The 72,089-nt window shown below is 43.2% G+C and overlaps 3 protein-coding genes across 8 annotated transcripts; all 3 read right to left on the bottom strand.

Moving 5' to 3' along the window:
* Nucleotides 1-19,764: 19,764 nt before the first annotated feature.
* On the bottom strand, nt 19,765-43,909 carry rwdd3 (RWD domain containing 3). Of its 4 annotated transcripts, none has more exons than XM_018753137.2 (4): nt 43,757-43,909; nt 41,796-42,274; nt 40,613-40,728; nt 19,765-19,887 (listed from the first exon to the last, which is right to left on the bottom strand). In XM_018753137.2, exons 1-4 carry the CDS (start codon nt 43,839-43,841, stop codon nt 19,824-19,826), a joined length of 744 nt encoding a protein of 247 aa, XP_018608653.1. In that variant the 5' UTR covers nt 43,842-43,909; the 3' UTR covers nt 19,765-19,823. The 4 variants fall into 4 exon arrangements, with proteins under 4 accessions (XP_018608653.1, XP_018608654.1, XP_018608652.1 ...); XM_018753138.2 differs by lacking the exon at nt 19,765-19,887 and adding an exon at nt 34,206-34,601; XM_018753136.1 differs by lacking the exon at nt 19,765-19,887 and adding an exon at nt 39,121-39,531.
* Nucleotides 43,910-44,575: 666 nt separating this feature from the next.
* LOC108935039 (cytochrome c-type heme lyase-like) lies at nt 44,576-49,365 on the bottom strand. The gene is made up of 7 exons (XM_018753293.2): nt 49,301-49,365; nt 48,716-48,871; nt 47,898-48,088; nt 47,130-47,278; nt 46,890-47,009; nt 46,544-46,630; nt 44,576-46,376 (listed from the first exon to the last, which is right to left on the bottom strand). The coding sequence occupies exons 2-7, from the start codon at nt 48,834-48,836 to the stop codon at nt 46,175-46,177; spliced, it is 870 nt and encodes a 289-aa protein (XP_018608809.1). The 5' UTR covers nt 48,837-48,871; nt 49,301-49,365; the 3' UTR covers nt 44,576-46,174.
* A 3,768-nt stretch (nt 49,366-53,133) lies between these two features.
* On the bottom strand, nt 53,134-66,483 carry LOC108935276 (transmembrane protein 56-B-like). 3 transcript variants are annotated; one of them, XM_018753769.2, is made up of 7 exons: nt 66,304-66,483; nt 62,720-62,890; nt 61,121-61,210; nt 60,950-61,008; nt 60,641-60,735; nt 56,450-56,523; nt 53,134-55,535 (listed from the first exon to the last, which is right to left on the bottom strand). In XM_018753769.2, exons 1-7 carry the CDS (start codon nt 66,315-66,317, stop codon nt 55,220-55,222), a joined length of 819 nt encoding a protein of 272 aa, XP_018609285.1. In that variant the 5' UTR covers nt 66,318-66,483; the 3' UTR covers nt 53,134-55,219. The 3 variants fall into 3 exon arrangements, with proteins under 3 accessions (XP_018609285.1, XP_018609286.1, XP_018609287.1); XM_018753770.2 differs by having other exon boundaries at nt 62,720-62,886; XM_018753771.2 differs by lacking the exon at nt 62,720-62,890.
* Nucleotides 66,484-72,089: the final 5,606 nt, after the last annotated feature.

The raw sequence follows: 72,089 nt of genomic DNA, 5'->3' as shown, positions 1-72,089 counted from the left end.
AGTCACTATAGTTTCCACACAATTCTATCAACACACACACACACACACACGTCCCATAAGGGGTCGCGGGGAACCGGAGCCTACCCGGCAACACAGGGCGTAAGGCCGGAGGAGGAGGGGACACATCCAGGATGGGACGCCAGTCCGTCGCAAGGCACCCCAAGCGGGACTCGAACCCCAGACCCACTGGAGAGGAGGACCCAGTCCAACCCACCGCGCCCCCTGTTTCTATCAATATATTTGTTTCAAATTCATCTTTTTTTGAAACAGCTATTTTATATCTGTATTCTGTCATAATACCCATACATGTTTGATGCATGAAACAATGTGGCAAAACCATGGACAAAGAGAGAGGACTCTGTTTGGTCAAAATCTTCGCAAAGTTTTTAACGAACAAAACATGCAACTATACCCGTGTAAATATGTAGTACATGTACAAGCTGAATTTTTGATACAGTGACATTGTACTAGTTAAAAATGAACATCAAAAATTTGTATTAAATGACAAACTTTTTTAAAAGTATCAAGTATGCAATCATAATGTATGCCTAAGGATAAATGTCGATGCCTGAAACAGATCCTGCGTTAAGGTAACAGTTGAACTCAAAGTTGAGTTTATTGCATATTAAATATATCTGAGAAATTACCGATCCTTCTGTACATCGATTCAGATTTGTAAAGCTGTTTTTTTCTCTATATAAAGAGTTTTATGTTTATGATTCTCATATATCTTTGAAGTCTGTAGAAACATTAATGGAACATTAGAAATATATTAAATATAATTCGTTACTAGAGGTTCCATTGTCCAGGACCACTTCCCATTTCTCATCATAGTTAAAAGAAAAAAATGGCTTCACGACTCTAAAGTGTCAATAAAAAGTGAGGGATATTTTTCTATTTCATTTAGAGAATTGGATACCTGTCACCCTCAAATGTCTTTTAAATGTAGGAGCACTAATAGTAATGGAGATGGAACCTTTTTTATGATACTTAGATGCATCTGACTATTGGCTGTAGTGTGGCCAGGTGTGTGTTTGTGTGAGAGAGAAAGGAAGATTATGTTTACTATGATTGGTATTTACATTTATTTATTTAGCAGACACTTTTCTCCAAGACGACTTCCAATGAGCTCTATGTAGTGTTACCCGCCCACACACCTTATTCACCAAGGTAACTTACACTGCTAGATACAATGCTTACACTGGGTCACTCATCCATACATCAGTGGAAGACACTCTCTCCTTCACTCACACACTATGGGGGAACCTGAACAGCATGTCTTTGGACTGTGGGAGGAAACCAGAGCACCCAAAAGAAACCCACACAGACACGGGGAAAACATGCAGACTTCACACAGATTAAGTGGGGCTCAAGCTCACGTCCTCACGCACCACCCATGCGCTGTGAGACAGCAGCGCTACTCGCGGTGCCACCGTGCCACCACAAGGTATGATTACTCTGATACAGTGTGGTCACATTACAGCATTGACCCAATATAGAATATAAACCTGACAATTATTTGCACAGGTTCAACTAGAAATTATGACACATAAATTACTGACCGACTGCTTTAACCACATAGAACTTGTTACCATATTAATGAATGTTTAGCAAGCAAGGTAAACAAGTCAACAGGAGAAGAGCAACTCACTTTTAGTGGATGTGGAGGTATTTTTTAGCTGTCATTTTTCTCCAATATGACTTACAATGTGAAGCTATTAATTTTTTTTTTTTTTTTTTTTTTTTTTTTGTACAGCTGGATAATTCTTACTTTATCAAAAAAGGGTAAGTCAATCAGTGGCACTACAGCAGGAGGTGAGATTCAAATCAGCTTATGTGGACTAAGACTGACATCCCTTGACAGACAAGGATAACAGTTCAGGTATGAAATGTAGGTGGACAAAATATCTCCATCTCCTGCCTCACACACTGTGTACATTACCCCCCCCCCTCATATTTTAATTACTTCAATAGTAACAGAGAAGCTAAAAGATATATTTTCTTACACATATTCTAAAACATTTTGGTGTTACATATTTTCATTTTGGGATTTTGATGAATTTTAGGTGACATTTTCAGCCGGGAACATTTTTTCCTATAACAAATAATGGCAATTTGATCTCTTCACAGGGATTCGCCTAATGGCATCATTTTGTGGAAAGAATGAACCTTGTTATGTGAGGGATGCGTATATTTTCAGTCCGGCAGTTGAAAACTAACTAACCAGCCCACTGCTAGTTTGCATATTAGCAAATGACACAATTAAACATCAAAATGAATAATAACTTAATAAACAGAAAAAAAAAAAATATCTTCATCTTTGATTACCATAGCTGTTCTGTCCAGACGACCTCACTGCCAGACCTGGTGACAGTGTTACCTTCAGCTTCCTCCATATCAGCTTCCCACAGGCGTCTTGCAGGCGCCTGTCGCCAATTGCATGGAAAATGGGAAGCGACAGCGGAGCGTGTCCCCTGTTCGGAAACAGATCACCATCCAGTGCCTTCTAATGACATTACTACCGCTCTAACGCACTGCACAAAATGCATCGTTCGCCAGCGGGTATTAAGGGCCAGGCTTTATTCAATTATGTGTGACAGCTTTGACGGCCTCCAGAACCATTCCCTTTCAAAGGAATTGTTTGTGAAAATATAACACCTTGTAAAGATAAGATCTCTCTCTTTTCTTGTAAATCTTTTTGCCGAAAATATTTTAAAATGACAAACGGGAAGTGTAACCCTGTAATTAATAATAAATAAATAATTATTTTTGGCCTCTGTTTTGTCAGTTGTGCATGTGTGTTTGAGTATATAATAAACAGATCATCCGGGGCTCATGAATATGCTTTCGGGCTATAAATAAAATTGTTGACTATGCAAAAAAAATGCAGTTTTTCCAGTGTTTTGATTTAAGATGGTACAATCAGTACAGTTATTATTTATGATGTATTTTTACAATACTGTATATGTCAATAAATTATGGATTTAAATGAGACCTTTTGAAAATAATTTTTATACTGAGTTCATTTTTCTATACACCTTCTACATAACTTTTGGGTGCCACTCTATGTCTTGTATAATACTTATTTTCATTAAACGTTGCACATTATTAATTTTTATTAGACTGCTTAGACTGCAGTTGCAGACAACCAACAAAAAAATAATTTTACAGTTTCAATGCATTTGTTGATATTGCAGATATATTCAAAGTGCAGGTACTGTACATTCAGCAGTGATATTCACTCTTGGAGCAAGAACAACACCTTCTTTTTTACTATGTCTTGCTTTTATTGAACTTTTTTTGTTTTTTTTTTTTACTTTTAACAAGTTTTTTTTTTTTTTTTTTAAATTGAAACCAAACTTTTCTTACCAGTAAGACAAACCACATCTTTGGGAAAAAGATTGTGAAAAAATATCAAACAAATGATGGATGAACACATACAGCACATATGGGTTGCTGACAGTGTGTGTTTAGCACTGTTGCCTTCAGCTCTCAAGGTTGTATCATTCATCTATCACCTACTGCTACAACACTCTTAGGTAATGTGCATACCTTAATCCAACCAGTAAAATTACCTGACTGTACAAAGGGGTAAATAACTGCCAATAGCTGCTTTGGAGAAAACATGAGTGAAACTAATAAATGTTATTATTAGTAGGATTCAAAAACAATATGTCAGTAAATACAGGAAATACAGTCAGTACTGATGTACTTTAAGGTGACTTCATGACAATTAAATGTTAACTACACACACTATATGCAGGGTGTCCAAGGCAGCATGTGGCCACAGTTTCACGTAATGTGGCCCTTAAAAACATGTGTAAATTATAAATATATACTATGCCTATCATAAATGCTATAAATTACGTTGAATCACACGCTAATACAGTTATAGTTAGGCACACACTTGAACATACACGACGCCTAAATAAAAAAACAGTAAAACGTTTTTCTCAGTTCAGAGAATTAAGATTCAGTATGTAGCTGTGATTTTTATGTGTGGCCTTGGAACCAGTTCACCATCATGACTGAGGCCCTTGAGCAAAAGAGGTTGGACACTCCTATACCACATAGCCATAGTATAGTTAATTGTCCACTGGAGTCATACACTGACTGCCAGCATTTGTAGATATCTTGTGCCATTCACTGCCAGCCTTTGCATGATGCCCCCAACCCCAGCTGCCCCTGCCTGATCAGAGGTTGCTTTCCCTCGGGGCTCCGGTTGCAGAGAAACCCTGATGGGTGACATTCCCCCAGAGCACACTCACCGTAGAAAGGCCACTCTTAAACATAATTTTGTGTGAGTGTTTTATTCCTGGTCTGTCGCAAAGCGGCAGGTGGGCTGCACAATGCTGTCAGCCCACAGCTCTAGTAGAGGCAGTACAAATATCACTAGCAGTCAACAGGATGAACCAGTAGAAGAGAAGCACAAGCTTACACCCTCTTTGTCTGGTCATTTCCATGCCCTCAAGTGTCTTTAAAAGCAGGTGTGCTCACATCCAGAGTTCACAGTAAAATAATGTTTCTGCTGGGGCTCAGCACACAATGGTGCTGAAACACAATTTTCCAAAAAGGATGACTTTAGATGTTACAGTCATAGAACATTACTGCAAAATAATTGTGAACAATATGTACAGTGCATCGTCATTTAAAATAGATGCATCCCTTTATTTCTTCATCAGCAACAAATGAGAACTTCAGGTCTCAGGGGTAATTCTACTGTGTGTTCAGTAGTTAGGCTGAAAATGACAGTTAGTGCCAGACTTAGTTCATTATAAACACAATCATTTGTGCACTCATTAGCAGCATATTACTGCACATGTCTCCTTTGAGATGCGTTTCAAAGGAATCTTCCTTCCCTCCTGAGTCCAGCGTGCCAGTGCAGGATATGAAGGCAGTGCCCTATCTGCATGGACAGGCAGGTTCCAATTAAATGTCAGCCTAGGAAATGCTACGGAGTAATGTGCTCTCCTGAAATAATGGAGGCAGAAGTAGACAGTTTGTAAGAATGGCTTTTTGATGTTTCAGAGAAAATTGGGAATTGTAAAAGGTCGCAGTGGATCAAAGTCACATCGCATCAGGTTGCCGGCCAGGGTGGCTGGGGGCAGGACCAGGGGACGGTTAACATGCCATCCTCCGGCAGATCAATGGCTGTTAGCAGATAGCTCTATAAGAGCCAGGTTCAGGGCGAAGGCCTGGGCCCGCCATCAATGCCGCATTAGAAGCAGGTGAGGTTAGGGGCATGAAATACACGCACGAGATGTTGTGTGTATAGGTCCAGGTAGAGTGGGAAGTTCACGCAAATCAAAGAGAAGCAGCGTTCCCACTCTCCAAAGCCTGGATGTTCTCAGAAGGGTAAAGCAGCCGAAGAAGAGAACAGGTACATGCTCTCCCCATTCTGTGTAACTCTTCGATTTCTTTCAGCATTCTTCAAACATACACACAAAGTAAAGACACAAAATGGCTGTTATATTGTTCACTTCATTTGTTCTGTCCTGTAGAAATCACTTCTTATTCACCATGGGTAGACATGAAGCTTTGAGTTCTAGTATGCTGAATCCCCACGGACATCGCAGCCAGCAAGGAGCAGCAAGACACGTCACATTGAGTTTTTTACAGAGTTGCACCTTCTGTGTGGCATCTCACCAACCTGCGGCACGTGTCAGGGAAATGTTATCAAAGTGAGAAATGCATAAGTCCCCAAGAGAGCATATGTGGTCACTGGTTCAGTCAGGTAGCTGACTTCACAGTCCTCTGCTGTTTCTTCAGAACATTCTTTTATGAATGGAAACCCAACAACCCAGAAACCACAACACTTCCCTCAAATGTAGCATTAAAAGTGCTCATAGCTATAGCATCATCTGCATGCAGTGTCATCACGGACCTCTGAAATCTTTTCAGATTTGTACCATATTCCATCTGTGTGGATTTTATTATTATTATTATTATTATTATTATTATTATTATTATTATTATTATTATTTATACTCTTCACTCTTTAATTCATAATGGGCAGATAATGCAGAAATAAAAGAAAATGTCAAAAATTAAAGTAAAAGTAGAAAATGTGAATAAAATGCATGAAATTCAGAGAAACTGGTCACCATTAATTTTATTACTTCAGGAGCTTTTGATAGAGGATGCCAAAAAGCCTTGATGCAATCAGATGAAACAAACTATATTTATGGTGAATATGTCAAACTTGACATTGCGGTTGTGATGTAACTTCTCCAATGCTGCCATTGTCAGCGGTGTGCGGCTCTCAATGAAAGACTGCAGCTGGAAAGTTTGGCTCAGCGTCTCGACTCGGTTCTGGCGCAGCTTTGCTCTGCAGCACGTCCTGGGGAGAGACTCTGGGAACCAGCGACGAACCAGCACGTGTAAAGAGATGCCATCTATTCTGGGCCATTGCACCGCAGCTCTGGGGCGCTAAGGTGCGGATCAGCCAGAAGGCTGACACGTGGATCCATAGCGTGGACAACAAAGTAAGTAGACGAACACCTTCTGCGGCAAAATCAGAAGCATTGACTGAACTCCGAGACAATGAAATCAGCTTTAGGATTTTATGCAACTCATGGAATTCCCCTCAGATTTCATATAATCTTTGAAAATCCCTTACAGTTTGATTTGATACAGCCAGTTTTCCATTGTTCATCTCGTGGTGAAACTGCCCAGCTGAAAGTCATTTTAGAAATTAGCCAGTCTGCTTAATGTCTCATGGGATATAACACGTGTATAATACAAGCAATTCTGAAACAAATACAGTCTGACACTTAGTTATTTGCAATACACCATTATATTACTTTATATTTTAATACATCGCTCTCTTCTTTTTGAACGTGAACGTGTCTCGGAAACAGAAAGGGAAAAAGTGCATTGTTTCGCATTGAGTGCCCTGCCCCTGCTATAACTTTAAAGTAAGTCTGGAGAAACATCTGATCTTACTGAAGAGAGCAGGTATTAAAGTGCTCAAGACAAAAAAAAACATCCCCTACAAGTAAACCCATGGTTAATCGGTGTTTCCGATTGTACTCACAGGATTACGTCCAACACTCCTTCTTCCTGTTAGGAGATCCTGGACTGAGGAACAGCCTGACCTATTCATCAGTTCCCGTCCTCCACGCAGCACGCAGACAGTGGCTAATCCATGGGTCCCGAAGCTCGGCCCGCTGAATACATTCCTTTATGATTAATGGACTTGACACTCATTTTTCCTAAGCCTCCGCTAAGTTCTACCGCACCAAGGTTCAGCTGACTGCTAAATACCACACTGGGCTGAAAGGAGTAAACCCATGTGGAGACTGAGGACTCGGAAGCCGCTATGCTCTGCTAGATCAGGTTTTTGGATGCAGGAACGTTAAATCCAGGCATGTGGCAAGACTGAAGTAGAATGAAATGCTGCACTGGCCTTGTAGATTATGGTGAAGAAGGTACAGCTGCAGACAGGAGATAAAGAGGTAGCATTTTAATGGAGTGGTGCTCCGGCAGGCCATGTGAAAACCTTTGCTTTCCAGTGAATGTGCTCCATTATAGGTCCTTCCTCAGATCTGGGCGACACACAGTGCACGGCCAGGACCGGTGATATCATGGTGGTGATACGTGCAGTTTGAAATCCCCCAGATGGACATTGGCTCAGACCCCTTGGGTTTCAAACTGACAAACTAATCTTTTTGTGCATAAGTAAGTCCCATTTCTTAACCTGCTGTCCATAAGATAAGGCATGAGTCACACAACAAGAGTGAACCTGTTGCCAACTTCAACAGTCAAAGCTATAACAGAAGCCCAGTCCTCCGATATCGGACGGTGCATGAACAAGTCTCCCTTCTCTAGCTGTTTGATATTAACCTATGAGTTCCCCAGCGTTTCTACTGTAAACTAAGTGATAGTCTAATGGAGTCATCCACAGAGAAAGAAAGCGAACCACCTTTGCCAGGCACAGTAATAAGAAATCAATGTTTCATATACTAGGATGACATCTGTGGACAAAGACGACACACTCGCATTAATATCTGTCACTCCCTGTCTCGGCAGCTGGAAAGCCATTGTCGCATCGGTACGGCTTATCCGAAGATCTCACCCCCACCTGGCGGCAAACGTACGCGATCAATATGTTTGCCTTGACTGACACAAGGGAACTCTTGCCGAGCGCCACGACGTAAATCCAAAACAGTACGAAACACTTATCTGTCTCATCGGCTGGCGTCAGCGGGGCCCATCGGGGGGCACAGGCATTTAGACCCACTGCTGAGGCCCACTTGCCAAGCCCCGAGGCCTCAGAAGTAGTTGCCTCTCCAAGGAGCAAAAATACATCCCCAACCCCGTACCCCAGCCCTGCCCCGTCGCCTTCAGCCCAAAGCAACGATATCTTGGCCATTATCTCTGCTGCACAAGTGTGCAGTTCCAGATAGTCCATCTCCGCGCGGCCTTTTGTTAGCCTTCGGCCTTGAGCTCCGCAGGAGAGAACAGACGCACGCTGGGCAGGGATAATCCCCTCTGATCGTCATGGCGACAGTGATTGACCGCCTGCCTTCCAGCAGAAGCTGAAGGACGGAGGTCCCAGCACCCCCTCAGCCAGCTTCCTCTCCAGTCCCGCACAGATCGGTATTGTGACTTCCTGCGCCCAGTCGTAGCACAGAAGTGCCCATTATGGATTAAATCCTATGCCATGCTGTCCACCTGGCAGCTAGACGTCATTATCTCCCAGTTAATGCGCCATGAAACTACACTTAATGGCTAACAAAGAACCAGATGAATAAACAAGGCAATAATATACATACTGCATATTTACAGTTCACGTGATTAAAGGACAATGAACACATTGCAGGGAGAGAGTATTAAACAAAACTGTAATTTATTTTGGGAATTTATCTTTAACGCTTTTCAGCGTTGCTGAAGGACTTTGCACGCAGTGAGCTGCAGCGTATTGCTGAAGGTTATGCTCGCCCAGTCGCTGCTATAGAACCGCTGAATTTCTAAGGGATATCCTCCCTCTGTGATCCACATGTGATTATCCCAGTGACACCAGCTTACAGGTCTTACAGTCTATTCATCGATCTTGAGAACAGGCAATAAATTCAGGCTTCACACAATAATCTTCTCTAATCTTACAGTGCAATTTATTATGTCATTAACCGACATAAGGTCAAAATATCCCATAACTGCCTCCTGTAAAAGAATAACAATTGATCAAAAGTGCACTAAGTTTTTATAGGTGATCAAAATGTAGCCCGGTGTATTTTCAAGGGAGTGATTTCAGCACAGTGGCTTAGACCACCAGTTTATGCTATATTATCTGTCTAAATTGCTAAAGCAGCACATGAATCTCGTTTTTTTTTTCCTTTTTTTTCCATTTCTTTTGCTGGGCCTGCATTGGCCTGGAATGAGGCAGAGCTGGAAGGATCAGTCCACCAATGGGCATAGCACAATCACAAGATCTGAGAAAGGGAATTTGTCAGATGTAGTAAAATGAAGATATGGAGACTACAGTATAATAACACTTACATGGGAAACCTATTGTAATTGCAAGATCTAGATGCCAAAGCAGCACAAAAAAAATCGCCCTGATAATGATATCCTGACCTGGGACAACTAATGATGTGCGCAATAATCAGCTAATGAAGCTGGCTCTTTTCATTATTTGAAAATAGTAAAAATGATGACAATTCTAAAAGTTATGAACATTACGGGTAATATACATACATTTACAATTTTCACCGTTACCTGATGTTTCGAATTGATTCCGTTTTCTTTTTTCTTAATGGTAACGCAACACCGCTGCTTAGACTAATTTCCACAGTTTGCAAAATATAATTGCATGAAAACTTTGTCCTTGCCTGTAAGCTACGAAACCTAATGTACACTGGGTCTTCAACTTAAGAACACAACTGGGACTGCAAGTCGGTCTGCAGCTTGTTTTGTCTGCAAATCCAAAGTCACTTTCATCACTACTTTAGAACCAATTCATAATCAACAAAAGCTTAATAATACAGATGTCCCTTGATTTATTCAGTTTGGTTTTGTTTAAAAAAAATAAAAGACTTCTCATGAAAGAAATTGGATAAATAGGATAGGATAAATACGATAAAAAAATTATCTTTTCAGTTTTCGTGTCACATCCACTGCAGGGGTTCGGACCTCATCCTGTAAATGCATTGTACAAGAAAGAGTGTACTCTGAATAATGTTTTATACTATGTTTTATTAAATTTAAATAACATTGAAATGGTCTCATTCAAAATTAAAAATTAACAATGTGTAATCTACACAACATCCTATTTAATTTATCCCGTAAGCATGCGAAACGTTTATCAGCTTCTGGCCACTTTCCGCTTGCTTTATCATCAGTAAGATAAGAGATGTCCCTCAATTTATTCACTGGTTGGGTTCTGCAAAATTCTTGGATATAGTTGTAATATATTTTTGGAAAAATCACTGTAAGACTTTTAAAAATTTGATTAACTTCAAAATACATTTGAAATTACAAACTCCAATTCAATGCCAAATGCGGACTTAATTATCCCATAAATATGAGCTACATTTGTCACCTTGTCAATCATTCACACTCAGGAACACCAGATGTGCACTGCAAAATCTGGATGTGAGATGAATTTACTTTTTCCTACACGTCTCTTTTTGGGTGTGTTTTATTGCCATGTAATGGCCCTGTGTGGTATTTGCAACATGTAAAATTTAGAAAATGGACAATTGAAAAAAAGTTTAAAAATAAGCTAATATATCTGTTTATACAGTATCTTCAAAAATGCGTAATTCAGATGCTTGTTAGACAAGGACTCAGTTTATTTGCCAAATTGTATTAAAAGTGGGTTTTTCCTCCAAAATCATCCATAAATGTTAATTGGAAGGAGAAAATAAAGATCAAGTTTTAAAGTATTTATTTACAGCTATTGTTAGTGTATTTGAATTGCCTACAGAATATGTTTACAGGTAGTAGGGATTATTTCTGTTGTTTGCCAGTCAGATTCAGATGGTGATCTAAATCAGCGCTTTTCCTTTCTTACTCATGAGCCCCCTGTAGCTCATTAAATCAAAACATGTCATGCTGCTTGATTGCTAAAGCCAGACTTTAATATATGCTACCTGTGAGTGAATTTTAATGACTGTAAATTAAAATTGCTCTGTAAAAAATAAGTCATAGTATCTTAATGTGAAAAGCTCAGTGAAGCTATGTACAGAAACACTGTTCTACTAAAAAAAGAAAAAAAGTAACCATAACATTATCATATGCAACATTATCATAAGGCAGTTGTGATGTGGACCAGAAAGTAAATTTTAGTTAATTGCTATTTTTTGTTCGGCCTTCAGCCGGACTTGCAGTAGGTTTGCATAACACTTCAGATGAATATGGTTCTTGGCAGGCCAATAGTTAGAATGTCCAGCTGTATAAAGAGATGAAAGCCATGGAGGTTGCCTTGGGTAAAGGATTCCGCTAAAGAACTCAACAATGCTCAGTTAAGTTGCCCTAAATTCCTTTCCTGTAACTCATTAAAGTGCCATGTCATGTAAGATGGATTAAACCAAAATCACAACATTTTAGGCAACTACCATGACCTGTGCATCACTGATGAGGCCACAGTGCACTCTGCCCAGAGGTGTTCAGCTCCGTTCATGTGTCTAATCGGGTTTAATTGGTCCAATTAGTGCTTTATCTGTCTTCTTTCACTTATGTGTTTTGACACAAATTCAGTAGTGACATACAGTGCTTCCTAAAGATAACACAAAGAAGCAGCATATCTTTAGGTTAAAAAAAAAATCAAAACAAGGTAGATAATTAAGTGATTAATGGAAGAGACTGGAGAAGCCTGTCACCCATGGTTTCACTGATAAGTAAAGTAACCTTGAGCACTTGGAGATGCGTGTTTGGCAAGATGCTGGTCAAAGATGCTGGTGATCCTCCTCAGAAAGGGGTTGCAGAACCTGAAGAGTAGTATGGATCTGCTGGGTCAACATGTCCAGCTGCCAGGGTTTCATCAGCCAGGAGGATAGTCCCCGCTCTGAGAAGCACCGTGTTGGGATGTACAGTCAGAGCCCAAAGTACATCCATTCAGATTATAAGAATTCATCTTGGCAATGTGTTTAATTTACTACCAAAACTGCAGTTCACAAAGCAATTTTTTAGATTTTTGAGAATTGAAATTTGGATTTTGTGCACCTGAGAAGAGGAGGACCAGGGCCACCATGTGGTCTTCCTCTCAGTTATAGTTTGGCTCGTGCTATGTTACGTTTTCAACCTGTGTCAGCCCTTGTTTGCTCATTGCACCTGTTATAATCTCCGTGACCATAGACCTGTTCGGACTGTCCAAACGTTTGGCGAGTGTCTTTGATGTTCAGTGAGAGTAAATTCATTCTCATTGTTTTCATAGATTCCTTTTGTCTTTATATTTTTTTATTCCCATTAAAGTTTGAATTGATAAATTTAATAAAAATTGATTATCATATGTATTTGTTTGGGGGGTGTGGTGGAGCAGCGGGCTTAGCCGGGGTTTGCTCTATGTTGGGTCTGGGGTTCGAGTCCCGCTTGGGATGCCTTGCAATGGACTGGTGTTCCATCCTGGGTGTGTCCCCTCCCCCTCCAGCCTTGTGCCCTGTGTTGCAGGGTTAGGCTCCAGTTTGCCATGACCCCGCTTGGAATAAGCGGTTTCGGACACCGTGTGTGATGTACTTGTTTTGTATGTTATAAACTAGTGCTAAATGAAATAATCACGTCCATTTTAATTCTGAATTTAATCGTGTTGTTATAAACTGCATTACATTAATTAATGATCATACAATTGCTTAAGTAAACTTATTAGTAAAATATTTTCGTCGAATAATCTGTTCTGAAAATATGTAGTTGTTTCCCTGTGGAAGTGTATGTATCTCGAAAAAAGCTATCTTGGCTGTTGACCTTCTACATTTAAAAATCATCACTAATTGTATCAGGGTTGCAATTAGTGATGGGTAGAAAGGTCAAAGTTTGATTTCATTTCAACCGGTGTTACTTTTTGTTTTTTAATGGCAGTTTAGCAATTTAACTTCACAGGGTGAGTAATTAAAATCACACTGCAATGACCCGGCCAAAGATATGTAGACTATTTTGCAATTACCTTTATTAAGCAGACTGGGCTCTAATTACTTGTTTTTTGAATATATAATTCGGGCTCTCTAATTAAAGGAAAAATACTTTTGGACAGAGGTGTAAAATACTAAATGTTGCCCCACCCTCACCTCCAACACACAGCAGAAGAAATTAAAACACCCACATTGATGTGTGATAGTTAGGATACCTGATTAGAACCCTAGTCATGTTTGTCATGATGCTTCTGCTTTAGACTGACAGCTCCCAGAAATATTTCTTGGAGCTCCACAGTTATGGTGTTTTTACGTGGAACAATATTATGGACAGGGATGTCTGAAGGCATCTGGAGTGAGCACTGAACTCTTCCGGGGACACGTGACTGTAATTACTACTCGGAAGCTGTCTCTCCAGGCTCCGTGTGAAGATGGCAGCCGGAGAGGGTGAGGTTTTACAGCACTCCACAATGCAGCCTGTAGGATAAATTATTGAGTGAGCCATACAGTCGCACGCTGTATATCTGCTCCAGTAACACTTTGCCGAAGAACCCAGAGGTTTTACGGCACCGCAGTTGTCTTGGTTCACATGTATAATTTAAGAAGACAATGGAGAAAATCTGCTTTGTAGGTGTCGTGCTTCAGCCTGCATCAAACTCAATCACGGTACCAGTGACTGCAACAGTGATGAAGGAACTATGCTTTTGTTGGAAATAATTATAGCTCCTTAAATGAAATTTATTACTGCATTCTTCTATGCTGGAAGTCAGTCAAGAGCTCTTTTACTCATATGTAGACAGAATGATTCCCATTTTAGCACGGCATCAAACCGAATAATTCTGCAAACAACAAAGCAGGCCAAATTAAATCACTGGTGTGATTGATTTTCTTTAGAGTTGTGGCTAAAAGATGTGCCGTAGACTGAATTGTCCGCCGAACCTCAGTTGAGTCTTATCTGCTCTGGAGTAACTCCTTCCTCATAGGGGAAGATTTTAGTCCAAAATCAGAAAATCAATGGTAACATAATGGTGTGAAGGAAGTTCACAGCTGCTGGTTTCCTTCTAAGCACTGGAATTTGAACAGAAATAAAGTCCACAATTTGTGTGCAGTGCATTAACAGAAAGTAATAAATAATGCATATGTGTGTGTATGTATATATATATATATATATATAATATAATATCAGAAAAAAAAAAAAAACATTATTTTTACAGTTATCACCATATCGTTCCTCTGGTTGTTTCCTCCTCTCTACAAGAGCTCTTCCTCACCTATAGGTGCCCGGTGGTACTCTAGGACTCAGACATGCCCTCGCACAAGCACCCCTGGCCTGTTTCCTTGACTCAGCATGTTTTTGTGGTCTTTCGACACACTCTGCTTCACAACCTTGAGCACAGGTGCGACGTCACATGGCACGGTGTGTGTCTAATGCCAGGCTGACCAGGTCTGAAGAACAGGGGCCAGCTGGTGTATTACTCACCCACACAGGACACCCACTATAAGGGTCTGAGCAGCTCGGCCATCAACTCGAGACCTTAAGGGAGAGTATTGGAAAGGCTCGCCTTCCTACTGGCAATCCTCCCCCACCACAGTTAATGTGCTCCAAGAGGAGATTTCAGACTAAATCTGTTTACCTCTTAAACGCACAGATGTCTTCTCGACCAAATGCAATAAACCTAATATAGCGTGGGTTGGAGCTTTTTCTTATTTCTCTTATTTCCTTCCCTTATTTCTCGGAAATGGATAGTCTCAATTGGCTTAATGATAGAATGTATAATAAATACGCAATTATGTAAATGTTATTAGCAACATTTTCATGTCTTCTCACAAGATGACTGAAATGTACCCTACATAAACTTTAATTATCTGGAAAGGAGGGGATGAATCGAAAGGGGGGAACAAACCTTTCAGCCCAATTTGAATTAATCTAATTGTTTTGATGTCTGTGTCACTTCTCACCGCAGAAGCAGAAAAATGTGTCCTGTTGTATTTCTACTGTTTCTAGGTTACTCGAGGAAATCTGTGCCGCAGTCCAATAACTGATGCTCATCTTTTCCCATTAAATCATCAGTGAAACAGTCCTTTATGAAACTATGCCTTACATTTCAAATGAGAACCGAGGGATTTACCAAGCCAAAGCCGTTTAACACGAATCAAAGCCAGTCATCGTTGCGTTGCCGTGTTTTTGTTTCGCTCTTTATTCGTTATTTTTCATTCATACCTTATACTTCGTTGCTCATTCTTCATACGTTCGCCTGGAGTCTAAACCGTTCTCTCTCCTGCATTTGAGCGGGCATTGTATTGCGCATTCCAGCATTTCTCTTTATTATGCTGTGCTTGTTGCATGTCACCCTCTAACATGCTCCGCTGATCTTTTGGATGGAGTGGTGTACGAAAACAACAGAATATTTCTGGAGCTTCCGCTGTCATTTCCAAGGCTCCTTATCGTTCGCTCCTTTGTCAGAGTGGTATCCCAGCAGGAGGCATCTCATTTCATTAAGATGGGTCTGTGCGGTACCTGCCTTTGGTTAGGCTAATACAGCCTGATTACACTGCTGGTCCCATCCGTTCCCCCTTCACTGACATTATCATTCTTCTCTCAGCACAATGAGCACACTGCTGCCAGAAAATAACCCAATAAAAGAAGGGGAAAACATTAATTATTCAAAGCTGACTGGCGCAACTCAGTCATTTGTTCTTATGCCCGCTGATGATGCAGGGCACAGAGAAAACCAGAGTGTGTGCGTTCATCCATCTCACCTGGTGATGGGGTAGTCGGGACTCTTCCTTTCGGGCAGGACTCGCTGGCACGAGTCCAGCCAAGGGCCTCGGTCCTGGCTCGTCCGTGCCTGGCGCACCTTGAAAATAAGAACATTGCCGTTTTGCTCGATGCCCCAAGGAAAAAGCGAATCGGTAGAACCTCTGACTCATGCTTCAATGGCTAAAAGAGAACTGTGAAGAGTTCTGGTTTTCACGAGTTGGTGAGGTCACACTGCAGGGCAAGTAAGTATCAGGTGTTTCATTAGGATATGATCTTTGGCTTTTTATTTACTTTTTTAGTTCTGTTTTCCAAATACAAAAATAGCACTATTTGCTGCTCCATGAGCTTGACTTGGAATGCAGTTGCTTCTTTTTTGAGCAATAAAGCTGTATTTTATTTTCTGTAAAATATATATGCTATCATATGGTGGGTTATATGTCTTTTTTGCTGCATCGCACTGATGGGAGAGATATCTGTAAATTTACCTGGCGCCTTTCTCAAAAGCAACCTAGAATTAATATACCCGTTTATACAGCTGAGCAACTCCTCCAGGAGCATTTCGAGGGCGTTAGATCAGGAAGCGGGACTCCAGCCTGGGTCATCTGAGTGCTAGGTGCCAGCTCTAACTACTATGCCACCTGCTGTCCTGGGAGAATTCAGCTTTTTAAATTTCATACCCAATCAAGCGATCATCCATGTATCTTGCTGTGGCCACTTATCATGAGGTAAAGATTGTCTTTTTCCTTTCATAAGATTCAGCGCCATCTACATATATGATCAAACATGACCGTAGTAGGCCAGAGCAGGAATGTCCCATAAATGCTTGGATTTCTTATTATTCTGTGTTTTAGAAAAGAACCTTCAGTCCACTTTCAAAGACAAGCTTTCATTTACATTTCTCAAGTAATGCAGGTCTTCTTGAGAAATAAAGCGCTCCATTCAAAAATATTCCACATCAGTACTAAAGCAGCTGCTTATCCCCTGCTTTGTGACATGAATGGCATTGACCAGATGCCAAGTCTGATTTAAAAACACTCAAAGAAAGGCATTTGCCATGACAATTAGGCAGAGCTGGCAGCACTCATCAGTGAACAGCAGAATGTAAAACATCGGTTCAGCCGAGTCTGTCACCCTGGCATTGACATATATGATATAACTAATCATTGCTCACCTGTGTGGCTGAAACCATTTTCTGCTGTTTCATTGTTACCCCATTCCCACCGTAGCTTAATAGCATTTGGCAGGCAGCAGGAAATTAAGAAGAGTGTTAGAAAAACTATAAAAAGAGCCATTTGTCCCAAGTACGTTGTGTTGGAAATATGTCCCGTGAATTTAAAAGATTTAATTTTCATCTAGTAAGCAATATCACCACGTTTGCCTAAAATAAACTAAAGTCACTCATCCTAAAGCTGAACTAATAGAACACGTTAAATAGGATTACCTTTTGTCAAAGTTATTACAATTAATTCAAATTTCAGTCAGACTCAAAATTTTCTATCAAAACCAGGATTTTCACTCTTCCTTCGGTCCTGTCAAGATGGTTGCAGAGTCTGTCTTTCGCACATGAATGAGCATCAAAGCCCTTTTCCTGGATCCAGATCTTACCTGTACTTTGAACACTGCATCCCACCAGCAGACAAAAGTGCACGACACAACATTAATTCCCATGCAGAATTGTTATGCTATTCAGAAATATGCATTTCATTTTTTAAGTACAGCAATATCACCAGCTTTAAAAGGATTAGTTCCATGTATGTGATGTTTGCTCTCACCTGTACAAGGAAATATTAAAGCCCTCTGTTGGTTATTGCGACTGTGATTGTGGCACACTTTCTTATGATTGTGTTGATTACAGTGTTTGTGGAAAAAATGTGAAATCAAGCATGTTGTTTGCCAGTTAAGGTATTTTACTGAAGCTCTGTGCTGGATCTCTTTCACTGACGATCTTAATGGTATTTGGCAGAAGAGTGGGACTGATTTGATTTACATAAATGTAGGTCCACAACAGGAGGACTGCTAACTGTATCTGAATCAGCCCTCGTATTTCACAGCTAAGATGAATTATGAATGCATTGATTTGAATTGCATCAGACTATAAAAATGTATGAAAACTGCTTTTCAGTTTGTTTAATTCAGGACAATGCATTAACTCAGAATATTTAAATACCTAAACACCCACAGTATTTTGTATTGCATTTTATCTGTATTTGATAGTATTTTTCCAGAATTTTACTTAAACACAAATGTTGAATTTTAAGCTGCATTAAATGTTAATTGCAACTAATCTCTATTTATTTCAGTAATTCGGGGCTCTCATTAAATCTGTTTGTGCTCTTTTTTCTTTTCTTCAGCAAGCTAAATCTGATTTTTTTTTTTTTTTTTTTTCTCTCGCAGAAGCTATGGCACCATTCAGATTCAGAGCCAGAACCTTGATGAAGGGTACGGATGCGCAGTTTCTAAGGTAAACATATCTATTAGTGGGAGGCTGGACCTCCGCCAGCTACTCTGGGCCGCCAGCAAATTGCTCGCTGTAAGAGTTTCTCTTCCATATGCATTCTGCTGTAGCATTGAGCGAGACCCAGTGTGGGTTAAGATGTGTCACATCTAACTGGGGATTAATTGATACTGGGACCAGGCCATGCAATCTGTGCGACCAGTCTGTTAACCAGCAGAAGCCTCCTCTTGTCTCTAGGAGATGGGAGAGGGAGCTGCTTTGGGGATCGCTCTTCACCGCAGGCTGCACAAAGCAGTGAAAGCGCCACTGATGCCCATTGTTACCCTAAATGGATTATACAAAATCACAGTTCCCATATCTGCGTGTGCCTTGCTTTTGTGTGAGTCGGTACCCACTGTCCCTACCAAAGCATAAGTTTAAAGGCAGTATTTTAAGATCTGGAATTTAAATGTGATTTCAGGTGGAGCAAAGTTCACAGTCAAGCTTAATATCTGCCTGGTATACAGCATTTTCCCTTTTCTCTTGTCTTCCAGCTGCGGTTTATATTATGTCCGATGTAAAAAAAAAAAAGGATCATTTTAAATTTATAAATTTCCACATTAATATATTCCTCAAGAATTAGTGAGACTTGAGGAAATAGCAATCAATTTGCATTATTGTTCTTTTTTATTCCTGTTTTTATTTTACACCTACTAACGGTTTCACATTTTCACATAGATTTGGTGCCATTGAAACGTTGACAATGAAGTGAAAATCATTGCCCTCCTGCATGTGTATCTGTAGAGTAAAAACAAACACAAAATGTTGGAAACCACGGGGGAATGGAAAAAATTTCAAACGGATTTGTTCTGTGAAATTAAGCATTACATCATAATCAAAATTCTGTATGAAACGGAACTGTGTTTATACTACAAAGCCGAGGAATTGAGTTTTCGAAGAATAGATGGGCCCACGGTCCCCCAGAGGTGTTTCATCTTAATTGCTTCGGTGAGATACCCAGCTGAGTACCTGTAAGATACTCTCGTCACTTTGAATAAACGTATTACATAAACAGCTATAACTCTCGCAATGAAATGATGCCAGTAGGTGAACTTTATCAGGCTAAATGGAGAATGTAGCCATTGGGAAAAGCACTGAAACACCACTTTTGTGCCTCTCCACCGGTGATTGCATCAGTGTCCGCAAAACCCGGTTAAGAAGCGATTTTTAGCACGCAGCTCTCCACGTGTGCGTGACACTCCCAAGGCCAGAGCATCGTAGGCTGCCGGGAGCACGCGTTCGTGTGGGCAGGTGGGTAGTCCGGACCAAATGTGGGAGAGCGTCTGGCGCGTGTAGGCGAGAGAGTGAGAGACGGGGGGGTGGCCGCGTTCGGCTCCTCCCCTTCCGGCTCCTAATCCCTATCTTTAAACCGAAGCACAACATGAAGCCAGCTTGTCAATGCAATATCTATAGAGACAGACTTACCCCATCAGCTCCCTGTACCTGTGATAGCGCTCCGAAAGCTCTGAACGGCGATCGATCCGGGACGATGTCTGAGATATCAGCGAGTCCCCGATTGTCTGGCATCCGTGCTGCTGCCAAGCTGAGCGGCGATGTTCCGAGATCTGTGGAAACGGAGCAGCAAAGTATGCCTGAGCGTCGCAAAACTGTAACACGCAAAAATTTTTACTATAATTTGTGACGTGAGCCGACGCAAATGTGAAAGTAATGCGTTCCTGGAGCAGCCTTCACAAAGTTAATTCTCGCGGACTGAATATACAGTATAATTGCCATTAGTTTCAGTGAAAGAAAAAAATGTATGTATTGCAAAGTCTCAAAACTTGACACCCTCTCACTCACCCTTGGGACTCATTTATGGGACTCGCTTGTCCCATACGGGGTCGCGGGGAACCGGAGCCTACCCAGCAACACAGGGCGTAAGGCCGGAGGGGGAGGGGACACACCCAGGACGGGACGCCAGTCCGCCGCAAGGCACCCCAAGCGGGACTCGAACCCCAGACCCACCCGGGAGCAAGACCCGGTCCAACCCACCGCGCCCCCCAAAACTTGACACCCATTTCTGCTAAACATCTCCGCATCCTACTAAAATGGTCACATTTACTTCAACGGTTAACATTAGCTATTGTGACAATACAGCTTCCCTCCACTAATTACTCTGCACAACTGTCTATGTGCACTCGTTCACATCTTTCGTAGCTGTTGCATGCCAAACACTTATTGAACACAAACAAAACATACATAACTATGATAATCATTATTCATCTCATAATTTAACCTTTAATGAAAAAAAAACCAGAACACACACATTGTCAGAAATCACTTATCCCAGGTGGGGTCACAGCGAACCTGGAGCCTAACCCGGCAACACAGGGCACAAAGCTGGAGGGGGAGGGGACACACCCAGGACGGGACGCCAGTCCATCACAAGGCACCCCAAGCGGGACTGAAACCCCAGACCCGCCGGAGATCAGGACCCGGCCAAACCCGCCGTGCCACCGCACCCCCAAAATCCAGAATCGTAAAGAGGAAAGAAGTTGATGAAAACAATGCAAATTCATTCGCAATCAAGGAATAAGCAGGACAGTCGCAGTAGAAAAGAGCAGAAGCCGAAACTACAGCCACAAGGAGACCACATGGTGGTTCTGGTCTCACGCCGCTCAGCTGTCGAAAAGAGGCGAAATCCAAATTCACTCCTCACAAAGGCAAAGAAATGCCTTACAAGCCAAGATTGGGGTGTTACGTAAAAGTTCCAGCGGAATTCTAGTAAACCGAATGGGCACATCTTGGGTATGATTGTTCTGCATAGGTGTATGGGTGAACAGTGTAATAGGGCGATCTGTCTCGGGCCACTATATAGTAGTGAAACACAACCGTGGTCATCTTTTTTGCTTTAAACGTGCACAAAAATCATGTGCAACAGGCTGCAAACAAGCATGCAGAAAGCACCGCTGATTTCTGAATTCCGCCGATGAAAGAGTTAATGGGGTGCAGCGTTACGTTATAATAAGGCTCTGCTGGTTTACAAGCTGTGCAGCACACTCACGGCCCCTTCCGGTGGTGCTGCTCAGCAGCGCAGTTCGCAGGAGGACAGCAAAACAAGCAAATGAGATAAACAAACAGAGCAGCTATAAAATGCCAAGGGAACATGCATTGTCCTGTGTAATGGGCGCTATAAAATAATTATTAACCATTAAAATTATACAGGTTAAAGCAAGATAACTCTTAGCAGCCACTCACGTGGTTTCTGCAGCTGTCTCTGGGAGGAAAGCCTTGCAATCCACACAGATGCTGTTATGGATTTGAACCCAGACCTGTAGCCATAACCCATGAGGCACCAGCGCTACCTGCTGTGCCGCCGTTCTATTCACTATACTGCACTCAGACAAGTAACAAAAAATTATTCGTACATTCCATGTATTATTTCCAAGGCATTTAATATGAACATAGAATATTTCCAGAACCCAAAGTTTTGTTGTTTACAATGATTAGTATGAGCAAAATAATAATGATAATCCAAAAAAAAAAAAAAAAAAACAGCCCACACCTTGACAGTACACCTGAGATTTATTGTTGTTAAGCGGTTTGCATCCCCAGTGGGAACAGGAGGAAGGTGGGGGAGGTTTCTGGGTTGAGGTGAATACCTGCCTCCTGTTATCTCGCCAGGTCAAAGGTCACATCAGCCTTATGGGCTGCGGGGGAAATTCACGCAGACAGGAACGGTTGGGTCAACGTGGGCCTCGCGGCCAGGACGATTAACTCTTGATGCCGACTGTTTGTCGGTCGCCCGTGGAAGCTGTGTCAGCAGCGATGCGCATGGCTTGCATGGAAAGCAAGATCTGAATTTGAATGCTTCCGCAGATCCCGTCTGGAGCTCGCTCATACGCCGAGGAGGGAGAAACAGCGAAAACGTTTCTCACCGCGATAGCCGTGGACACTCCCGTGCAATGCTAATAGCTCCTTACATTTTTTCAGTTTATGGCACTGAAATTCTTCAAATACGACTCATAGACACGGATACCTAAACTCCAAGTCCTTCTTTTGTAACCACCGTGTCTTGCGTTCGGAGAGCCATCGAATGCCGCTCCAGTTTTGCCAGTTCTAAATTCTCATTAATGGCCCGGTTACCCCGTCAAGAGCGAAGCAGCGAGATGGCGAAAGTCAGCATTCGGCCGTGCCTCGCGACCGCTCACCAGCGGGAATCCCTAACAGCAGCACGCAGATCTCGGCGACGGTGCGGCTAGCGGGCGACCTCTCGCATAGTTATTCATCCCGGCAGAGCCGTTCCCCGCTTGCAGGCCTTCAGAAATGCTTGTGCGCTTTCAGAAAAACCTCATGATGTTTCAAGTAGGAAATTGAAAAAGTGCTGTAATCCCACTGTGAAGAAAAGGATTTTACTCTAGACTAATTCTGCACTGCCCCCGTGCCCTGCTGTGGCCCCTCCACCCATCACCATTTACTCCGGAAGTTTCCGCTGGCCTAGGGAATTCATCGGCTGGCAAGCAGCTACGCACGGCGCCCGGTAACAGGAATAAAAAAGGATGTGAAAGGTTCCTTTTTCTCCACATGACTTGGAGAGGGAATTGTCTGCTACCCTGGGTAACCAGCTGCGGAGCCCAGGCTCTGCTTTCATACTAATCTGTGTGGATGTTCCCATTTAGTCAGGCTCTCTGATGAGGCTGAACGAACATCCCAGCTATCACTTTTCCCACCTGCCATATTAAATGCTGACAAATTGCATTTGTTAAGAATTCAAACAGCTCATTTTTCCAAACCATCACGCTTTATTCATGTGGTGCATTCTTCTTCCTAATGATGCTAGGCCTCGTTCTGCGGACTGTTTTTATGGTGTTATTATTATTGTTGTTGCAGTTGATGCTGCTGGTTTCTTTTTTTTTTTCTTTTTTCCAGCCTGCAAATCGCCAGCCACAGGTGACTCAACAGTGTTGCCAAGAGACAAGGGAAACAACTATTCAATCACAATATAAGGTACATAGTTGAGGGCTCTAGGTGTCCTGGCCAGGAAAGTCATTAAAGCTGGGTTCAGAGAAAAGCCCCAGTGTCGTTGCATTTCTCTTCCTGCTCAATATCTTTATTCCGGCACTGAGATCTGCGCTACACATAAATATGACACGTTCATTAACTGAGATGATAGACAGCGCATGGGGCATTAAAGCAACAGTAGGGTTGGCAGTAGAGAAAGAACAGCTGTCCGTTCCTTGTGCCACAAGTATGAAATATCCACCCTCTTCAGTTACTTCCACATGGCCATCAGGGTCAAATTTTCTTAATACAGTTGACTTCTGAACAATACGGGTCTGAACTGCATGGGTCTACTTATACATGGATTTTTTTGCAATGCTGTATTATGAACATGACTGTAATACTGCATGCTGTGAAAATTTCATAACGATCAATTCATTAGTGTATAGGCTTGGCTACCATGAAGCAATCGTTTCGATTACGCTAGGCTACCGTAAAGCAATCATATTGCTGCTTCTTCATCATCAATGCATGAATCATTATACCTGTAAATAAATATGAATTTCTTTTTCACATTATCTTTTCATTTTTGATGTCTAGTGTTAGTAATGCGTAAACTTACGGTATCGATAAATACAGTACAGTACTGTAAGTGCACTATCTCTTCCTTTCTTTCTCTTGTATGTTCTCTATGATTTTCTCAACGTTTTCTTTTCTCTAGATTATTTTATTGCAAAAAAACAATATATAATACATACAAAATATGTGTTGATTGACTGTTTATATTATCAGTAAGACTTCCGATCAACAGTAGGCTATTAGTATTTAAGTTTTTGCGGAGCCAAAAGTTATATGCGGATTTTTGACTCCGCAGGGGGTCGGCGCCCCTAACCCTCGCATTGTTCAAGGGTCAACTGTGATCACAAATCTATGCATTACATAAAGATAGTAAGATGATCTCATGAAACATTCAAACAGAGAAGAGAAATACTCTTTCATATATACATAGATAGTCTGATTGTTGGGAGACATGAGGTAAAAATCTGAAGTCAACAGTTTCACACAGAAAGAGTTTGGTAGGCAAAACAGAAAGACTGGCAGGCAACTTATTAGGTAGTGTCATAACAAGGTAGTTTCTGGTAGAGCTAGTCTGGTGTAAGGGACAACACGAACACAGCAACATCTGCACATACAGACTATCATACGCAGATGAAAAGCTTAACTGAGCGATGTCATCTCTCCTCTTTTTAATTTTTGGGCAGAGAATAAGGAGCATGAAGTCATATATGTCCATGTATATATATGGTGTTGGATCCTCCAAAAGAAAGTAAATGAAATACAGTTATAGTCATATTTATTGTGTTGAATCTCATACCACAATAAATATGCTCTCAACTGTGAATTCTGTCCATTTTGTATTTTCTCTTTTTTTTTAAACATAGAGCTACTGCCTTTGAATCCAAAGGTCGCAGGTTCGATCTCCACCTCCGGCTGTAGTACCCTTGCTCAAGGTTTTTACCCTAAATTGCTCCAGTAACATTACCCAACTGTATAAATGGGTAAATTATTGTAAGCTTGTAATAGCTGTAGGGGGTGCGGTGGTGCAGTGGGTTGGACCACAGTCCTGCTCTCCAGTGGGTCTGGGGTTCGAATCCTGCTTGGGGTGCCTTGCGGCGGACTGGCGTCCCGTCCTGGGTGTGTCCCCTTCCCCCTCCGGCCTTACGCCCTGTGTTGCCGGGTTAGGCTCCGGTTCCCCGTGACCCCGTATGGGACAAGCGGTTCTGAAAATGTGTGTGTAATAGCTGTAACCCAAACATTATAAGTCGCTTTGGAGAAAAGCGTGAGCTAAATGAATAAATGTAAATGTATGTCAACTACAGAAACAGCATACTGATCTAGCCCTTAGATATAGAAAATGCAGGGTTCTTTTGATATATCACAATTCGCTGAGTGTGACTCGGTGAGTTTGGCTTCATTGCCGCCATACGTTGTTATTGTGGTCTCTTCGTATATGCAATGATTTTAAGACTTCAATAACACTGCTCAATGTGTTTCCTTGAGGTGAAAAGATAAAAGAGTAAAACTGAACAGTAAGCGTACTGAGTTGCTAGTCCTGAACCTGCTTGCTGATGACCTGCTTGTTTCTCTCCTCAGCTTTGAGGCCATTGCTACCCACCCACCGCTTTCCCACAATTCTGTGATTGAGGCCCCCATTCCCAATAATGACTGTACTCTCGTAGGCGGAGTGCAGTCTCCCTGATTAGGGAACCCCTGTCCTCCTTGCAGGACTGTCTGATCACTGTTCTGTTCAGTCTTTGGCCACATGGTAGAGAAAAGGTATTTTTGTCCCAGCAGGTGAGTATGGAGCACATTAGAGGGACATTGATTCACAAGGCTTTCCCCCGACGTTTGTTCTCCGCGACTGGCAAAACTAGCCTTTTTTTTGGTTTTTTGGTTGAATGTTTACCGTATGTTACATTGGCTAAATTACCATCACAATGCAACAAGCATATCAGTGGGTGTCAGAAAGAAATATGATATAGAAGCAGGTGGAGGAAAATTTTCCATCGCACATTTGCTTTTCCATCTTTAAGTCAGACAAACGTGCCAGATAATTGAAGGCTAAAAATAATTAAAATAAAATCATGACAATTGACCCAGCAAAGATTGCTTTCATTTCTTAAATGTGCTTTATGCAATTATTGAAAAAACAAAATGACAAAAAGGTGTTGGATCCTCAAAAGAAGTAAATGAAATACAGTTATAGTCATATTTATTGTGTTGAATCTCATACCACAGTAAATATGCGCTCAGCTGTGAATTCTGTCCATTTTGTGTTTTCCCTTTTTTTAAACAAATTTCTCATATTGTGAAAGTCCTCCAACCAAAGTATGACGCATACTTAGCTCCGGGTATGGCACAATACTGTGGAAGACTGTGGACATCTGCGCATATGGAGAATAACCCAAACAGGAGCACATAATGTCATTGAAAAAATGTGGTGAAGAGAGACAATCCACAGGAAGGTTCACCAGCGCAGGATTCTCACCCTAGAACTGTCTCCTTGCTCATAATCTTCCATGGCATTTTCAATTTCATACACCCGGTAAAGTGTCCAGAAGGTTACGGGTTCATGAACTCGGTAGGAGGATTGCTTTTGTGACACTGAGCAATGTGTCTAGGCTGGCTGACTACGTGTGAATCTGCACAACTATTTGTACAACGAAATACACTATAACCCAACCGCAGGTTGGCAGAAGGTTTGTGTCACTGTTCAGATCCATACGTCCTCACTTCACTGTTCGTACACTAGAATACACTGTCAATTTTTGACTAATTTCCAATGAGACGGGAGATTTCTGTAATGATGACAAGTGTCAGATAACTTCCAAGCTTTTGGGTCAGCCCTACTGCAAACACCATAATTTCCATGTCAACAACATAAACTCTCCACCACAAAGTGACAACTGGACTTTTTTTCAATTGTTTGTTTTGTTCAGTTTGTTTCTCGGGAACTGGATTAATTAGCATTCCTCACAATTAAATTTGTATACAGTCCTTTACACTCGGAACAATAAAGGCAAATTGCTATGTGAGAAGCCAGTTGACAGCACCGCTCACCCAGGAATTAATGATCTGTTATTCAAAGTAAGCTCGTTATGCGAACTAACACCGGGGCCAGGCAATGAGGCTCCGCAACGACCCCCTTTGGGCTAACAGCCGCTCCTCCAACTGGACCGGCACACTGAGATTCATGATAAAACAAATCGGTTTTGGGAAGGTCTTATTCAGCATGAAAGGCAGTTTGGAGCGGTCAAGAAGTGAATTTCACACCAAGGCCCGAATAACCGCTGTATGTACGCACAAGGGGAGGAAAAAGTCCCTTTTAACTTGACAAGACAATAATTCAAAAGACAGTGCAGGATTTTCTTCAGAATACCACATCTCTATTTGCACTGAAAACACGGTGCTGTCACGACCCCGAAGGGGTGGTTATGACTTGGAATTAGACTCCCGGTTCATAGATTGCATTATCCCACCCATGTGAACCAAAGCAATCCAGCCAAAATAAAGGGAATGGGACACTTCACAAATACAGCACTGCCACGGAAATCTTCATCAGGTGTCGCAGCGGAGTTTTGGTCTGGCAGTCAGAGATCCTGCATTACTGCCAGAGAACACCAAGTGGAGAAGGTCCCTCTTCTTCCCACCCACACTCCCATCCACTCCGCGTTCAGCAGTCAGGTGCACCAGTGCCAGGGCATGACTCTGTGCAACGCTGTCAGGGTGCCGTCACCGAGATGCCCAGGCGTCCCAGGCAACCAGCCTCCCACTGCGACGTTACAACTCAGACTGCGCAAAGACTGCAGGCGTGCGTGGACCTCGGCGGAACAGAGCTCTCATGGTGATTACGTGTGCCTCTCCTGCTCCCGCTGTTTTTGAGCTGTGCTTTCGGAAAGGGGTGCACCCTGTTGTCATACCACGGTGGCATTTTCCCTGCAGCAAAAATCTGAAACAAACAGCAGCAAAGAAAAATAGCTATTGACAGGCACATCGTTCACGAAACTAACACAACGGAGATGCAAGGCAGTAAAACCCTACTCTGCGGACCAGAAAGGAGATTCAAACGTCAAAATATAAGGCTAAATATAGCATCACATTTGTGGGATAACGTGAATGAATTCTGAATGATTGGGTCATCTTTTCATATATTATAAAGGGCTTATACTGGGCTTTATGATCACTCTTGCTAAGTACTGTAACCTTTCACCTTTGAGTTTCATTACGTACCTGTATGTATTTGCTTTTTCTTAGCAGCCTTCCCGCACATTACAAAAGTAAGATGTTCCCGAAAAGCCCGTCATGAGGAGAATTCTCATAAATCAATGATGTCATTGCCATTAGTTTCAACGGTGAAATTTTTATGCGTTCCAGAGCCTTAAAGTTGACATCCATTCACAGGTGAAACTAGCGAGCAGAGGTTAATGGAGGTTGAGAACTTAACGCAGCACGAATCAAACTGTGACTGCTAAAAGCAGAGTATGGTGGGCTCTGATCTTGCACCTCTCAGGTGTTAGGAAGCTTACAAAATCCAGACACAGTCTTTGTAAAGAGAAGGGAATGTTTTGGGAAATGAAGTAGGGGTGTCAATTGAAATTCCTCGTAAAGCCAACTTCTCATAACTCGAACGGGCGTACCTTGAGGTTAGACTCTATATTGAGTCTGTCACAATTCCCTATGGTGTTGTGACACAATTGCGTTGGTAAAAAAAAAAGTTCACATTTATTCACTTAACCTATAGCACTAAGGTACTTACAATGATTTAGCCCATTGATACAGCTGTGCATTTATTTAGTGTATGACTTCAGAGCAAGTACCTCCCAGAAGGTAGTATAGACGGGGGTGGGATTCAAACCTCAGTCTTCTGAGTTTAAAGACAGCAGTTCTAACCACTCTGCCACCTGCTGCGCCCCCCAAAAAATTTAAAAAAGAACAAAATTCAGTGTGCTACGCTAAAAGGTGAAACAATGTAAAGTGCCGAGGATGGAAGACAATAAATAAGTAAATACGACTAAAGCCTTAGCGGTTCTAAGCAGGGCTGACATTTGTGTTGTCGTGACGGTCCCTCAGAGCACCGCTGGCTCTGCCTGGGTCTATCAGACCTTGAGGCATCCATGCGATGTACAGGTGGACCCTTGTCCTGTGGGCAGCAGTGCTCAAATCTAAGGGAGGCTGGGATGCCCTCAAATGAGCATAACCACACCGGTCACTCTGCCCAGGGAGTGGGACCTCTACCCATGGAGGCAGGGAGCAGCGAGTCCTGTAGCCCCATGGCACGAAACGAAATGGTGATCGACCCCCAGCTAAGCCGCTCTACCAACAATGGGAGAAGATCATTTGCATGAGCTCACAGTGACCCCCATGGACCATCATGGCAATTCATGCAAATTTCTACCACGAAGCCTGCAGGATATTTCATATTTTTGGATTTAATTTTTTTTTTCCTCCTGTTTCTCAGTCAATTTGACTTTCTGTTTACGCACACAGTAAGCTCAAAAAGCAGAAAGCGGGGTCTCCCGGGGATTGAGGGAGGTTAAGGGGTCTCCTAGCGTTGCGCGAACAGGCTTCTCGGCAAACCGTAGGAGGACGAGCCGGCGTTTGGGCTAGATGCGCGGCAAGACGGCACTTGTTACTCTCACGCTGTCATTGTGCTTGCGTCATTTTAAAAAGATCAGAACTGTCATACTTGTGTCGGTCCCTGTAGACACACACCTATTTATACATGGAAGGAACTGGGATCACAGTTAAGGTAAACACCCATATCTCCCCCCAGGAACCCTGCTGGTGGTGGTTGGGGGGGGGGGGGAGACGCCTTCACCTTATATGTCACAGCGCAACAGCGCCTCTTGGTGGTCGTCAGCATCGGTGGAGGGTACGGCGTGTTTCGGTGTGCAAGAGGTCAGGCGTTCGGCATGCAAGAGCACGGATAGGAGTAGCGAGCCCCTTGACAGCCGGAGCTTTAATCACAAGAGCTCAGTCCCGCGCTAGAAAGCACCTTGGGTGAGCGGGCCTTCGGAGCCAGCTGGGTGACAGCGTCTGCGTGCTTTCGTTGGCGGGCCCAAAGGAAGGGGGTGCTGTCTGAACTCACGTACTCATGTGGCGTGTGCCTCTAGGCACCTCATTTTAAACTGTTTTAACGCATGTCTGAGCAGGATTCACGAAGAAAGACAGGTTAAAAAAAAAAAGGCGCCGGCGCCCACTCTCAATTTCTCCTTGTGCATCGTGTACATGTCTGAAGGCCACGCCTTCGTGCAGCACGCGCTCTTCCCAGGATTCCCTTCCCAGACAGCCCTCCGGCACCCTGGACACCGAGGCGGCCGGGGCTTCGCCGACATGCAAGCATCTCTGGAATACGGCAGCATGGGTCAGCCTGGCGGAGCGCCTCCTAACCCCATCCAGAGGTATTTTGCCACGGCGGGCGCAAATTAGCATAGCCGACATTGGCCAGAAGTGAATCAATAAGCACGTTACAAGATGGTGGCTTAGCTCCGTTTTAAAGCACCCCAGCTGATCCTATTCTTTATTAAACCACTCTTTCCTCCCCTCTTCTCCGCACCGGTCTCGATCTCTCTCTCCCTCTCTCCCTCTCTCTCTCTCTCTCCGGCTACTTCTCGCATTAATTCGAATTTCCTTTTGTTCCAAATGTCAATAATGTGCTTATCTCTCCCGCCCTAAAAACCGACTACTCCAGTTTAATTAAAAAAAGGCTGTGTATTGTTGATACATTATTCAAGGGTATGCGCGCGCATGCTAATGAGCCCTCGTCTTCTCGCCGCCGCCATAATTAAGATCCAAAGCCAATAATGAAAAATCAAGTGCTAATGCGGCCGTAATTGAAGCAGGTGGTTCCACCTGTCCCCGGTAAGCCGGATGGGTCAACGGAGCCATTAAAACGTCAAACAAAGGTGAGGCGCAAAGTCATCCGCTAGCAAAGGCCTCATCTGTCATTTGTCATTTTAGCCTGCCGGTAACTACAGCCCCCAGTAAACACATCAACCTTTACAATTCATTTATAATAACGCGAGCGGCGATTATTAGAGAGAACAAAAGAGGCCAAGTACACTACGGCGAGCCCTAGGTGACTCGAAATAACAGGTATACTCAGTTCCGCTTCATTAATAACACTCGGTGTATTTAAATTTATAGCTGAGTGGTTTTTAATGACTCTTAAAATGAAAGTAAAACCCAGAAATAATTGTTCGGCGTCTTCTATTATGCTCCCTCCCTTGTCCGGTAACGATGATTTAATATCAAATTTGTGCAATGTTCACTTCTCGGTGGGTAGCGCCATTTATCTTCTTTCATGGGCCTTTTCGAGGAAGCCCTCCCAGTGCACCGCCACTGCGCTGCGCGTGCATTTTTCCCGTTATGTCAGCGGCAAAAACTTGAATGATGGATACCTCGTGCCTCACTCGCTCGCAGCCCGATGCTTCCACTGATTCCGGCTGCGGACGGCATCCGCTGGACCCGGGGCGAAAAGCGCCGCATTATTGCTCCGTGAACCAAGTAGTTCCACACGACACGCATAGGCTGTACGACAGCAGATCTTCCTAAACTCCCACCGAACATCTCGACTCTTCTGCTGTCATGAAGTCGGCACAGCAAACATACGTTAAAAAAGTAAATGAAAAAGGACATTAGCCGTTGCGCCGCGGTTTTGATCGACCGCAATGTTAGTTTCGCTACTATCTGCAGCGAAATGTCCGCAGCTTCGTCGTTTACCCGTGAGTAATACACACGTAATTATCGAGACGGACCTCTTCCTCCTTGTTTAGGAATCATCCGTCATTGCAGCTGATAATTACATACCCCGAAAATAAGCGGAAGAGCTGGACTTCATTTAAGCAACAATTTATTCAGCGCGCTGACTGACATGTTTAATATGCTTTCATGCGAACATGCATAAAACGAGCAAAGCGCACCTGCAAAATTCTCATCCCGCTAATTACAATCATGGAACATAAGATACATTCATATTTCATTTAATTCTTTGGTGGCTTGGTCAAGGGCTTTTGTTGTAGGGGCAGAACGAAGAGGATAGCGGCTAACGTTCGGTCTCCCCTCTAACGCCGCCTCCTTAATCGCTTGTGGCACCAGAACCTTTACAACCCTCCGCACCTCTAACCCACGGACTGGTTTTAAATCATCGCTCCTTTCAACGGACGGCCTTCCGTTCCCATCATCCGCACACGTGCGGCGCAACCGTCGGCGGCCCGCAGCGACGACGACTTTGCTGCACCGCGATCGTTGGCTCTCCTTGGAGCCCCGGTGGACACGAGTCCCATGGGGAGATGAAGAGGTGGTCTTCTCTGCGCGTTCTGTTTTCACCGCTCGCACATGTCATCTTCCCCTTGGTGCCACGTCTCGAATGTGAATGCTGCCCTCTGCTGGGATATCAGGGCCAGAGGACGTTGTCTGGGGGAAACCTCGTTCTCACCCCTCACCCTCCTCCTTCAAGCAGCGCACGGTACGGGGCAGTCCGAAACACAGGGGTCACCGACGGCCGAAAGGGTAATAAAGGCGTCGTCTCGGATCGCTAAAGCCGCCGGGCCTAAGGAGCTCCCTAGTGCTAACAGTCGAGAGAATCACAGACATTCCCGGACAGAGCGAAGGTAAAACCACAGCTACGCCATCGCAATTCGACATCCGAAACAAAGTGTGGGGCATGAATGAAAAGGGGAATTTACAACTTCACACAACAGTTTGCTTCGATTAAATCTGTGTCCGGGTCTCTACACGAAGAGATGTGAAACTCTTTCAGAGCCGTTTCGCCGCACAAGCGTTATTAGAACCAAAGGTTTGGAATTACGTGTTTGTAAAGGCGGAAGCACCAAAATCGAACCTGCATCAAAGAAACGGCCGAAAAACACAACAACGGCGCTCTGTGAAGCTCGCGGTGACGTTGCCCGTTCGAACGAACACATCGGTCAATAACAGCTCCTATTAAATGACATGGTACTGTAGTTAGAGCTAACATTTTGTAGTAGAACACGTAACCAAATGTGTCTTCTGAATGGGAAATACACACACACATTTTCAGAACCGCTTGTCCCATACGGGGTCACGGAGCCTACCCGGTAACACAGGGCGTAAGGCCGGAGGGGGAGGGGACACACCCAGGACGGGACACCAGTCCATCGCAAGGCACCCCAAGCGGGACTCGAACCCCAGACCCACCAGAAAGCAGGACCGTGGTCCAACCCACTGTGCCACCGCACCCCCCGCTGAATGGGAAATAATTCAAAGCAAACATAAATTAATTGCAGAAAGCACGACCAAAGTCAATGAGATTTTCAAGTTGCACCTTTTTATTGCTGTCTTTTAAATATGTAAAATATCGAAACCCTGCACAAGTTTTATACAGTGCCCAGTGAAAGGAACTGTGGCTTAATACGGTATGATTAGCCTATTAGGGACCAGTCAGCGTCTGAGTCAGTGGGAACATTAGGAGGACAAATGTCTTCAATAAGTCATGGCTATTAAGCACATTTCATAGCGTGGATCCCGGCGTCCGGGCAGACGGGACCGAAAGGACAGGAGCGGGATGAATGTGGGCGTCAGTCTGTGGAATGAAGTTCTCTCCGTCTATATTGGCCATTACCTGTACTCGGGATATGATCATTGCCTACATTTCACTTAGATACAACAACATTAAAGCATATTTCAAAAGAGGCGTCGCCCAGAAAATGCGTGGCAGAAAGGTGCAGTTCGTTAATACTCCTACTTTTAATTATGTCAGGCTTGCAAGTGAAGTTTGTTATTTGTTAATGGTATAATTGGAAACCTACAGAAGGGGACAGAAGGGATAAAATATAGCGGGAAAATTAAAGGCTGTAATTATGTCCCAGATTGTGTAAACTGGACAATGAGTGTAAGAATGTTAAAATCATACGGTATTTGCCTGAATGTCCATGATTCCATAATGAGTCTTACCGAAATGGCAAGATGTGCTAATAAAAGGCAGTATGTGACTGGAAGAGGGGGGCAGAAGACGGGGACTCTCGCTCGGCATCATTCGGGAAAAAATAAGCATAAATAAATTGTAGAAAGAGAATTGTAAGGTTCCATGGTAAACATTTCAGAAAACGCGGATCTTCTGGGCACCGCGTGCGGTGCGGTCTTGTCGTCAGCTTGTCGAGGGCCCCACGACCGCTGGTCCTTGGCGCGCGCGCACACACAGACGCACGCGCGCGCGTCCGGGCGATGAGCTGAACACATGCTGGAAGTGGTTTGATTACAGGCAACACCGTATCTCCACCTCACCTCCACAATTCCCGTTGCACTTTCGAAGATTATTTCCCAATTCTGCCAGGCCGGGGGAATCGCATCTGTCACAAGCTTCCAAAGCTGTCACGCGTGATGCGTGGAGCTCCCTGCGGCAAATATAATATACACTCAAGACAAACACTTGGTGTGACGTCAGCCAAATTATATAGCAAAGGAAAATATAAATGGACGTCGCCTGGGGTGTCTTCAAGAGCCCTTATACGATTTACAGGATGAATGAAAAAATTTGAAAAAATGAATGTTTAATGTCACACGCGTCATTCGTTTGTAGTGTTGAGGACCGTGCTTCAGAACGGTACATCTGTGGCGATGAAGAAATGAAACAGCATGCTGGAACTTCAGCTGCAAAAGACGAATACGTTCAGGTTCCCCGATTATTGATCTCGCAGTCATTTCAGTAGTTACCTACTGGGGAACGAGTCTCATGGTCTTGTATTGTTTCCTTTTCCAATGTTTAAAGTCAGCAGTGCTGATGAAGATGACTCAAGAACTGTTCAAAAAACACATATATGATTAATATAAAAATATTGTTAGTATAATAATATATTTCAAATATTATAACAAAATGTAATATAAACACACACACACACACACATTTTCAGAACCGCTTGTCCCATACGGGGTCACGGGGAGCCGGAGCCTAACCCGGCAACTCAGGGCGCAAGGCTGGAGGGGACACACCCAGGACGGGACGCCAGTCCATCGCAAGGCACCCCGAGAGAGACTCGAACCCCAGACCCACTGGAGAGCAGGACCTGGTCCAACCCACAGCGCCCCCGTGTGTGTGTGTATATATATAAAACATTTTCAATGCTTATATACAGTGCTGCTTGAAAGTATGTGAACCCCTCGTGTCCCTTAGTTTTACCACAAAATGGTTATTTAATGAGAAGCAGTCTTTGCCATCAGACATAAAAGACGTGTAATGACCAATTCCATATGGTGGTCTAGAGGAAGTCATGTGTAGCAGAAAAAAACAGAAGTAGAGCAGGTGCAAAAATAAGCGAACAACCAGCTGCATTAATTAAACCAAGAAGGTAAGTAGAATCAGGTGTGTAAATCATAATCATTTATTCATGTTGTAAGTTTATTTTAGGATTTGAAATTTAGATTTTAGAAGTTCATCTTAGTATTTTATTCTAGGACAATGATGATTTCTCGAGGGTTCGCAGACTTTCAAGCAGTACCATATATAAATATACACACACACACACATATATATATATATATACACAGTATATACTGTGTACACACACATACACACATACTGTAGGTCATAAGTCATTCACTCAGAACCACTGGAGCTCAGAACCCTTCACCAGCCTTGCCGTGAGTAGTCAGCCAGTGCTGTCTTGTTTCAGCGGAGAATGCTGTGCATGATGTCCTTCATAGACGTTATCTATCGCTGCTTGAAGAATGATGATAAAAACCACCCCGCAGTGGGCCGGTTTAAAATAGACTATCCAGGATTGCAAGGTTAAAATAGTGTAGTACCAGTGCAATTTCAAGTTATTTTGTGTGATGGATTGGAGCAAGGCTGGTCCAGTCAGGGGAACAGGAGGAGTAAATGCCCGTGTTCGACCATCGCATTGCGCACATACCTCTCGACGGCCCGAGGGAGAGGACAATCAACCGGTGCGATGCTTACGGAGGGGTGCGACTCAGACAGCCTACCTGGGACAGACATCGCAAAGAATCGACCGCGGCGGGACGGATGCTGCCCCACAACATTGCCTCTCGCTCGCACACCCGTATTGATCCGGCAGGCTTCTCCCTACATTAGAGTCCACGAATGCTGTTGCGAATACCAAGTGGACGCCCTCTAGACGCGGCCAGTATCTGACCTGTCCGTCATCAGTCTTATGCAAAGCACGTCAATAGTCGCGACAAAGTGACAAATACACATTCATGCTAATTTGCACCACTTCCAATAGCGGAAGTGAAGCGAGAGTACATTCCACTTTGGCTTAGGTAGCAACGACTTGGTCATTCAGTGTTGGCCAGTTCAGTAATGACGTACAAACTGCAGCGTTACTCCGTGCTCGATTCTCTGCACCAACAAATATTAGTAGAAAATAAAAGGTACATTGCAGTTTTAAAGCAGAAATTTCCCTGATCTCCCCTCTTTGATCAAATTTCAAACCAGCCAGAGTACCTAAGGGACCATCTATGTCATGAATCTGACATCTCAGCAGTAGAATTTATATGAATTTTGATTTTTAACATACTGGATATCTCACTGGAAATATTGTTGAATATGTTTGCTTTGGGGGTGCGATGGAGCAGCGGGTTTGACCAGGTCCTGCTCTCTGCTGGGTCTGGAATTGGAGTCCTGCTTGGGGTGCCTTGTGATGGACTGGCGTTCCATCCTGGGTGTGTCCCCTCCCCCTCCAGCCTTGCGCCCTGTGTTGCCGGGTTAGGCTCCGGTTCGCTGCGACCCTGCTTGGGACAAGCGGTTTCAGACTCTGTGTGTGTGTGTGTGTGTGTGTATTTTTGCTTTTGCAAAAATTAGCTAGGCTGTCCTTTATTTCATATTCATCTTCTATCTTTCTTTCATACAGTATTGAGAATAAAACCGAACCCCTTAGTTGGACACGCTTTTTTACAACCCATTGCAGTTCTCAGAAAAGAAATGGTACAGTTCATTTTCCTCCTTTCCATCACATCTTCAGCCCTTACAAAAGTTTTTGAAAAATGGTAAAACAGGCACACACAAAGTACAGAGTGAGTGGAGAAAAACAAGGTCCAGGAGCAGTGCCTCTAGTGGCCAGGAGTTCCAAAACCAGCTTCTCCAAACCCTGTCTTCAGCCCAGTGGACTCTGTAAGTTCCTTCATCAGCGTACGGAGCAGGAGCACGGTTTGCAAAGAACCCTGCAGGTCGGGGAAGACTCCGGCTCACAGCATACACCTCCATACTAGTAAAAAATAAATACGATTACTGTTTCTCATTCACTCACTCTGCTAAATCACTTGCCCTGGTCAGGATCGCAGTGGCCTAAAGCCTATTCTGGGATCACTGAGAGCAAGACTGGGGGGGGGGTAGACCCCGGACAGGATGCCAGTCCATCGCAGAGTAGCCATACAGACACACACACAGTCACCCATTCAGATACTACAGGCAAGTTAGTATCACTAATCCACCTGAGCCGTTTTTGGACTGCGAGAGGAAACCAGAGCACCTGGAGGAAAACCATAGAAATAAAAACCATGAAAACTCCACACACACACTCAGCTAGATTTGAAGATACACCACAACAGCCCAGACCCTGTGAGGTGGCAGCACTACCTGCACTTCACATTTATGTATTTAGCAGAGGCTTTTATCCAAAGCGACTTGCAATGAACTCTATGTAGTGTTACCAGCCCACACACCTCACTCACCAAAGTGACTTACACTGCTAGATACACTACTTACACTGGGTCACTCATCCATACATCAGTGGAACACACACACACTCTCTCTGTCACTCACACTGTGGGGGAACCTGAACAACATGTCTTTGGACTGTGGGAGGAAACCAGAGCACCCGGCAGAAACCCACAGAAACATGGAGAGAACATGCAAACTCCACACAGACTGAGTGGGCATCAAACCCACATCCTCTCGCACCACCCAGGCACTGTGAGACAGCAGCTACTCGCTGTGCCACCGTGTCACCTACACATGGCACATATGGAAAATTGAAATGCACCATCTACTTCTTTAAAGCAGAGGTTCTTCTTAGTACTATCTTTGACACAAGGAAGGTAATTGGCGATGAAGGCAGAATAATGAAGGTATGAAGGAACTATATGAAGGTAATCAGTTTTCATTGCAATAAATTGTTCACAATATTTTCTCAGAATTTATTTATGGGCATTTTTCTAAAATGCATCCTCAGCTTTGATCAGTTTCTCAAAGAAGTCAACGGGATAGGAAAGGTTCAGAAAGACGGAAAGTCTTATAAATTATAGACAGATAAAATTTTTACTTTCTAACATGGAAATTATACTAGTTTATATATAATAAAAAAATTTTTTTCTTCTTTTTTTTTTTTTTTTTAACAACCTAATTGATCCACCTTCCAGCTGAGGAAATTTGTTTTTCAAAAAGTGCATTACTGAGACTTCCACAGAGATTGCTAAGAGGGTCTTTTGCTGTTATATCCCATTTCCTCATAACAATTATATGGCATGAACACGTTTTATGTGCCATTAGTCATTTTGATGTTGCAGTGTATTAGCAGCACAGGCAGTGGGGCTGCGTTCGGACAGAGATGGCACACAGGAAGCCCGGTTGGGGAGCGATTGGACAGCGGCAGGGAGTGGATCATGCCGCCCTGACTACTCGCACATTGATGACTAAATGCTACAGGGGGGCTATCAGATGCGGATCTCAAAGTAATTAGGTTGCTTACAAAACACAGACTTTGTTATTAGTTTTTTAGAAAATGAACAAAACATCAAATTACTGCAGGCTCATTATTTCACAGAGGCAAAAATTTAAATTATCAAGGCAGTGGTACCTAAAGATACAATATGGAATGAAATGCTTTACTTTTACTTTTTAAAATGTTAAAACATACTTAATTAATATAACTATACTTTAAATCTTCATGTAAAGCATTTACAGCTCATAAGATGTCAGTATGACTGTTCCTAAGCTTTGACACATAAATTGTAGTAGATTTTGTAGAATATTCATCATTCTGTGTGAAACTAATCAATTCACACATTGTACAAATTATATGTAAAGATGTGTTTCATACTGAATTGAATTTTCATGCATATTAAAATATTAACAGGAATCTCCACGACCCCAGCAATATAAGTATCATAGATAACCAGTATTTGACCATCCACCTTTTAATGCAAAGATTTAATGCAAACCGCAAATCAATTTCATTATTGAGGGAAATCAAGCAAAATAAACTCTGACTACATGACAGGTAATGGCAGCGAAAACAGGAAAATACGACAGGAAAAGCAATGACAGAAGATCAAGTTTGATTTTCTCACTCGAGGTTATTAAAAAAAAAAAAAAAGAGCAAGCAGCAACTTTTTTATAAATACTCACTGGAACGCACCACGTACAGGTATGACATAAGTTGTTTTTTTAAATACAACAGGATTCTGGTTACACTCGTTTAGTTTTTCCCCAGTTTCAAAGAAACGTATTTACCGCCGACTACATTCAATGCATATCAAAGTTTCGATCATGAGCATTATTACCGCACGCAGCAAGAGACCACGGTAGGATGTTCTCCCAGCATCTGCAGCACAGCAGTTGCACTTGAGCAGTGTCAGTGAGGTGGTAAAAACACAATTACTGCAGCAACGTGCGCACAAATTCCCGGTACAGTTCTGACTGTCCGACCAAGTCAAACTCCTTTTTCAGCTCCTCTGCGGACGAACACTCCTTAACCTCAAACACTGAGAGCCTGACAGAAAGACAGAGGGAGGGAGAAAAAAGGAAATTAATGAAGCTACCAAACTCCTCTGTGCTTCAAGTTATTTGAAACCACTGAATAGAGCACAATACACGCAGTACCATAACTTCAGAGGTATTCATTTTTAAATGTTCTTTACTTATTCATGTTATGTTATTTAAATTTGTTTTCCTAGCAGCACTTTCTAAAGCAAAATGCAAGCAATTGAAGCCGCTGGCATCCACGCAGTGTACCCTGCCTAGTGCCCCCATGCTTCCGGGACAGGCTCTAGACCTCCGCGTCCCTGCACCGGACCAGCGGATTTGAATAATGGATGGAAGGATGAGCTCAAGTCTTACACACAAAGGGGAAAAAGCTATATTGAAATCATGAGCCACACCTTCCACATTCCAGTGGTAAGAGACACTAATGAGACTGACCTTTTCTTCATAGCATAACTCTGCCTTTTCCAAATAAATTGTTTTTGCCCGGCCCAAGAACAATGTCCAGTTAACTTGAGGTCTGTAATAGTCTGGCATATATGTTATTAGTATTTCTATTATTAGATAGGACTTGCAGATCAAAGGTGCTTTTGACATATTTTTCATAGAATAACACACACATTGTCTGAAGCCGCTTGTCCCAAGTGGGGTCACGGCGAACCGGAACCTAACCTGGCAACACAGGGCATAGGGCTGGAGGGGGAGGGGACGCACCCGGGACGGGACGCCAGTCCGTCGCAAGCCACCCCAAGCGGGACTTGAACCCCAGACCTACCAGAGAGCAGAACCCGGCCAAATCCGCTGCGCCCCCGCTGCATAGAATAACAGCCAGCCGAAAAAAATTTTTGTTGTATAATTCAGTTTTCAGCTTCTTAGCCCTTATCAAGAACAACTTTCGCTGTTTATAAACTCATCTGTAGGAACAGCTGGACAGAAAAAATGAAGGACCACTCCTTAAGCACCATGTCATAAGCTGACAATATGTAGGAGGAGGAACCGTGAGAAGCATGTGAGAAGCAACAGGTGAGATCACGGCACACACACACATACACCTTTCGATGCATAGACAAAAATATCTTCTGGCCCTTAACTGTTTGCGTTCTTCTGACAAAGGCCTTTCACAAAGGACGCTCATCATCTTCTCTTTGCACTTCTTCCCTGCCGAGTCCACGTCCACTTTCACGCTCTTGTGAAGGTGAAGATATTCCTTGGAAGAGAAACTGGCCATCAGATGAGGGAATGGCATATTTCAGCCCTTTCAGCAGCCTTTCTTTCTGATAAGTTAAATACTTGTGTAATTCACTTTAAAGAGGAATCTAATTTCGTTTCCATCAGAGACGACATGAATATCTTAATGAGAGAAGGTGTTTGAGGAGATTATTCGTCCCCATGCCACGGACGACTAGCAGAAAGCTGAGAGAGCTGCCTACAGCTCAGTGGCGCCTTATTCTCCCTGCTTAATCTATTTGTAATTAACTGTATTGAAGATCCAGAGGCACCTTCATGGAGTTAAAATTTTACTCACTCTCATGGCAGCTGAGGCAGCTGAAGCAGCTGAAGCAGTTCAGGTTATGGACATAGCTCAGGGGTAAAACAAAAAAATCATTTACTTCAATTTGACACCTTCTGCTGCCCCAGCACTGATGTACCACAATTTCTATAAGCCACCATGTGACTGGCATTCCGGCACCATTCTGAATCAATCGCACCGTAAGTACCCATCACAATGACAGCATAACTAGATGACAGAAGCACTGTCATACAAGAAGGCAGCTGCTGTAATTCCATTCTTTTTTCTTTGTTTAAATGGGCAGCAGGTGGCGAAGCGGTTACAGCCACTGCCTTGTAATCGTAGGACCCAGGTTCAGATCCCACCTCCTGCTGTAGTACCCTTGAGCAAGGTACAGAAGTGGAACTAATACAGGGAAGTTACCCAGCTGTAGGTAAATCACTGCAATGCTGAAGTCGCTTTGGAGAAAAGCATCAGCTAAATGAATAATTGTAAAAGATAATGAAATTTCTAACAGAGTTTAACAGCTGAAATCGAGGACTTCGTTAAAGGACGTAAAATGTGGGTCGTTCTTTGAAACGTCAACATTCGCTGTACATTTGTTCTTCCAGTGGCATTCGATTCATTTCATCCTGCTGCACTACTCAAAGACCACAGAGGACTGGGCAGCTCTCCACTTACGACAAATGCAGACTTTTATAAGACTGTCTCTACCAGGACAATAACTATGATCCAACAGCCAGCCATGTCATATGGGACAATACCTTTATATTCCTCCTTGTCCCCTGCAGTAGAAGCAAAATCAGCTGTCCTGTGAAGAGTCTCCCGGTAAGTTCCAGATCCCATGTCCATTTCTCAACCGTTTTTATGTATTTCGCCTTGGACCTCATGTGATCAATGAGCAACAGAGCCGTCCAAACTCTTTCATCCACATGGATCTCGCTTCTCCCTGGCGGGCCTCTGTGCCTGGAGGGCTGCTCCACGTCGGTAATGTTCTCCGCATTCTGCTGCAGCCACAGCACTAGCTCGTGGACCATGGGTTCCGACACAAGGGCAGACGCCTTTGTGAGCAGGCTCTGCTTTATGTCCTCGCACTGTCTCCGGGTGAGCTGCTCACAACTGACAGAAATACCAGGCACGCAAGACGGGTACTCGGCAGGTAGGTGGAAGAGCAGGGTCACGGTCTTCCGTCCCGAGGATTCTCCCACCGGGACCTGGATGTGGAAAATGTTCCCCTCTGTGTCTGCAAGGGGAAACAAGTCAGATACAGAACTTAGAACTTTGCTGGTGGTATGAAGCGTGCTGGGATTAGCTGCAGTTTGGTGTCAAACATGAAATACAAGATAACAGTAACACTCTACAAAACAGCCAAAAGACCTGTCAATAGAGCCATACAGCGATTTTATTAGATGGTGGGAGGACCCCTGGGCAAGGCCCGACCGCCAGGTCTGAACCGCCCGCCCCAGACGGGGCATGGGGAACCGGAGCCTAACCCGTCACACAGGGCGTAAGGCCGGAGGGGGAGGGGACACACCCAGGACGGGATGCCAGTCTATCACAAGGCACCCTATGCGGGACTCGAACCCCAGACCCACCAAAGAGCAGGACCTGGACCAACCCACTGTGCCACTGCACCCCCATATGATTTTATTAGATGGCATGGCAAAATATTTCATTTATTCCTTTAGTTGAAGTTTTTCTCCAAAGTGACTCACAACGACTGCATTAACATTTATTCGTTTAGCTGACACTTTCCCGCAAAGCAACTCGCAATGTTACGCTACCAACAAATATTAAGCCATTTATGCAGGTGTGGGATTCTACTGGAGCAGTTTTAATGTGAAGTACCTTACTCAAGAGTACGGCAGCCGGAGGGAGGATCTGAACCCGCAACCTTTCGGTACAACAGCAGCAGCTCTAACCGCTTCTCTAGTTTTAAAGACTGCTGAGGTTGCGAGGCGCTCGATACCCATCTTTGGGCTGAGGATGGGAAACGCACACAAACGCGGGCAGTGAACGAAACCCACGTCCGAACCCTCAGCCCAAGAGCTGCGAAGCACCGCAGCTACCCGCTGCACCGCCGTGCAGCCCATAATCACCGGTACCGTTCTGCGTCCGACACGTTTGTCAAAAGCGACAGACAGAGAGCGTTAAATAATGAAGCGTACAGCTATTCACCCCCTTTATACTGCAGGGTATTTTTTTACTACATCAGCTGAGGGTAAGTACCTTGCTCAAGGTAACTAGCGATACCAAGAAATGAGATTCAAACCGGGGACCAACTGAAAAGTGACTGTTTTAACCATTATGCCACCTGCTGCCCAATCTTAAACTGTACAACTTTAAAATATTCATAAAGTGCATAACATAACATAAGGATAATACTATAGGTATAACGGTATAAATTAAATGTTATTTATAATTGCATGCGATAAAACTGTATAGATACTCTGAAATAATTATTCTAATTCTAGTCTAGAGATACATTTCTCCTGCAGTGGCAGCATGTAGACGGGGGCAGCTGACGAGGGAGAAGCAGCGCAGCTGGACTCCATTCCCCCTCCCTGCATCATCACCACAATCCGGATGTGCAGCAGCGGCGCGTGCCGAGATCGCCACACATCACATGTCTGTCATTCGGCGCGCGAGCTCGCCGCGGCTCGGTGCGGGTTCGGGGACACATAGATCAAATTATTCATTATGTCCCCGTTGTTTGCGTTGCGACCTGAGCGCTGGGTCCACTCGAACTGCCCCGCGCCGCAGTAGATGGCCGACAGCACTGCGATCTCCTCCAGCGCCCGCTCGCTCATCTCTCCAGCGCCAGTCGAGTCACTTCCACACGGAGTGTAAAACACGAACACCGCTCATCGTCTCCGCCAGCCATACGAAGCCGGAAGCACAGGGAGCGCCGTCCGTCACTGTGAGCCTCCGGTCTGAGTCCCTCCCGTGCACATTAGTTCCGGGACTCTTGATAATGTGTAATGTGTTTCCCCCCCTTTTTTCCCCCCTAGTTGTTTAAAACGTTTATTCAGTAACACAAGTCAGAAATTCAATAATCAGTATAAATCAACAGAAATATTATGTGCTCTTTGGAAATTTCGCAATATAATTTGTAATTTGTTCTGTCAGTATACATATGAACAGTTTTATAAAAATTTACCATAAAAATAGTTTTTTGAAATAGTACTAAAAGATGGTTTTTGTAACTTTTGACGTAAGCTGCATCTCCCTGCGAATCGACTGCCTCATCTGCTGGTTTAAAGTGTCTTTGTAGCAACACACAGCTACAACAAGAGCGACTGTGTGTGTCTGTGAAACAGCGTACAACAGGTTATGATAAAACATTAAAATCCCAATATTATCATGTGCCCTGTGACAGACTGGTACAAGGTGTATCCTGCCTGGCACACTAAGTCTGCAGGATAGGCTCTGGACCACTGCGACCCCGCTCGGGACAAGCGGTTGTTGACAATGAATGGATAAAGAATGTATCAACTGCAAAACGCAGATCTGAGCAATACACACACAAGAGCAATAGAAAATGTGCACATTTTATTTAATGTTTGTAAACAGTATTTGTATAGCAACAAAACCGTTTTCATAAATAAGTTTTCCATCAGGATTACAATTCTGAAGCAGAGGCTTAATAAACCTATGGTGAAATTTCTGACATTGTATGCTTAATTTTAAAATTCTGAATCAAAAGAATACTGACTACTTTTTATCAATCCAGTTGTTTCTGATGGACGCAAGTACGAATTCATGAGTGCACCAAGTCTTAGAAACTAATAGAGACAAAAAATATATTTTTTTTACCAGAAGTCATGTTGTTTCTAATGTCCTCTCAAAAAAGCAGAAAAATGGTGACAATGTTCACTTGTCCCACAAAATCTTCTGTTAGACTGTATCTTTGGGTTTTCCCTGTTTTTAGCCCATAAAGATACACTCCACAGAACATAAACAGTATCTGGAGTTAGTCACTCCTACCTTTATAGTGGAAAGAAAATGAGAAAATTTAAATCTGCTGCACTGACCCCAAGGTACTGATACCTCAAGAAATCCTCAGAAAATTTTTTTCCAAAACTGAAAATGTACATTACAAACATTCACATTTCAGACATTCAACATAGCACACAGTGCCATTATAAACACTAAAAAGGTACAGTGAACCAAAATGGAAAATCCCATTGATAACATATCCTTCCAGAAAGTGGTTATGAAGTATTATACAAGTAATATACACTCATGAGACTCACGGAAAAAAAAAAAAAAAAAAAAATTAATGAAAGCCTGCCATTGCAAACCAAGTGATACATTTGCATAAATCAATGGAGTTTGCCTTCAGGCTCATGAAACAGAAAATGTATTCTACTGCAATCAATAAAACTGAATGATGAATGTTAAAATTCATCTTGTTTCACCAAACTCAAATTCACCCAGCTGAATGTATTCAAGGTACATCAGAACCAGCTTAGTCAGAAAAAGTGACCAAAATCAGGGCGAACATGAACTCTGCACAGGTAAAGTCATTTTACATTATTTGGACAAAAACTTGATAGACTAGAGGTTTCCACTACTGGACAAACATGTTTGAGTATTTGCAATTCTCTGAACAAAAAAACTGCACGATAGGTTCCAAGTAAAAGAAAAGGTTAGTATTAATACAATATTTCCTATTTAATTCAGATTAATGATTTGATGAAATTTTTTAAAATGAAAGACTGCTGGTTAACATTTGCAAGTGGGCATTAACTTGTATGGAACATGTAAATTGTAATCCAAATCAGTTGACTTAACTGCTAAGGCAGCAATAATTTGCTAATCAAAGTTAACTTGTTATAACAGTTCACACACAGCACAAATGAATGTATGTATTTTTCAGAAGAGAAATTAAATGTAATGAAGGTATGGATGTTAATTAAAAACAAAACGTTCACTGATGATAAAACCTGTTTCACCTGCATCCATTGTCTGTAACAGGTGTCCCTCAAGAGCTCAGTGGTTTATTGCATACTGGTTGCACACTTCTTAGATTAGTATGCTTCTTGTGCACTGCCGGCAGCAACGTTACCTTCACTTAATACAGAGTCAAACTTTCTATTAATTTCAATTTCCCTTTATCCCCAAACTGTAAAGCATGAACTTATGAGCTCCACCTCCACCAAGCTACTTTCATGCGATCCCACACAGCTCCAAGAGAATCGAATGCAGGGCGTACATCGAGGATGGTGAACTGGTACGTGTGCTTGTCCACCTCACCTCCATCATAGTAATCAATAACATATCGCACTTCTTTCCCACAGCGGTCTACTATCCAGTCATGTCTGTCAAATGGCAACTCGTAGCTGGAAAAAAGATAAATAACATTAATGTGGACCCTCCATTTTCTACTTCACAAACAAATATACGGGTTAAAATGATTTGTATTTCTCATACCAATTTGTAGTGGTGGGACAGACATACAGACTTGGGAATGGCAACTGTACTGTGGGGTAAGCAAATCAAAGCTTACCCCATTAGACTACGAATCCTGGCCCTTGGAGAGAACTCCTTAGCTTTCCCTCCAAACCGTTTCAGAGAAGGTCCACATGGACACTCCCTTAAAAAGAAAACAAAGGAAATTTATTTTCAACAAATATAAGTAAACACTAATGCTCCAACCCTGGGAAAAATAAAATTATCTTATACTCTTTCTAATCTCTTGTTACATCAGTATTTTATCATTAACTGTTATTTATCTATACCCATAAGCCTGCAGTAATATATCAAGAACAAGTCCGAGGGCTTAAACCAACAACCTTCCAGTCCCATTTCCTGCACGACTTTTAGTTACAGAGGAAAACTGCAGTCAAACTCACTTTACATGGAGTGCTTCCCATTTCAGGATTTCTTGCCATGCCTGCTCGTTGTTTTGGTTGTGAATTTTGATGATGTTTGTCATGTCCCGTTGGGTAAGATCATCATCCTTCCAACGCCACCTGCAAATGGGATTGCTTTAATTACCATGAGACACGGTGCCTTCATCAGAACAACCTGAAGAAATAAACATAAGCTGCACTACTGCCCTTGATTTAGTCCTCATGTAATCAGTTACCCACCCCTTGCGAAGCATAGCATTCCAGAACATCTGTTCAGAAGGGTAGACCCAGTTCTTGTGTGTTCCAGCACGTGGAATTGTGGACTCCTCCCGGGTCATACCCAGAGAAAATGGCTGATCAGGAGCAGGAAGCTGGTTTGGTGGGGGCATCTGAAAGATGAAAAAACATGAAAAAAGGGACAGTCATTACCTAGCTAATGCCAGAAGTGGTGCACTTCAATAAACACCGATTTTGGACCATGTTTGCCAGTGCTCACTTTAGCAACCACACTATCATAAGTATGAATTCACTAATGTCTGCAACTGAACCTGTGTGACATACCACTAATACTGGCATTTGTGCAAGCAGAGCAATACATAATAATGTGCTTTATGGAACATTTGGAATCATATGCAGATAACTGACAAAAGTAAAAGTCACCCCCCCATTATGCAACTCTGGTGCTTATTTTTAATGTATTTTAACAAAATTTATACTAAAATAAATATACTTTCCTTTTTCTCAACCATTTAACTAAAACAGTTCCAGTCTTAAGACCTCAGAGGACAGGGCATAACCAATAATCACAGGTGCAGCTACCAGCAGGGTTTTTGGTCCCTAAACCAAACATTAACCAGGAAATTACTGTGTTAGTATCGATGTCTCACATCACCTTGATTTAAATGTCAGCTTCACTACCTGCCATAAACAAATTAAGAGGACAACATAAAGCAAATCAGAGCTTATCTTGTGCACACAGTGGAGCTGCAGTTTCTATTTTTCACACACCATGTTTGCAGGATCAATGTCACCAAGATCTTTGGGGGACCCAGAGGCAGCCCTCATAGGACACTCCACAAATTCATAAGCCCGATCTTGATGTGCAGGCCCGGCAGAGGGGGCCCCAACCACTTCAGCTGCAGCAGCAGGTACCGCCTTGTGCATGGGACACTCCGGTGGGGGGGTCCCTGAGAGGGAAGCTGAGATTCAATAAAATTAAGTGATTTCATGCATTAGAAAGATGCACCAGATATCCTTTGTAGCCACTGAGAAATCTAAATAGATGCATTCTTTCATCATCTATGAAGGGAAATTTTACAACTTCATCACAAATTTTGACTTTCGCAAGTGTTTTGCAATTAAAACAAAATTACATACACCGCTATTTGACCCTAACACCATTTAAATTTTATGATTCATTTAATGTAAAATTCACAGATTAATTCAAAGCAAAAGTACCCATAATCCAGTATGCCAAAATGAGAATGGAACTACTAGAATCTGGACTACCAAGTAAAAAAGGAAAATATGAGGAACTTGTATACGACTTAAAAACAGCATAAAAGTGATACCTGGGGACAAAAATATCGAGGCTAACAAATGAATTAAAGAAAGAAAAAAAACATGAAATAAAACTGAGTAATCTAAGGAAATATTAGGCTACATTACAGCATGCATTAGAGACGCTGATCCAAAGGGGCGTCAATAAGTTAAGACTCATTCATACAGGTGATTCAAGGCATTTTACAAACTTTAACCAGAGTGCAATTCAGTATCAAGCAATTAGCAAGTGTAACTGTCACTGACAGAGAGAAGAATACTCCTACCTCCAGGATGTGCTTTGTGAACAGCATCAGAGGAAGGCTGTTTCGCATCAAGGCTGAGATGAGGGGCTGCCATTCCCTCGGCGCTCACTGTTGCCGCAGGACTGGATGTGGTCGCACCCATCCGGACAAACTCTTTCCAGGCACAAGCTGAGAAATCTGGAATCGACCAAAACAAGCTGGAATAAGTGGCATTTCTCTCACCTGAGCTAGAGGGGAAAGGCAATGAATTACATCGTGACTGGGTCATTCTGGTGCCCTGCCTGATATGTGAGACATATTGGCACCTTTGCCTAAAGTGACTTAATGAACTTTATGATATACCTACTGATACAGCAGGATATTCTTACTGTATTAATTTAGGTAAGTATCTGGCTTGACCAGGTTGCCAACCAACCTGCAGGTACTGTACTTAAAGTCAAGAACCGAACCAAGACATTCAGCGCAAACTTGCGTGAAACTCTGTTTTATAAAGTCTTCAAACATGCCTCTGTGTTGACACTGAGACAGCAGTGACAGTCTTTTACTACTTTCACGGCGGTCTCTGTAAAATCACTGTCTAAAGTGGTCGTCCGGAGTAGCACTCACCTGGAACAGCACGTTACCTCACCGCTCCAATGTCACACGGAGAGAACCGGAAGCTCCCACAATGCACTGCGCCTGTCGCGAACCGTCTCCAGCATAGGCGGCTTTCAGTGTGCGTCATGTACACGTATCACCCGTATCGAGATTCCGTATCCGGTTGCAAAATGACGTTTAACCAGTTAAGCAAACAAAGTGTATCGTCTAAGTAGCCGTAACAGTGTTACAACGCACGCACCCGATGTTTTCTCAAGGGAACGGACCACCGCGATCCTGCTTTAGAAAATCCGTTGCTGACACAGAATCTGTACTAATTTGAATTTAAAGGATTAGACACAAAAATCTTAGAGTTTCAAGCGTGCTGTCAGAGAAAGAAAAAGTACTTTTCATTAGAACCGATCGTCTCCTACACCATAGACTCAATATGAATATCTCTACAGGTGAGGGGTGCTTGTTTACTGCGACCACTGGTAACCTCATTTGCGGTAAAACAACAGTAAATCAATTGAGCCAAGGTAATTCGTAAGTTGTCTTAGACTCGTTCTGTGCTTTAACTCTTGCTTCAAGTTGGGCTTTTGAGAGGTGCGGCTTCACCTCAGACTTACTATTATTATTATTATTTTTATTATTACTATTATTATTATTACATTATTCATTTAGCAGGCGCAGCAAAGCGACGTACATCTCAGCAAAAGTACAATTTATGCATTACATTGATTGAGAGAAGGAGACATGATAGCTGCAGACATGCAAGTCTCAAGTAAAGTAAATGTAATAATTATTATAGGTTAATAATATTATTATTATAGTTGTTGCTGATGCATTAGGACTCATTATTATTACTACAGATAAAGGCTCATGCGACTTCTGAGCCACATGCTTTGTGTCACCAAGGCTCCCGTTGAGAACTGAAACAAGGCACTTCTAAGTATGAGTGCAATGCGCTCGTTATGCAGATTTTTGGGTACTCTACTGTACTGTACTGTACTCTTGTGCACTGAAGGGTCAAAATGACTAGCAGCGGATGGGCAGCTGTCATCCCCCTCGATTCACGGCCATTCAGGTTCTCGCAGCATGTGCAAAATGTGATGCTCTTCGCTGTCCCTCCATAACTGAGTAATTTTACACATTTTTTACTGCGTGCTGTACTGGCTTTATTGCCTGTATGCCATGGCACCAAACCACGTAATTTTTACAGTCCAAATTCATGTAAAAAGGAGTTTGTGTTGCAACAGAGAGAGGCCCGTGTAAAAAAGAAAAAAAAAAGAAAAAAAACACTTGTTTTTCAATCCGGTTTTGTTAAACATTCCTGTTTTTTTTTTTTTTTTTTTTTTTCCCCCTGTATGTTCAGACTAAAAATGAGGTCCATGTAAACACAACATGTTTTTGTAAGCTTTACCACTTTATTAAATCCATGTCACACCTTTTGTTTCAGGCCAAAATTTCAAGGCACAAAGAACACAAAAAAAATCTGTTCATTTAACTAATTTATTAGTGTTTTACATTATGCTAAATATATTGCTCTAAGCAGGGAAAAATGCTTTTTTTTTTCTATTTAAAACTTAACATGAGACACTTAAGACAGTAACAAAATAAAGTAGTCCTGTTTTTTGTATAGAGAGAACATATCCCCTTTTCCCTGAAACACAGAACACTGACAAAGACATTGTATGTTTAAATGTTAATATTTACATGTAATCATGATGGCTTCTGAAAACGTTTACTTAAGAGAACATTTTAAACCTATTAAACTAACAACACAAAAGGTCAGACTGTCATCATGGTCCTGGTGACTCTTCTCAGCACAGTTTTCCTCTGCCGAATATAATTCCACTGTGCATTCGTGCAGCGAATTATTGAGGTTCCAGAATTATTCTGACTACAACGCAAATTTTAATACTCTGTACACTCCTCATCAGTTCTCGAGGGATTGCTTTGAGAGTTTCTCTGTGTGATGAAGTATATGTATAAATGTCTTATCTATAATTTCAATTCAAGAAAAAGTACATAAGAAAAAATACACAGCATTTATTTTAAAAACTATAAGATTTTTTTAAAGTATGTTTTTCTATTTACATATACATTCACTACTTAAATGTTATACAGTACTATCTTTGAATTTACTGTAGAACAACTAGACACCCTGGGAAACAAAATTAATTAAATTACAGTAATTTAGTCTTGTCAAATTGAATTTTGTGACACTGCAATAAACAGTGTTTTGCTTGTAATCGACCAACAGCATTCATTTACATGTGATAAAGCAGATAAACAACAGAATTGCATGTTGCACATTTAAAGAAAATTATGAAGCATATGTTCTTTTTATAGCGTCCCGTCCTGGGTGTGTCCCCTCCCCCTCCGGCCTTACGCCCTGTGTTGCCGGGTAGGCTCCGGTTCCCCGCGACCCTGTATGGGACAAGCGGTTCTGAAATGTGAAATGTTCTTTTTATAATGTTGTTGAATATGGCAATGAATTCAAATTGTGTGTATGTAATATTTTCCTCACCAAAGTCAGCATACAATTACACTTTCCACTTCTCCTTAACCCTCTAAATTCCTTGTTGACTGAGTTCCCAGAATAGCATGTTTACCTTTGAAGTCAAACACACACACACACACACATTTTCAGAACCGCTTGTCCCATACGGGGTCGCAGGGAACCAGAGCCCAACCCGGCAACACAGGGTGTAAGGCCAGAGGGGGAGGGGACACACCCAGGACAGGACGCCAGGCTGTCGCAAGGCACCCCAAGTGGGACTCGAACCCCAGACCCACTAGAGAGCAGGACCATGGAGTCAAGTAAGTGTCTATTAAAGTCAAACATAGGCATAGCCTATTAGACATGTACTTGCCATTCTGCCTACATACTCATCGTTCCACACACAGAAACAAGGTCACATCTACATGACACACACCTGATTCTGTCATTAGGAGGCCGAGTATGGAGGAGTCCAGCAAACAAATATTAACCCATTACCAGCACTAAATCCTGACGAAAGGACAACCTGAGCAAGGTTCCAATTTCATTATTTCTTAAAAGAATTGTATAAAAGGCACACAAAAAAGAAATGTAACACTAGATATTACATGGGTATAAATAAAGTAGCGTGACAGTAAAACTGGTGCATCGTATTCCCTGAACTGTGCGTTCTGGAGTATAGTTGAATCTGGCTCAGGGTGTGTAGAGTTTTCATTCTTCACAATTCCAAGGCCATTGTGGAGAAAAGTAATGGTAAATCCCTTCTCCACCTCCCTTGTCATGAAAACCACCCATATTTGACTTGATGGTGCTTAGCCACACCAAAATACACACACACACACATTTTCAGAACCGCTTGTCCCATACGGGGTTGCGGGGAACCGGAGCCTACCCGGTAACACAGGGCGTAGGGCCGGAAGGGGAGGGGACACACCCAGGACGTGATGCCAGTCCATCGCAAGGCACGGAATAAATATTTCAAAGTTATCTGTTAAAAAACCAATTAATTTCATTCATTAACACAGAATATATTGATTTCTTCACATTCTGTTGATTTGCTGTTTATATTGTAATGAACATATAAAACCAGCCAGATAATGAAATAAGCATTGTATTAGGTTTCAGTTAGCTGTTTGTGGACTCTAGCAGAAAGCAGCAACAAGTGGTTCTTTGCTTCTCACACCTACAGCACTATAAATACCACACACACACACACACACACACACACGCTGTCTGAACCACTTGTCCCATATAGGCTCACGGGGAGCCAGACCCTAACCCAGCAACACAGGGAACAAGGCCGGAGGGCGAGGGGACACACCCAGGACGGGACACCAGTCTGTCGCAAGGCATCCCAAGCGGGACTTGAAGCCCAGACCCACCAGAGAGCAGGACCCGGCCCAACCCACTGCGCCCTCCCACTATGAATACAAATCTTTCGATCCTGTACTCTACCTCCTTTTATTTTGCACAGTGCATACTGTCTATCTCTGCTAAAAAGAATACAGTTGGTCCTTTTCTTACAAAATTAACTGAGGCCGAGCTGGTTGATTACTCAAAAAGTTTGTAAGTCAAATGAGACCCAGAGTGAGGGAATCCTCACCAGTTCTCTATGCAGGTACCTATGTAATGTGCACCAGTAAAAATGGTGGTGTTGAACGTAGGCTACTGACTTTACCCCAAGAATCGCGTCTGCATGTCTTCACCTGTTAGGAAATGCACTTTTGTTTTACTGAGTTGTACATCACTTCAGAAAAAAGCAGCTGCTAAATTAATAAATGTAAGTGAATGAATGTATATGTCTGCAACCCAAACAGCACTGCAGGGTGGGAGGAAACTGCAGGGTTTTTTTGGCATATGAACTGTATGTCTGTCTCCCATGGAGGAGATCACAGAGACCAAGACAGTAGACAGCCTTTCCCTCTGGTGAGCCAAAATACCTCATTCACGTGCCTGAGCATTTTGAGTTCCCTGGTAGTATATTTATAATAGGAGTATTTACAATGCAGTATCAACAAGAAAGCCTCATAAAGAACTCTGCCAGCGCTAGACCACAGTATTACCCCATACATCACAAAAAAGTCAATAATACCTAACTCAAATGCGGTAGGCTCCGGCTCACCGCGACCCCGCTCGGGACAAGCGGTTGTAGACATTGGTTGGTTGGTATAATAAACAAAGAACAATGCAAGATGCACCTTATGCACAACAACTGTGCGTCAACTTGCAGTCAGCAGTATTACGCGGAGGTGCAGGATGACGAGAGGCGGCAGTTCGCTGACGGACGCTAAACTGGTAGGTAGGTAAACTGGTCACCTACAGCTTGTTCGTCTCCTGTGAGCCTCCCTTCCTCCTCGTTTTTGAAAAACTCAAGGTAGCACTTACAATATGCACATGATATCTTTAGGTGCATCGCTGGGTGACACTTTGGTATACAATTTGGATTGGTATGCTATCTCTCTTTTATGCAAACATAAATACTAAATACTTCTCAAAGTTCCTCAGTGAAAAGTCTGTCACTCAGAAGTTTCCAAGTCAGAGGCCAACTGTACACCCAGCAGCTCATGTTCTCACTGGTCAAATCCAAAAGCAGCTTGTTCAGAGTTGTGGTATCTATGCATTTCGAGCTAAAGGACTACTTAAAAGTGTGTACGTATCAGTTTAGCTCACTTTTAAACAAATCGCTGAATTTCAGATTGCTGCGTGAGGCAAATATTCCTCACGACATCTTTACATTTAGTGCAAGGACATTGTAAACTCTACCTTGTACATTCTGAGCACATACTGATCATCATGAAAAGTACAAACAATGTGTCGTTATAGAGTGATGAGATTAGTTATCCTCTTTTACCAAGCAGCTTTCATTTTGGTTCCTGAATAATGATTTCTGTGTTTTTGGAGTTAGAAACATGTGAGTTACCAAGGCCTGCTGGCCCTCCGGTGTAATCAAAGCTGTAATCAGGCAGTCCAGCACACTCTAACCAGTGAATACACCATAATACTCCATGCTTTACACCAAGTAAGTGCACTTTTTATCACTTTCATGTAAAAAAAAAAAGAAAAAAAAAAACACAAAAAGGAATTAAAACAAGTCAATTCACCATAAAATCTAGAATAAAAATGTCAGGAAGTTTAAAGAAATCACTCCATATATGAAACATCCTCAGCTTGTCCGTACCTACAGTACCACCTGATTTTTTTCCACCCTTTCCGAAAAGGGTTTTGCCCTGTGCAACAAAATGGGCTCTTATTCACAGTAACAGATCACGGGTAAAAATCTTCAGGTCTTTCTGTGTCTAGCTGCACACAGAATTCCAGAATGTTAAACACTCCTTGAAATACAGCATCAGATGCTTTCAGCTAGTCATTTTATGAGCAATGCAATAGTGATCTGAGGAGAAAGTGACCCACCCATTCACATCCGCCACAGAGGAGCTGCAGGTTTATTTCACCTTGCCATTCACCTGCCTTTCTAGCTTCTGTCCTCTGCCAGAAAACAGGACCTTGTAGCACCCTTGAGCAATCTTGAGCATCCACATGACATTCATGACGTCCAGACAGAAACTGGAAAAGATCCAAGCAGAGCGGCCACCCCACGAGAGCCTGTAGAAGGCCTCAGTCCCGTAGACAGAGTACATGCAGCTGTAGTATAGTGGGATGACTGCTACCCGCACCAGGAAGAACGCAATCGCCATCAACACGCCATTGGTGATGTTCACCTTGGAGGACTTGGGGTAGCCAAGTGCTTCGAAGAACCAGCTGGAAAAGAGAGAACCACACCACCAACACAAAATGATGTCTCAAGATGAGATCTGACAAGATGCAAGTTAGATAGCAGATGAACTGTTTAACTGAATATGCAATTTGATTCTCCAGCTCCATATGATACATTATGGATTTTGCCTTAAAAGAGAAATTTAGTAGAGTTGCACCTTGCAGTTATTTCACTTACATGGTGACGACTTTTTCTTTAGAAGAAAAATGCAAAGAAAAGTACCTCCGTGTATAAATAAGACTTGTAAACACACGAAATGCCAGCTGACCTAGCTAATGACCTTAGATCAACCTTCCCCCAGGTGTCCACCAGATACCCCTCAACATCTCAGGGACAGAAGGAATTAAAGAGTAAGTTGTCACTATCACATACATAATTCTACAGTTTATGTTTTAAATCCAGTTTCTTATTTATTTTTATGAAAAATAACTAGTAGTTGCTCACAATTATTTTATTATATGCTCTGTTATTGTGTTGTATAACAGTTCTTTTTTTGATAACATTCTGTAAAGTTTACAGTAAGAAGTAAAGTAATTATACATGATTTTTGCTTTACAAGATTTCAGGATCTCAGTCTCAGTGAAAGTTGCCACTCCACTGTACATGGACATCTTACATGAATCTAAACTGTAACTTAGTGTACTTATATACATTTGTACATTCCCTCCCAGTTGTATTGTGCTATACATTTGCACTAATTCAATTATGCATTTGGCTGACCCTGTTCTAAATAGCGATGTACAACTCAGGGTATAGAAAACTGCGTTCAACAACTGACAAAGAGCTTGAGGTACGGACACATGATTATTAAAGCGCAGCTTGTTTGTTTGATGCCATAACTGCAGGATGGCACCTTTCATGGGCAAATTGAGAGTGGTGAGCAATCCGCCGTACCTACCGCTGGTTCACAGAGGGGGTGGACAACTCCGCAAGCAGACGTAAGTTGGCAAAGTAAGGCAATATGCCCTGACTCTAAAAGAACAAGAAACAGAGTATGAAGAGAAGATGAAGCAGGATGGGAAATGTGGGGGAGGTGGAAATAAGGAAGCCTTCAGTCGCGGTGTCCAAATGGATTCCACCTACATGCAAATCATTTAAACATACAGATGCTCCTCAACTTACGATGGTTCGACTTACAATTTTTCGACTTAACGATGGCGAGCTGGCGATAGAGATTCAGTGGAAACCGTGCGTCAAATTTTGAATTTTGATTTTTTTTTCCGGGCAAGCGATATGCGGTGCGATGCGATGTGATTCTCGCAATGCTGGGCAGTGGCAGCGATCCTCATCTCCCAGTCTGTTACGCGGAGGTGTGTATTAGGTGTATTAAATGCATTTTTGACTTACAATATTTTCGACTTACGATGGGTTTATTGGAACGTAACCCTCCCCCTCCGGCCTTACGCCCTGTGTTACCGGGTAGGCTCCGGTTCCCCGTGACCCCGTAAGGGACAAGCGGTTCTGAAAATGTGTGTGTGTGTGTGTGTGTGTGTGTAACCCCATTATAAGTCAAGGACCACCTGTACTCTGCAAATTCACTGTTGTCTGTTGCAAATATGATGTCCTTACCATGGCTGCAGGCAAGTAAAAAGGTCATTTGTGCCCTTTATTAAAGGAACAAGTGTTTGAACTGGAATCTGAAAATAAATTGACTTTGTACAGCTGTTTTTGGTTGCCAGTAACGTTACTGGCATATTACTGCTATTTAAGCATTGCTTCTTTAAAATAAATAGAAATATTTATATTTTCTTTTTCTAAACTTGACACACTGGCTCATCATGTTGTAAACATTCAAGTGACAAATTTTCAAAGAGACAAAAATCTGAAATGTGCATCTTTGCAGTTAGTCTTTTTGTTACATGCATCTTGTTTTGGCCGTTTCATTCATCTGTTTAGTTCTTTAGAAATTGCAAGATTAGCAAGACTTATTTTTTCAGACTGTTCCAAGTGTTTCTACTGACTGGAACTTTTTTTGTATCTAACCTACTATTGGCACCATTGAACAAACACGGTGTTTGTTTACCAATTTTCAGCATACGTGTACCATGTAATTTAACAAATAAAGCACTGTGCTCCATTTCACACAAAATAATCACAGCATATTTTCGTTTAAGGGATAGATAGTAAGTATAAATGTAATATATTATAACCAGTATTCAGAACTCTTTGTTTTATTGTAATATATATGTAATATTGTGCATTATCATAAAATAAGAATTTTTTATAACTTCATTCCTTACAGTACCAAAAATTCTACTCTCATTTCCCCCTTATCTAAAGCAAGTATTTTCTAGGGCAAAGAATTATGACCCCACTTACCTCCAGTACTGAATCAGCACAATCTGACATGTATGTTATTTACTGAAACTGAGACACAAGCAAAACACACAGGTCTTATTGAAACTGTACAAGTCAGCTTTGTCAGCATTGCATACTGATACCTCTACATACTGGTAAGTCCGTACTGTGCCTGGGCATTCGGTTTGCTCATTGAACCTCAACAGCACTAACAGGCAAGACAGGAAAGGGGTAAGGCTGGACCACTTGGATCAGGTGTGTGCACCCTTTGTCCCGGTGTTGGGTGAACGTCCTGATTTTCATTCAGTAAATCATTTTACATTGTGTGTGGAATGCTGGGATCAGACAGATGGGCAGGACAGAAATCACCAGAAAAGTTGAAGAGCAACAGCTATTTAAAGGAAAGTTGAAAAGCAGCAATAGATGCACAGAGAATGCATTTTTACATGCAGCATGAAGTTAATAACACGTATCTGGACACAAAGCACTATTGCTACAGGTGGTGACAGAGGTGATATTATTGCTCATTGCCTCTACTGAAATGAGTGTAGGTTGCGGTCAGGGAAGCGTTTCCGCTCCCTAAAGGCCAATACAGAGAGGATGAAGAGGAGCTTCTTCCCTCAGGCTGTTTGGGCCCTCAACCAATACAACACCTAGGACTAAATACCAGTCACCTCCAGGAACCACTCCACCTCTGCTATTCCATGTCATATACAAACTCAAACTGAACTACCTGCGCGATCTTGCACATTACATTGCACTGTTGCACACCATATTGCACTACATCTTATGCCGCACAAATTTTTATAATTACATATTTATATATTTTGGTCTTACATATGCATAAATAGGGGGTGCGGTGGCGCAGTGGGTTGGACCACAGTCCTGCTCTCCGGTGGGTCTGGGGTTCGAGTCCCGCTTGGGGTGCCTTGCGATGGACTGGCATCCCATCCTGGGTGTGTCCCCTCCCCCTCTGGCCTTACGCCCTGTGTTGCCGGGTAGGCTCCGGTTCCCCTGCGACCCCGTATGGGACAAGCGGTTCTGAAAATGTGTGTGTGTGTATGCATAAATAGATTGTATATATTTTTTCTTTAGATTTTAGTACCTGTTATTTGTCTTTCTAGATTGTTATGTCAGACAGCTGTATAAAGCATTTCACTCCACGTCGTACTGTGTATGGTTGTGTATGTGACAAATAAAAATTTGAATCTGAATTTGAATTGCAAAAGACTGAAAAAACGTGAGTCACAGGATGGGAGAAACAATAACTACAATTGAATTAATATGTAAATAGTAGATATAGGTCAGGGACTCTGACTTTTGTAACCACACACACTTTCTGAACCACTTGTCCCATATGGGGTCACAGGAAACCGGAGCCTAACCCAGCAGCTCAGGGCATAGGGGGAGGGGACACACCCAAGACAGGACACTAGTCCGTTGCAAAGCACCCCAAGCGGGACTCGAACCCCTGACCCACCCGGGAGCAGGACCTGGTCTAACCCACTGTGCCACCGCACCCCTCCTTTTGTAACCACTTGATAGTATATTAAACCATATATTATGTATAGATTATATAGCCATTTAGTATATTAAACCACGTCAATTCATTTGGTTATTATGAATTAATTTGAATTGATTTCTTTGATCTTTCCTGCTGTTTTGTGTTTTTTTTTTGCACAAAAGGTTCAATGAATATGCTGATGTATGGATGAGTAACTCATTGTAAGCAGTGTTATCTAGCAGTGTAAGTCACCTTCGGTGAATAAAATATGAATTGATAACAATATGCAGTGTTTATTGGAAGTTGCTTTGGAGAAAAACATCTGCTAAATGAAGCAATTTAACGTAAACATAAATGTACATTAATATTGACTATCATATACAGTATATGTACGTCTTGTTTGTGGGTTTGGTCGGTGCCCGCTGTGTGGTGGGTCTGGGGTTCGAGCCCTGCTTGGGGTGCCTTGCGATGGACTGGTCCCGTCCTGGATTTGTCCCCTCCCCCTTCAGCCTTGTGCCCTGTGTTGCCAGCTAAGGCTCTGGCTTGCCGCGACCCCACTCGGGACCAGCAGTTGTTGACGTTGTTTGTGAGCATTTGTTAAGTGTGTGGTATGTAATGGCTAGATAGAGTTGAACGAGTGCAAGCAGACAGCCATACAGATTTATAGAGTATTAACTGTTCAAGTAGATGTGCCCATTTTAATGGGAACTAGTGACATTTTTCTATAAATGGGTGTCAATATTTTTGGGGGCTCAAGAATGTATAACAATTTTTACAACTGACATTAAGAGTAATTACTCTTCAGTTTATGAGAGTTCAACAGTTTTTTTCAGAAATGAATTATCTTTGTAAGGTGTAGGCAGACTATAATCACTGCGTCTTTTTTGCTGTAGTTATTCAGCAGCATGTACAGCTAACGGTATCCACTGGCAAGCTGTGTAGAACTGCTGCTTTTGGACCCAGAGGTTGCTGGTTTGAATCTCATCTCTAGCTGTAGTACCCTTGAGTATGATGTTTACCCAAAATCGTTCCTATAAATCTACCCAGCTGTACAAACGGGTAAATAGCTGTAGGTAGATTAACACTGTCAGCTGCTTTGGAGAAAAGAGACAGCTAAATGAAAAAATGTATCATGCACACTGTTTTGCTCCTTTCCTCTTAAACTGAGGTTATCACCATCTGGTTCCGCCCTCCAAGGGACTGTACAATGCCACACGACCACTCACCCCCAGACACCTTTTTCCTGTCTTGCCTGCGTGTTTTGCTATTGAGCAATATGGAACTCACCAGTACATAGTAGTAAGCATACAACACCGCGATGTGATGAGCTATGAAACACTTGTCCCCTATAGCCTTCCAGTAGTAAATTATGAGCAGCAGATCTGCAAAGAGAAGAAGAAACAATGACAAATATCGAAAGACAGAGGAGATTGGACTATATAAAACACTACTTCAATCTACAGGAACGTGGTTCGTTCTTTGTGGAAATCTTGTAAGACCTTAGTATATTTTACATTCAGAAAAGTATTTAGACTGCTGGACAGGAGTGCAGAGTTCGTATCAGTAAGTATGAACAAGGGTGTATTACCCTGTTACCTGAAATGAGGTAGCCTGTAGTTATGCTCACAGTAAATTTCACCAGTGTGGGGTCACCCCTGACAGCAAAAACCAGCAAAAATACCGTGAGAATACAAGGAAATTACCATTGTCCTAAATCTCACAAAAATGTGCAACATGCACTGCATTTCTGAGATGGTAAAAGCTTACCAGACAGGGTTTTCACTGATGGCATCATCAAAGAATAAAATATAAAGACAAAGATGTCCCACCACCACTGCATGTAATGTGGACACGGCCCTGAAACAGGAAAAAAAATCACCAAGACTGAGAAATAACACACACACACATTTTCAGAACCGCTAGTCCCATACGGGGTCACGGGGAACCGGAGCCTACCCGGTAACACAGGGCGGAAGGCCGGAGGGGGAGGGGACACACCCAGGACGGGACGCCAGTCCGTCGCAAGGCACCCCAAGCGGGACTCGAACCCCAGACCCACTGGAGAGCAGGACTGTGATCCAACCCACTGCACCACCGCACCCCCTACCTGAGAAATAACTCATACCTATAATCACATGGGTTGTCTTTGAAACAGATATGACCTGAATAAATTAACACATTTTTCCAGAGTAAAAAAAGGTAGCGATCTTGTGAACTTTCTTCATCTCATTAACATCCATGAGCCAAATTATCAAAATGTCTCCATCCGGAGTGTACCGTTCTGACACCCTGTGCTTCTGTGATAAAATCTGGACCATCGCTATGCTGCACTGGATAAGTATCTACTGATAATGACTGGTGGGGGCGCGCGGTGGCGCAGTGGGTTGGACCGGGTCCTGCTCTCCCTTGGGTCTGGGGTTTGAGTCGCGGTTGGGGTGCCTTGTGACAGACTGGCGTCCTGTCCTGGGTATGTCCCCTCCCGCTCCAGCCTTACACTCTGTGTTGCCAGGTTAGGCTCCGGCTCCCCGCGACCCCGTATGGGACAAGCGGTTCAGGAAATGTGTGTGATAATAACTGAGTGAATGAAAATATTAAAATACAAGTTAGAATTTTTTTTTTTGAAATATGGGGCAGCAAGGGGTGCCTTGCGACAGACTGACGTGCCGTCCTGGGTGTGTCCCATCGCCCTTCAGCCCTGCACCCTGTGTTGTCGGGTTAGGCTCTGGCTCGCCACGGCCCTGCTCGGGACAAGCGGTTGTAGACATTGTGTGTGTGTGTGTGTGTGTGTGTGTGTGTGTGTGTGTGTAGGTGACATTTTCTGTTCAGAACCCGATTATTTTGTCTATAAAAATAATGGTAGTTTAATCGGCTGACGACAGGAATTTATCTAAAATGGGGTGACTTACCAACCAACCAATGTCAACAACTGCTTACATTTACATTTTTCTATTTATTCTTTCAGCAGATGCTTTTCTCCAAAGCGACGTACATCTCAGAGAAATACAATTTGTGCATTACATTAGGAGAAAGAGAGACATAGTTGCAGACATGTGACTCTTAAGTAAACTTAGTTTGTTTCTTTGTACTTTATGCACCGCTGTTCATCGCATGAGTAGATGCATAAGACTCAGGATAGACTAATCCTGATCACCACGACGAACTGCAGCGACGGGCCTCCAACGCAAAATATAATGCACACGCGCTTGTCCCGAGCGGAGCCTAACCGACAAAACAGAGCACAAGGATGAAGGGTGCACACCCAGGACAGGACGGCAGTCCATCGCAAGGCACCTCCAGCAGGGCTCAAACCCACCGCGCCGCCATGTCCCCGTGGGGTGACTTCCCAGAACAAATTAAATCCAGTACCTGGAGTTCCATTCTATCTTCTGCTTGTGACTGAGTTGCATAAACCCAGAGGTGATGTGAGATGACACCCAGGGGCTGACGCTGTGGAAAAGCCACTGGAAGAAGAACACGCTAGCCATGGAAACTGTAAAAATCAGCTGGCTGAAGGTGTCCATGGCAATTGCACCCTGTCTGGGAAAAAAATGTGTGTTACAACAGTGCCACTATGACAACAGTCATAAGTATGTATAATAAAGTTGAACGGAACTGAAAAAGTATATGATACTTAGCCTTACGTCACCAGAGAGGTGCAGGTGTCTGTTAATCTGCCTCTGCACAATATGTTCTGCCATTTTGCTTGGTCTCCAGCACTTGCTGTTATAAAGCATACTAAACCGGTACTAAAACTGGCTCTCGGAGTGACACCGTATTCATATTCCATTATGTATATCTGTGCCCACCCACGCCGTTTACAACAGTCAAAGTCCACAGTTAAGGGGACACACAGATTCAGTGTTAACAATACCGTGCTCCTTTTGCAGCGGAAGTGGCATGACAATATTTATGTTCCGTTCAACAGTGCACATACAAAAACTTCCACAGACTTTTTATATAGTAGAGATATCGGCTTTACATAGTGCTACTTTACTTGAAGTTCCATGCATTGCAGAAACATGCAACGGGTCATTCGGTTCAAGAAACAGGCAGCACCATATGGGGGGCTAAATATATATATATATGCAACTACGAGCCATGTACAAAAATAACTCAAGTGACATGCCCTTGATACGTATTTGAGAGGCTAAAGCAACACATAGACACACGTTGTCTGAAACCACCTATCCTGAGCAGGGTCGCGGTGAGCCGGAGCCTAACCCATCAACACAGGGCGTAAGGCTGGAGGGGGAGGGGACACACCCAGGATGGGACGCCAGTCCATCGAAAGGCACTCCAAGCAGGACTCGAACTCCAGACCTGCCAGTGAGCAGGACCCAGCCAAACCCGCAGCACCACCGCGCCCCCCTTTTCACTATATGAGTAAGAAAGTATTTCAAAGCCCTTAGCAGTGTGTACGTATGACATGGCCGAAAAACATGCTGGTGAAACAGATAGTGTTGCCATGGTAAGAACACATAAAAACGCCTGTCAAAACTAAAACCTAACGCACCACTGCACGTCCCTTTGGAGGAAAGTGGCAGCTAAATAAGAATAACAAAGTAGCCAGGCAAGTAAATAAACTGGGAGGAAAAGGACAAATAACCAATGTCAACACCCGCTTGTTCTGAGCGGAGTCGCGACAAGCCGAAGTCTAACTCAACAACACAGGGTGTAAGTCCGGGGGGGGGGGAACACACCCAGGATGGCATACCAGTCCATCACAAGGCACCCTAAGCAGGACTCGAACCCCAGACCCACCACCCAGCGTCCACTGGCCAAACCCACCACGCCCTCGCACCCCCCTCAGAAAAAACAAAACACTACAGGCCAAAATGTAGGCTTCTATCTCTCCTTCACAATCACACTGTCCCAGTGCCCCAGTGCCCCAGTCCCTCGTCACATTGCTCACACGGCGCATTCCAACTGCAGGCGCAACACTGCAATTGCTTCCAAATCCGACGACTCCACATTTACAGGTAAATAACAAAGAGTGTTTGGGGACAAACTGTTACTAGGCTGGCCTCCATCACCTCCAGCACAGTTTCATGAGTTCGTAAGAGTTGTGGGGGAATGACCACACTGTTGTTGAGTGTGTTTGCAGAGCTTTGGCCAGGTGTGTGTGTGTGTCTGTGTGTGTGTGTGTGTGTGCTCTGTGAGCACAGGTGCTGAATAATGCCTTGGCCCAATAAAACTCATGTTCCTACAGTTCCTACTGTCTCCCGAGCTCCTGTTCTGTGACCCCAACCAAGAGCACAGTCGAAGCGAGTCGTCACAGTGTGTTACTAAGGAAAAAGAACATAAGTAAACTGAGACTCACGCAACAATGCCAAAATTTCAGTGTAGAAATTAATGCATTAGTAATACTATCTGGGAAATAACATATTTAAAAGAGAAACTAATCTGGGTGTGTTGCTGGCGGCATTGTTGAATGACAGAATTCCCAAAAAAGATTCTGATCTTTGAGCCCAATCCTTGGGTCGTGTTTGAAAGAGGCTTTATTTTTGGTGTTCTGGACCATTACATTTCTTTTTAAGATAAGTATAAAATGTAGATTATCATCTAAAACTGTGTTAAACTTTTTAACAGATTTAATTCCTCATCATTATCACATGGTCTACTTATTTTTGGAATTTATGGTTTATAGACCTCATTTACTTTAAATTACACCACTTGTGTGTGAACTCCCAAATACAGAATTTGACACTCTTTGCTCTTTTTTATCTTCTATTAGCCCACTCTACTTTTATTATCTGTGTCTTGTCACTGTCATTCTGTCTGTGCTGTGGAAGTCCCTGTCACCAAGACAAATTCCTTGTATGTGTGAACATATTTGGCAATACAGCTCATTCATTCATCCATCCATCCATCCATCCATCCATCCATCCATCCATCCATTTATTCATTCATCACAGTCTCACCCACTCATTTCTTATACCTGGTCAGATCTGACTGGACACACCCCAAATTTACACACACACACACACACACACACACACACACACACACACACTTTCGGAACCGCTTGTCCCATACGGGGTCGTGGGGAACCAGAGCCTACCCAGTAACACAGGGCGTAAGGCCAGAGGGGGAGGGGACACACCCAGGACGGGACGCCAGTCCGCCGCAAGGCACCCCAAGCGGGACTTGAACCCCAGACCCACCGGAGAGCAGGACTGTGGTCCAACCCACTGCGCCACACGCCCCCCTATTTATTAATAGTAAATTATCAAATTATTGTCAAATTTTTGATAGTAATAGTTGTGGTGAGTTTATGGAAGACAGTGAGTGACTGTGGCTACTGAACAACATGTGGAGGAAGAACAAGCCCTGAAAGGGAGTGAATCACTGTAACTAAACTGTGTAACACTCTGTGTGTATGTAGTTAGTAAATGTATTCGTCCTCGCGCACAGACAACAGTTACTAAAGGTAACTCGTGCCGTGGTGGGGAAATAAAATTATTAAACAGAAAGAAATACTGACGCGTGCTTCTGGTTCAGTTTAGCTACCGTTATCGTGTGAGAATCCGTGTGTGTGTGTGTGTGTCGAACTTTAGTTTAGGCACGAAAACAGAGGACTGGATTCGACTTATTAAAGACAGACTTGACGCAGCTAAGCGTGAATAAGAGAGGGACACCAGTTCTCGCGCAGCGACTAAGAAAGGAAATTATTGCGCGGAATAACTTCCATTTATAGCTATGGGTAGAAGTTCAGGGTCTGTATGGGTCTACATATTAATATATATATATATATATATATACATCTGAGTGCGCTGTTACCGCGGTAAGGCCCTTTCACTGGTCTACTTTGACTGTGACGTTATGAAACACGAAGAGACGCGGGAGGAAGCGCGAGCGACGGGATGCAGCGACTGACTCGCGCTCGCCCGCCACATCGCCGAGATACAGCCGTGTATGACACACACACACACACACACACACACACTTACCTCCTGTTCCTCATTCAAAAGACAAAAACAGACAAAGCCGAAAAGTCAGCCAAAGGCCGGGCAGGTGTCGCGTGCGCGTCTCTCGCCTAAGAAGAGTAAAAACACACATCTTCCTGGGCAGCGCGAGTCGCGAGGCGTTGCCGCAACGACGTGTTCTCTCACGTTCTGTTCTCCCCAACCCGGTCGTGTGCATCGCGGGATATGACACGGCATGTGACCGCCTCTTAGTGTGTGTATGAGTGTGTGTGAGGTGTGAGTTTCCCTGCCAGCGATGCGATGGGAGAGGTTACTGTTGCTGGAGGGAGAGATGATTTCTCCAAGATCGAGTTACAGCAACACTCAAAGGGCTATTCTCTCTCACACACACAGACACACACGAACAGAAGCACAAAAGTACAACACTCGCATAAACATGGATTTGTTAGTATTTCACATTGTTTTAAACCAAAGTCCTGTGAACTCATTATTCGATCATTTAATCCGTCCATCCGTCTATTTGAAATTACTTATTATTTGGTGCAGGGTCATGGTGGTCCAGAGCCTGTCCTGGAATCATTGGGCATATGGTTGAAGAGGGCACAGCCTTGGGGGGGGTTAACAGACCTGCTAACACACACACACACACCGTCCGAGCTGCTCGCCCCATACAGGGCACGGAGAACCAGAGCCTAACCCGGCAAGCAGGGTGTAAGGCCAGAAGGGGAGGGGGCACACCCAGGACAGGATGCCAGTCCATCACAAGGCACCCCAAGGGGGACTCGAACCCCAGACTCACCGAAGAGCAGGACCTGGACCACACACACACACACACACACATACACACACACACACACACACACACACACAGAGTCTGAAACCGTTTATTCCAAGCAGGGTTGCGGCGAACCGGAGCCTAACCCGGCAACACAGGGCGTAAGGCTGGAGGGGGAGGGGACACACCCAGGATGGGACGCCAGTCCATCGCAAGGCACGGCAAGCAGGACTCAAACCCCAGATCCATGGGAGAGCGGGACCCAGCCAAACCCGCCACACCGCAGCACCCCCAACCTGCTAACATTTATTGTAAAAATAATCATAAAATTAAGCAACACTAAAAGTAGCACATGGCATTATCTGAACACTGCCTTTAATGGGTAAGTTCTGCATTTTAGCTTTAGAATTTGCATTTATATTTTCATTATATGTTCACAATTAACCGCGCAATGAATTTCAACTCATTTCCTGATTTTGCGGTGTATATTTTAATTTGCTATGTGAGTATTCAATTACATTAATGGTCAAACCATTAATGTTGCATCAGTCTCAGGCAGAAGACTTGTCAGGTTACTTCCGACCTGGTTTGTAGAAATGACCGAAATGACGATACCTCCATTCTGACCTATGGAAAACTCAAATACACAATGTATTTATCAGGAGCCTTATGAGAAGCGCCTCCAGTGACCACCACAGCCACCCGTGTGAGACTGGCACACGTGGTTTGAGTGTGATAATGATCCACTCCCACAATGACCTGCGCTCTACAAGGGGGGAGGACACTTCACCTACTGATCCTTTCAGCATCAGTCCTGCCTGAGAGAGAGAAAAAGAAAGAGAAAGCCAGTATTGTTCTACTGTGCCTAGGCCTTAGGCACCCTTGTTGGGGGAAGCTGGTGGTGTAGTGCTTAGAACTGCTGCCTTGAGACCCAAAGATCTTAGGTTTAATTCCCACCTCCAGCTATACATTTATTTAGCAGACACTTTTCTCCAAAGCAACTCCCAATGTACTCTATTTAGTGTTATCAGCCCACACACCTTATTCACCATGGTGACTTACACTGCTAGAGATACTACTTACAATGGGTCACTCATCCATACATCAGTGCAACACACTCTCTCTGTCACTCACACACTATGGAGGAACCTGAACAGCACATCTTTGGACTGTGGGAGGAAACCAGAGCACCTGGAGGAAACCCACGCAGACACAGGAAGAACATGCAAACTCTACACAGACTGAGCGAGGATTAAACCCACATCCTGTCGCACCACCTTGGTGTACACAATATCAGTGTATATCGTACCTTACTTTACCAAAAATACCTTGAGCAAATTCTTTTATAACATTCATACTGTTTAACTTCTTGATGTTCATAAACTTGATTCTACAATTGTTTATCACATTTAATGCATCACCATGAAAATTTTATCAGCTTTTTATTTTCTCAGATGAAGAATTTCCTGCTGTAGCACCTTTTAACAAGGTACTTATTCAAAAATTAATAAGGTAAAATTACCCATCCTTATAAATTGGTAAATCATTGTAAAAAGTAGCTTAAAATTGTATATTACATTGCAGGAAGGCATTGACAAAGTGAATAAATTATAAACTGTTCAAAGACAGTAAAGGTTGTAAAGCTTGGTGGTGAAGTCTTTTTTCGTGCTGAGAAACCCTTTTTTAAATTTAGTATTCACAGAAACAATTTCTCTTGGCCGGTATCATCACCAACTTCAAATCGTGGGTTTTCCATCAGCGGATCATTTATCACTAGTGAGCTGCAAGAGCAGTATAAAGTCTGCAGGGGGCGCCATTACTTGCCTTTCTGCAGTCTTGTACTTCACAGCTGGTATTCCTCTGGTATAACAGGTGACATACATCAGCAAGAAAGAAACTCGGTCTTTCCAAAGTTAAAGGATATCATGTAGTAATTTCACTTGAATAACAAGTACTGTAATTTACAGTCTTTTAAAAAGGGCAGCAAATAGTGTATTGCCTATGGACAAAGACATGAGACTTGCTCCAGTTAAACACATATACAAATTAATAAATACTGTAAGCTTCTTTGGACAAAAACACTGGGCCATGCAATTAATTAATAGTTACATAAATAGTCATTAGTGCTGGTATGGTATTGAGTATATGACTGTACATGACATGTCGATACATCCTAATAAAGCAATGAATATTACTGCACCAAACCTATATATACAAATCTATTTATTTACATTTACTGTACATTTATTCATTTAGCAGACACTTTTGTCCAAAGCAACATACATCTCAGCAAAAGCACAATCTATGCAGTACATTAAGAGAAGGAGATATAGCTGCAGACATGAAAGTCTCAAGCAAACCTAGTTTGTTTCCTACTACTTGCTGCACCGAGGGTCATCGTTTGAGTAGGTCCATAAGACGAAGGATGGACAAATCCCGATACCCTCCCACCAATTTTTTAATTTTATAAGATACACAAATCAGCAAGTATAATGCCGGAGTAATGGCTGAATAAAGGTTGTATCTGGGGATGCTTATGGAGTTACGGTGCATGAACAGTTACACTGTAAATGAGCTGGAGAGATCTTGGGCGAAGTGGATCTGGAAAAGGTGAGTTTTCAGACCCTTCTTGAAAATAGAGAGAGTTTCCGCAGTTCTGAGTGAGAGGGGAAGGTCATTCTACCGCAACGGACCCAGAACCGAGAACCTCCAATCTTTGCCTTTCGTGTGCGGGACCACCAAGCGAGCAGAAGTTGATGAGCGAAGGGGCCTGGCTGTTGTGTACCAGTTGATTAAGTCTTGTAAATAGCTGGGAGCAGTTCTATTGATGCATTTGTACATAGCAACCAGGGTTTTGAATTTGATTTGGGTAGCTATAGGAAGCCAGTGCAGAGAAATGAGTAGAGGAGATACATGGGAGCGCTTTGGCAAATCAAACACAACTCGTGCAGCAGCATTCTGTAGAAGCTGCAGAGGTTTGATGGCATTAGCAGGAAAGCCACACAGGAGAGAGTTACAGTAGTCCAGACGGGAAGTCACCATGGCCTGGACAAGTAGTTGGGCGGAGTCAGTAGTGAGGTAGGGACGGATCCTACAAATATTATGTAGGACGTATCTGCAGGACCGGGTTGTGGCTTCGATATGGTGAGAGAATGACAGACTCGCATCAATTGTTACTCCCAGACTCTTAGCGAAGGAGCTAGGCGAAATGAGTGAGTTGTCCAGTTTGATCGAGAGGTCGTGACAGGAGGACAGGCCAGCTGGTAGGTAAAGAATCTCTGTTTTGGAGAGGTTGAGTTGGAGGTCGTGATCATACATCCATCAAGAGATGTCCGACAAGCAGGCAGCAATGCATGCTGAGATGTCTGACGCACCAGGTGAAAAGGAGAGGAAGAGCTGGGTATCATCAGCATAGCAGTGGTATTTGAATCCATGGGAGGCTATGACCGGACCGAGGGAGGAGGTGTAGATGGAGAAAAGAAGAGGACCCAATACCAACCCCTGCGGAACACCGGTTGAGAGAGGCAGAGGAGAAGAACGAGAGCGCCGCCAGAACATTTGATAGGATCTGTCTGGGAGGTAGGACTCAAACCATCTTAGTGCTGCACCTTTCATCCCAAACTGGTTAAGAGAGGAGAGTAGAATCCGGTGATTGACAGTGTCGAACGCTGCAGACAGATGGAGGAGGATGAGGACCGAGGAGAGGGAGGCAGCTCTAGCAGCTTGGAGAGCGTCAGATACCGTCAGAAGGGCGGTCTCAGTGGAATGACCAACTTTGAAACCAGACTGATAACCATCAAGGAGATGGTGCCGGGTGAGGAAATCAGACAGTTGATCACAGGCTGCCTGCTCAAGGGTTTTGGACAGGAAGGAGAGGAGAGAGACTGGTCTGTAATTTTCAACCAGATTGGGGTCCAGGGAGGATTTTTTTAACTGAGGTGAAATTAGAGTGGTTTTGAAGGCAGCTGGGAAACAGCCAGAGGAGAGTGAGGAGTTGATGATAGTAGAGATGAAGGAGGAGAGTTGCGGGGAAATGTTCTGAAGGAGTGATGTTGGGATCGGATCAAGCAGGCAGGTGGTGACTCTGCGTAATATCAGGAAGTCAGCAACTTCAGATTCGGAAAGTAGCTTGAAGTTGGAGAGGATAGCTTTGCAGGGAGGTCCAGCGTGAACCGGGCAGGTTGACGGCGAGAATTTATCAGTGATCGCTTTGACTTTGTCTCTGAAAACAAAACAAAGTCTTCAGCAATGAGAGAAGAGGGAGGAGGAGGTGGCAGGGGACACAGAAGGGATGAGAAGGTGGCAAAGAGTCTGTGTGGTTTTTTGGATGCAGACTGTATTTTGTTGTGGAAGAAGGAGGTTTTAGCTGAAGAGACGGCAGACTGAAAAGCAACTAAGAGTGACTGGTAAGCATCCAGGTCCGATGGAGTTTTCGATTTACACCATCGTCGCTCTGCAGCCCGCAGTTTGGTCCTGTTAGCACGTAACGTATCAGACAGCCGTGGGGTAGCAATGGGGCGTGCTGGTCTAGAAGACAGAGGACAGAAAGAGTCAAGGGAGGCAGATAAGGCAGAGAGGAAAGTGTTAGTGGCATCATCTGTTGATAGATCTGAGAATTGTGGAGCAGAAGGGAGAGCGGCAAGAGTAGCAGAGGCAAAGCAGGAAGGTGAGAGAGATTTTTAAGTTGCAGCGAAAGGTGATAACGGGTGCAGGAAGAGATGAGGAGTTGGTGGTGAGGGAGTGTTGAAAGGCAATGAAGAAGTGAGTGATCAGAGACATGCAGCGGAGTTACAGAGAGGACGGGACAGCCACAGTTACGGGAAAATACAAGGTCAAGACAATTGCCTGCTTTGTGAGTAGCAGGGGATTGGGACAGGGAGAGATCGAAGGACTGTACGAGCAACAGAAGACCACTTGCATGAATGTCATTGACATGCAGGTTGAAGTCACCCAGGAGAATCAATTTTATTTAACATGCAGTTCTGTTGCTTAGGTTGATTTACATCAAAAATGTAAACAGTACTATAGTGCTTAA

The sequence above is a fragment of the Scleropages formosus genome, chromosome 3, assembly GCF_900964775.1.
Source record: "Scleropages formosus chromosome 3, fSclFor1.1, whole genome shotgun sequence".
NCBI lineage: Eukaryota > Metazoa > Chordata > Actinopteri > Osteoglossiformes > Osteoglossidae > Scleropages > Scleropages formosus.
Note: the sequence above shows the minus strand (reverse complement) of the source record. Positions and strands in the feature narration are given on the sequence as shown.

Excerpts from the sequence above, each read along its gene's own strand:
- rwdd3 (XM_018753135.2), bottom strand. The coding sequence starts at position 43,841 with ATGAGCGAGCGGGCGCTGGAGGAGATCGCAGTGCTGTCGGCCATCTAC. Across the intron at positions 42,275-43,756 it reads CGAGTGGACCCAGCGCTCAG|ACACAGAGGGGAACATTTTC; the intron begins GTCGCAACGCAA and ends TTCCCCTTGCAG. Across the intron at positions 40,729-41,795 it reads GGACAAGGAGGAATATAAAG|GAATATCTTCACCTTCACAA; the intron begins GTATTGTCCCAT and ends TTCTCTTCCAAG.
- LOC108935276 (XM_018753769.2), bottom strand. Across the intron at positions 61,009-61,120 it reads ATCAGTGAAAACCCTGTCTG|GGGTGACCCCACACTGGTGA; the intron begins GTAAGCTTTTAC and ends TTTTGCTGTCAG. Across the intron at positions 56,524-60,640 it reads ATGCTTACTACTATGTACTG|AGTCAGGGCATATTGCCTTA; the intron begins GTGAGTTCCATA and ends TTGTTCTTTTAG.
- LOC108935039 (XM_018753293.2), bottom strand. The coding sequence starts at position 48,836 with ATGGGTGCGACCACATCCAGTCCTGCGGCAACAGTGAGCGCCGAGGGA. Across the intron at positions 46,631-46,889 it reads TGGGAAGCACTCCATGTAAA|GGAGTGTCCATGTGGACCTT; the intron begins GTGAGTTTGACT and ends TTTCTTTTTAAG. Across the intron at positions 46,377-46,543 it reads AGGATTCGTAGTCTAATGGG|CTACGAGTTGCCATTTGACA; the intron begins GTAAGCTTTGAT and ends TCTTTTTTCCAG.